Here is a 72089-nt window from a genome sequence, read left to right as displayed (position 1 = left end):
GCTACAGAAGGCAAGTTCCTTGGTTTTTTAGTAGCATAGACACATTTCGCCAAAACAACTAAAGGCCATGCTCCATGGCCTTCTATAATCTTTCCCTGATGGCTCTTGTTTAACCACTGCCTTCCTTCCTGACTCCAAGATGGCAATCGGACCAGTCCCTGGATCAACTTGTACAAAGGGCTATCTCCCATAACCCTGTATTCCCTCACTTGTACTGAGAGCTATCTCCCATACCCCTGTATTCCCTCACTTGTACTGAGAGCTATCTCCCCTACCCCTGTATTCCCTCACTTGTACTGAGAGCTATCTCCCCTACCCCTGTATTCCCTCACTTGTACTGAGAGCTATCTCCCATAACCCTGTATTCCCTCACTTGTACTGAGAGCTATCTCCCATACCCCTGTATTCCCTCACTTGTACTGAGAGCTATCCCCCATACTCCTGTATTCCCTCACTTGTACTGAGAGCTATCTCCCCTACCCCTGTATTCCCTCACTTGTACTGAGAGCTATCTCCCATAACCCTGTATTCCCTCACTTGTACTGAGAGCTATCTCCCCTACCCCTGTATTCCCTCACTTGTACTGAGAGCTATCCCCCCTACCCCTGTATTCCCTCACTTGTACTGAGAGCTATCCCCCCTACCCCTGTATTCCCTCACTTGTACTGAGAGCTATCTCCCCTACCCCTGTATTCCCTCACTTGTACTGAGAGCTATCCCCCCTACCCCTGTATTCCCTCACTTGTACTGAGAGCTATCCCCCATACCCCTGTATTCCCTCACTTGTACTGAGAGCTATCTCCCCTACCCCTGTATTCCCTCACTTGTACTGAGAGCTATCTCCCCTACCCCTGTATTCCCTCACTTGTACTGAGAGCTATCTCCCATACCCCTGTATTCCCTCACTTGTACTGAGAGCTATCTCCCCTACCCCTGTATTCCCTCACTTGTACTGAGAGCTATCTCCCATACCCCTGTATTCCCTCACTTGTACTGAGAGCTATCTCCCCTACCCCTGTATTCCCTCACTTGTACTGAGAGCTATCTCCCATACCCCTGTATTCCCTCACTTGTACTGAGAGCTATCTCCCCTACCCCTGTATTCCTTCACTTGTACTGAGAGCTATACCCCCTACCCCTGTATTCCCTCACTTGTACAGAGAGCTATCCCCCTACCCCTGTATTCCCTCACTTGTACTGAGAGCTATCTCCCATACCCCTGTATTCCCTCACTTGTACTGAGAGCTATCTCCCATACCCCTGTATTCCCTCACTTGTACTGAGAGCTATCTCCCCTACCCCTGTATTCCCTCACTTGTACTGAGAGCTATCCCCCCTACCCCTGTATTCCCTCACTTGTACTGAGAGCTATCTCCCATACCCCTGTATTCCCTCACTTGTACTGAGAGCTATCTCCCATACCCCTGTATTCCCTCACTTGTACAGAGAGCTATACCCCCTACCCCTGTATTCCCTCACTTGTACTGAGAGCTATCTCCCATACCCCTGTATTCCCTCACTTGTACTGAGAGCTATCTCCCATACCCCTGTATTCCCTCACTTGTACTGAGAGCTATCTCCCCTACCCCTGTATTCCCTCACTTGTACTGAGAGCTATCCCCCCTACCCCTGTATTCCCTCACTTGTACTGAGAGCGATCCCCCTACCCTTGTATTCCCTCACTTGTACAGAGAGCTATCTCCCATACCCCTGTATTCCCTCACTTGTACTGAGAGCTATCTCCCCTACCCCTGTATTCCCTCACTTGTACTGAGAGCTATCTCCCCTACCCCTGTATTCCCTCACTTGTACTGAGAGCTATCCCCCCTACCCCTGTATTCCCTCACTTGTACTGAGAGCTATCTCCCATACCCCTGTATTCCCTCGCTTGTACTGAGAGCTATCTCCCATACCCCTGTATTCCCTCACTTGTACTGAGAGCTATCTCCCCTACCCCTGTATTCCCTCACTTGTACAGAGAGCTATCTCCCCTACCCCTGTATTCCCTCACTTGTACTGAGAGCTATCTCCCCTACCCCTGTATTCCCTCACTTGTACTGAGAGCTATCCCCCTACCCCTGTATTCCCTCACTTGTACTGAGAGCTATCTCCCATAACCCTGTATTCCCTCACTTGTACTGAGAGCTATCCCCCCTACCCCTGTATTCCCTCACTTGTACTGAGAGCTATCCCCCATACCCCTGTATTCCCTCACTTGTACTGAGAGCTATCTCCCCTACCCCTGTATTCCCTCACTTGTACTGAGAGCTATCCCCCATACCCCTGTATTCCCTCACTTGTACTGAGAGCTATCTCCCCTACCCCTGTATTCCCTCACTTGTACTGAGGGCTATCTCCCATACCCCTGTATTCCCTCACTTGTACTGAGAGCTATCTCCCCTACCCCTGTATTCCCTCACTTGTACTGAGAGCTATCTCCCATACCCCTGTATTCCCTCACTTGTACTGAGAGCTATCTCCCCTACCCCTGTATTCCCTCACTTGTACTGAGAGCTATCTCCCATACCCCTGTATTCCCTCACTTGTACTGAGAGCTATCTCCCATACCCCTGTATTCCCTCACTTGTACTGAGAGCTATCTCCCCTACCCCTGTATTCCTTCACTTGTACTGAGAGCTATACCCCCTACCCCTGTATTCCCTCACTTGTACAGAGAGCTATCTCCCATACCCCTGTATTCCCTCACTTGTACTGAGAGCTATCTCCCATACCCCTGTATTCCCTCACTTGTACTGAGAGCTATCTCCCCTACCCCTGTATTCCCTCACTTGTACTGAGAGCTATCCCCCCTACCCCTGTATTCCCTCACTTGTACTGAGAGCTATCTCCCATACCCCTGTATTCCCTCACTTGTACTGAGAGCTATCTCCCATACCCCTGTATTCCCTCACTTGTACTGAGAGCTATCTCCCCTACCCCTGTATTCCCTCACTTGTACTGAGAGCTATCCCCCTACCCCTGTATTCCCTCACTTGTACTGAGAGCTATCTCCCATACCCCTGTATTCCCTCACTTGTACTGAGAGCTATCTCCCATACCCCTGTATTCCCTCACTTGTACTGAGAGCTATCTCCCCTACCCCTGTATTCCCTCACTTGTACTGAGCGCTATCCCCCCTACCCCTGTATTCCCTCACTTGTACTGAGAGCTATCTCCCCTACCCCTGTATTCCCTCACTTGTACTGAGAGCTATCTCCCCTACCCCTGTATTCCCTCACTTGTACTGAGAGCTATCTCCCCTACCCCTGTATTCCCTCACTTGTACTGAGAGCTATCCCCCCTACCCCTGTATTCCCTCACTTGTACTGAGAGCTATCTCCCATACCCCTGTATTCCCTCACTTGTACTGAGAGCTATCTCCCTACCCCTGTATTCCCTCACTTGTACTGAGAGCTATCTCCCCTACCCCTGTATTCCCTCACTTGTACTGAGAGCTATCCCCCTACCCCTGTATTCCCTCACTTGTACTGAGAGCTATCCCCCATACCCCTGTATTCCCTCACTTGTACTGAGAGCTATCTCCCATACCCCTGTATTCCCTCACTTGTACTGAGAGCTATCCCCCTACCCCTGTATTCCCTCACTTGTACTGAGAGCTATCTCCCCTACCCCTGTATTCCCTCACTTGTACTGAGAGCTATCCCCTACCCCTGTATTCCCTCACTTGTACTGAGAGCTATCTCCCCTACCCCTGTATTCCCTCACTTGTACTGAGAGCTATCTCCCCTACCCCTGTATTCCCTCACTTGTACTGAGAGCTATCCCCCTACCCCTGTATTCCCTCACTTGTACTGAGAGCTATCTCCCCTACCCCTGTATTCCCTCACTTGTACTGAGAGCTATCCCCCTACCCCTGTATTCCCTCACTTGTACTGAGAGCTATCTCCCCTACCCCTGTATTCCCTCACTTGTACTGAGAGCTATCCCCCTACCCCTGTATTCCCTCACTTGTACTGAGAGCTATCTCCCCTACCCCTGTATTCCCTCACTTGTACTGAGAGCTATCTCCCATACCCCTGTATTCCCTCACTTGTACTGAGAGCTATCTCCCCTACCCCTGTATTCCCTCACTTGTACTGAGAGCTATCTCCCCTACCCCTGTATTCCCTCACTTGTACTGAGAGCTATCTCCCCTACCCCTGTATTCCCTCACTTGTACTGAGAGCTATCTCCCATAACCCTGTATTCCCTCACTTGTACTGAGAGCTATCCCCCTACCCCTGTATTCCCTCACTTGTACTGAGAGCTATCTCCCCTACCCCTGTATTCCCTCACTTGTACTGAGAGCTATCTCCCCTACCCCTGTATTCCCTCACTTGTACTGAGAGCTATCCCCCTACCCCTGTATTCCCTCACTTGTACTGAGAGCTATCTCCCCTACCCCTGTATTCCCTCACTTGTACTGAGAGCTATCCCCCTACCCCTGTATTCCCTCACTTGTACTGAGAGCTATCTCCCCTACCCCTGTATTCCCTCACTTGTACTGAGAGCTATCTCCCATACCCCTGTATTCCCTCACTTGTACTGAGAGCTATCTCCCCTACCCCTCTATTCCCTCACTTGTACTGAGAGCTATCTCCCCTACCCCTGTATTCCCTCACTTGTACTGAGAGCTATCTCCCCTACCCCTGTATTCCCTCACTTGTACTGAGAGCTATCTCCCCTACCCCTGTATTCCCTCACTTGTACTGAGAGCTATCTCCCCTACCCCTGTATTCCCTCACTTGTACTGAGAGCTATCTCCCCTACCCCTGTATTCCCTCACTTGTACTGAGAGCTATCTCCCCTACCCCTGTATTCCCTCACTTGTACTGAGAGCTATCTCCCCTACCCCTGTATTCCCTCACTTGTACTGAGAGCTATCCCCCTACCCCTGTATTCCCTCACTTGTACTGAGAGCTATCTCCCCTACCCCTGTATTCCCTCACTTGTACAGAGAGCTATCTCCCCTCCCCCTGGATTCCCTCACTTGTACTGAGAGCTATCTCCCCTACCCCTGTATTCCCTCACTTGTACTGAGAGCTATCCCCCTACCCCTGTATTCCCTCACTTGTACTGAGAGCTATCTCCCCTACCCCTGTATTCCCTCACTTGTACAGAGAGCTATCTCCCCTACCCCTGGATTCCCTCACTTGTACTGAGAGCTATCTCCCCTACCCCTGTATTCCCTCACTTGTACTGAGAGCTATCCCCCTACCCCTGTATTCCCTCACTTGTACTGAGAGCTATCTCCCATAACCCTGTATTCCCTCACTTGTACTGAGAGCTATCTCCCCTACCCCTGTATTCCCTCACTTGTACTGAGAGCTATCCCCCCTACCCCTGTATTCCCTCACTTGTACTGAGAGCTATCCCCCTACCCCTGTATTCCCTCACTTGTACTGAGAGCTATCTCCCCTACCCCTGTATTCCCTCACTTGTACTGAGAGCTATCCCCCTACCCCTGTATTCCCTCACTTGTACTGAGAGCTATCCCCCTACCCCTGTATTCCCTCACTTGTACTGAGAGCTATCCCCCTACCCCTGTATTCCCTCACTTGTACTGAGAGCTATCTCCCATAACCCTGTATTCCCTCACTTGTACTGAGAGCTATCCCCCCTACCCCTGTATTCCCTCACTTGTACTGAGAGCTATCCCCCTACCCCTGTATTCCCTCACTTGTACTGAGAGCTATCTCCCATAACCCTGTATTCCCTCACTTGTACTGAGAGCTATCCCCCCTACCCCTGTATTCCCTCACTTGTACTGAGAGCTATCTCCCATACCCCTGTATTCCCTCACTTGTACTGAGAGCTATCCCCCTACCCCTGTATTCCCTCACTTGTACTGAGAGCTATCTCCCATACCCCTGTATTCCCTCACTTGTACTGAGAGCTATCCCCCTACCCCTGTATTCCCTCACTTGTACTGAGAGCTATCTCCCCTACCCCTGTATTCCCTCACTTGTACTGAGAGCTATCCCCCTACCCCTGTATTCCCTCACTTGTACTGAGAGCTATCTCCCATAACCCTGTATTCCCTCACTTGTACTGAGAGCTATCCCCCCTACCCCTGTATTCCCTCACTTGTACTGAGAGCTATCTCCCATACCCCTGTATTCCCTCACTTGTACTGAGAGCTATCCCCCTACCCCTGTATTCCCTCACTTGTACTGAGAGCTATCTCCCATACCCCTGTATTCCCTCACTTGTACTGAGAGCTATCTCCCATACCCCTGTATTCCCTCACTTGTACTGAGAGCTATCCCCCTACCCCTGTATTCCCTCACTTGTACTGAGAGCTATCTCCCATACCCCTGTATTCCCTCACTTGTACTGAGAGCTATCCCCCTACCCCTGTATTCCCTCACTTGTACTGAGAGCTATCTCCCATACCCCTGTATTCCCTCACTTGTACTGAGAGCTATCCCCCTACCCCTGTATTCCCTCACTTGTACTGAGAGCTATCCCCCCTACCCCTGTATTCCCTCACTTGTACTGAGAGCTATCCCCCTACCCCTGTATTCCCTCACTTGTACTGAGAGCTATCCCCCTACCCCTGTATTCCCTCACTTGTACAGAGAGCTATCTCCCATACCCCTGTATTCCCTCACTTGTACTGAGAGCTATCTCCCCTACCCCTGTATTCCCTCACTTGTACTGAGAGCTATCTCCCCTACCCCTGTATTCCCTCACTTGTACAGAGAGCTATCTCCCCTACCCCTGTATTCCCTCACTTGTACTGAGAGCTATCTCCCCTACCCCTGTATTCCCTCACTTGTACTGAGAGCTATCTCCCCTACCCCTGTATTCCCTCACTTGTACTGAGAGCTATCTCCCCTACCCCTGTATTCCCTCACTTGTACAGAGAGCTATCTCCCCTACCCCTGTATTCCCTCACTTGTACTGAGAGCTATCTCCCCTACCCCTGTATTCCCTCACTTGTACAGAGAGCTATCTCCCCTACCCCTGTATTCCCTCACTTGTACTGAGAGCTATCTCCCCTACCCCTGTATTCCCTCACTTGTACTGAGAGCTATCTCCCCTACCCCTGTATTCCCTCACTTGTACTGAGAGCTATCTCCCCTACCCCTGTATTCCCTCACTTGTACTGAGAGCTATCTCCCATAACCCTGTATTCCCTCACTTGTACTGAGAGCTATCCCCCTACCCCTGTATTCCCTCACTTGTACTGAGAGCTATCTCCCCTACCCCTGTATTCCCTCACTTGTACTGAGAGCTATCTCCCCTACCCCTGTATTCCCTCACTTGTACTGAGAGCTATCCCCCTACCCCTGTATTCCCTCACTTGTACTGAGAGCTATCTCCCCTACCCCTGTATTCCCTCACTTGTACTGAGAGCTATCCCCCTACCCCTGTATTCCCTCACTTGTACTGAGAGCTATCTCCCCTACCCCTGTATTCCCTCACTTGTACTGAGAGCTATCCCCCCTACCCCTGTATTCCCTCACTTGTACTGAGAGCTATCTCCCATACCCCTGTATTCCCTCACTTGTACTGAGAGCTATCTCCCCTACCCCTGTATTCCCTCACTTGTACTGAGAGCTATCTCCCCTACCCCTGTATTCCCTCACTTGTACTGAGAGCTATCTCCCCTACCCCTGTATTCCCTCACTTGTACTGAGAGCTATCTCCCCTACCCCTGTATTCCCTCACTTGTACTGAGAGCTATCCCCCCTACCCCTGTATTCCCTCACTTGTACTGAGAGCTATCTCCCCTACCCCTGTATTCCCTCACTTGTACTGAGAGCTATCCCCCCTACCCCTGTATTCCCTCACTTGTACTGAGAGCTATCTCCCCTACCCCTGTATTCCCTCACTTGTACTGAGAGCTATCTCCCATACCCCTGTATTCCCTCACTTGTACTGAGAGCTATCTCCCATACCCCTGTATTCCCTCACTTGTACTGAGAGCTATCTCCCATACCCCTGTATTCCCTCACTTGTACTGAGAGCTATCTCCCCTACCCCTGTATTCCCTCACTTGTACTGAGAGCTATCTCCCATAACCCTGTATTCCCTCACTTGCTAAAAAGCCATCCAGCCCCTTCTTAAAGCTATCTAATGTATCAGGTTCCTTTGTGCATTTGGAAGGGTACCTTTTAGATCTTATATATATCATTACACTACAGATTTCTGGCTACAGAATATATTTTTAATGACGTTAACACCATGTCCTTGCGTATCTGTATGCAAGTTTTCATGTTATTAACAGCAACTTACCCTTTGGTCAGTGTGAAAATAATCTTCTTTTTCTCGTCGCATTTCACAGCAAAAGAAAGAAAAAAAGTGCCTGCTGTACCTATCAGTGCTTAGCCCCCCCCTGATTTACCTAGCACCGGATGCAGGTGACAGACGGTTCATAAATCTGCGCGCACTACTATGGGCTTTGTAACAGCGATTCATTTTAATTATGTTTGACATAAAAAGACCACCCACAGATGAGACAATACAGCTGTAAGATACCCAAGGTTTCTGCCGGGAATACTTCATAACTGAAGTGTGTGTTCCCCCACGAGAGTTTAACACCATTTGATTTAATTTTTAATTTTTACATTTTAATCAAAAATAAATCAAACGGTAGACGCGTCTCGCGGGAGACATACTTCTGATTTAAAGCGATGTATGTTTCTTTTAATATGGGAAGCTGGCATTTCGGCATAACTCAGGAATGACACCCTGTGCTGGAATCCCATAACATGCTGCCATAGAGATTGCATTTCTGTAATAGCATAACCATCAGTTGTCAGGGAACGGCAATGCTGATTTTCACGGACAATTGCATTCATGCTTTCCAATGTGGCAGTGATACTTTGACAATGAAAATGATGTTTATTATGAGTCTCGTGATTAATGTATACAGTTGAATGGGAAGTAAATAATTAGATATCACATCAGGTTCCGGCAGCTCACACAAACTCTTCAGCTGGCAATAAATGCCAGGTTTGGACAGGCAGTTTGGAGGACGGTGACCATACCACCCAACCATTTGCAAACAGACAGACAGACAGAAGAAGGTGCCACTGGGACCAATAAGTTTGCATTCTTGCAGTATTGAGGATTATCTGTCCTAATTGAACATTTCTATTGGTTGACGGAAAGGAGGTGAGGAGGAGCTTCAGCTTTGTGGCTCCTCTTCACTTCCTTCTTTTCTATTAACCAGGTGGCAGGTCTAAACAAATAGAACAATACCAAGGTGGTCATCCGCCATTGTATGTGAGCCAGTTGGTTGAAGGACCAGTTGCAAACTACAGCCCCTTGGACACTAGAACTTGCACTCATATTGTGGTGTGAACTTGTAGAAGATATGTGCCAAGGTATCCCCTGTGGGACTCATGGATTGGTAGGCCATGTGTAGTTGTATCCCCGTGGCTAAGGCCACCTTAAGTCCTTGTTCCCAAACTAGCAGAATTTCCTACCAAAGCTAATAAAAGTTAAGCGGAGGCCACAAAACATTACAATGTGGATCTGATTTAGGTTTGGCAGATGTACACTTTTTTTCAGAACCTATTATTTATTTACAGCAGTTTAGACTGAAACTGGTGCCTCGAGGGAGACTTATCAACGTCCAAGTTTGATTTTTCTTTTCACAACTAGAAGTTTTTTTGCACAAAAAAAAACCTTGAATTCGAATCATGTTTCAAAAACTTGAATGTCTGCTGTTTAAGTGCAAAAAACCTGAAAGCTCGAATGTGGGGAATTCACCATCTAAAAGCTTGTGAGCTTCTATAGAAGTCAATAGTCAACAGGAGTTAACCAGTCTGGAATGTAGGAGGTTGTAAAGTATATTTTACTTTAGCAAAGCTTCACATATAAGGTGATATTCCTGCATTGATAATGTCTAAATCTGGCTACTCAGTTGCCTTTATATTGCCATGGCAGCATTCAAAGGTTATCAGGGGTGGGGAGGCCCCTACTCAAATATATTGCTCTGCCATACTCAAATCTCATGAAATCTGACATCATTGATGAGATCTCTTCTCATCCTATATATACATACACACATATATACACACTTTTTTTTTAGGCAACTTGTGTGGAATGTGGTATTGTGAATAGAGATGTTCAAGTCTGCAGCAGTCAGAGGTTGCTCCTGTTTGTTAGATTTCTCCTACGGAATAATGATCTTTTCTAACAAACAGGAGCAACCTCCGACTGCAGGTATATAGCTGCAGCAGTCAGAGGTTGCTCCTGTTTAATCTGATATGCAGTTTATATGATACGGTGACGGAATTCAAAATGACTACCAAAAAAGACATTACAATGATAAATTCTGGATCTTTTTAATTAAAAAAAAAAAAATTTGCAAAAAGGGTGGATCTTACTATATCCGTACTATAAACCAGTTCCACTATTTTACATTATTTCCTGAGCAATCAAGAATATTAATTACAAAACAGTACATTGTATCCCTCGTAGAATTTCGAATCCTAAAAATTATGGAAAGAAATTAGTTTAACTAAAACTTGAAACAAAGCTTCAATTAAAGTGGATTTTTAGATATATTTGTAAAATTCCCATTACAAAAATAAAAAAAACTGATAGTGGTTTACAAATTTGCATAGTGTAGTTAGTTCCCTGTATATGAATCATGTAAACTATAAGGCAAAACGTAAGTGGATACTTCATCATCTCGATCCAAAACCAAGGGTATTAAACTTCGATTCTCTTTACTCTTCTGGGAAGGCTTTCAATAGATGTTAGAACATAGTTGTCAATAGAAACACATACCTCCAACTAAGAGGTTGGGGTATCAGGTCTAGCTTACATCAGTGGTCCAATTTATCCCACAGGTGGTCAATTGTGTGGAGGTCATGGCTCCGTGCAGGCCAGCCAAGTTCTCCCACTCCCATCTCAGCAAATTCTGATTCTTGCATTATTGTCCAGAAGAGGGTCTTCCTTAAACTGATGCCACGAAGAAGAAAGCAGGACATTTTGAAGAATGTCATAGCATGATGCAGCGGGACCGGTGTCCAAAATGACAGTGGCGGCTTAAATAGACTATTCCAGTATGGGGTGTGAGGATACTTTTGGCCACATAGTATATAATGCTAATAATATACTACTGTATATTAAAAAGATAAACTATGTTTTGTCCAATGAAATATATAGAAGCTGCATCTGTGCTCGTGTAAAAGGCCAGTCTGAAAAACAGTCCCCAGGCATTGTTGGGCAACCAGGAGAGGTTGCAAATACACATCAGATACAGTTCTGATTGGTTCTTGAAACAAGTGAATGTAATGAATAAGCAGCAGGTGAGGATGCTGGAATCAGAAAGACCTGTCATTCAGCAGTAAAACCCGTCTGAATCATATGCCCCACGTGCTCCGACTCTCTAAAGCCCCAAAATATGGTTGATGTGGCCCTGAAATAAAAAAAGACAGGATTATCAATAATAACCTTGATGAATACTTAACATGATAAATTCTTCTGGTTCAAAGAAAAAAATTGCTGTTGGCTGCCATATTTAGCTGTGTCCCATGTGGTGTCACCACATCACCAAGCCAGAGGATGTATACTGGAAGCCAGGACCAAGACTAAGTTTTTCATGTGAATGCTCCTCCGACTTGAAGGAAAACGAAACCCTCCTAAAATGTCTCAATACTCTAATGCCACAGGGAAACATGCTAAGTAGCTTTTCCACAGACAGGGAAGAAAGCCATATTGTTGTGTCTTATTCCCATTATCAAAACTACACAGTAGAAACGATGGAAAGCCTGGGAGTAACCATGCACTTTTCTGTCATTAAAGGGATACTGTCATGATTTTTATGGGGTACTTTTTATTCCTAAATTACACTATTTACATAGCAAATAATTCACTCTACAATTTAGCATTTTATTCTTGAACCAACAAATGTATTTTTAGCTGTAATATTGGTGTGTAGGCGCCATCTCAGTGCATTGTGCCTTAGCCAGAGCTTTCAGAAAGGGCCAGTACTACATATTAAAACTGCTTTCAGGTAACCTATTGTTTCTCCTACTCCCAACTGGAGGAGTCCCAAGCCGGACTTCTTACTATTGAGTGCTATTCTGATGCCTACTGGGGGCGGCTATCTTGCTCCCTTCCCATTGTTCTGCTGATCAGCTGCTGGGAGGGGGGGGGGGGGATATCACTCCAACTTGCAGCAGTAAAGTGCGACTGAAGTTTATCAGAGCACGAGTCACATGGTTGTGGTTAAAAATCTGTTAGTGTTTTTGAAAAATGGATTTCATTGCAGGATTCTACTAGAGAAGCTCTATTAACTGATGCGTTTTGAAAAAAACATGTTTTCCCATGACAGTATTCCTTTAAAATTACTCCACATTTCAAACAAAAGTAAAAAGAAAGCCCCTATTTCTCACAAATGTAGAAAATTTTTAAAAGGAAAAAACAAACAAAAAAAACCCCCAGTAAGGTCTCCTCTCTGGGCTGTGCAGCCAATTGACAATGTAAAGTCACTGTCATGGAGGCAGCGGGAGGTCCAGATGAACGAACGTTCGGAAAGAAGTGCCGCTCTGCTGACGCCTTTCAAGAATTCGCAGTGTTTAGCAGCCAGATGTCTCATTTGGAATGAAGCCTTTTATCCCCCGGCCTCCCCTGCTGCTGCCTCAGCTCTTCTCCGACAGAAGCACACATGCAACCTGATGCAAATACAAGAGTCTGCCCCCTGCCGAGACTTCCAGAAACAAGAGGAAACTCAAGGAGCTTTCTCCATGATGGATATGAAAGTCCATTTTTGTCAGCAAAAATAAAAAAGTTACTGAAGAGGGAATTTAAAGGGATACAGACACAATCTGAAGCCCATGGCGGTATTCCAGAAGTGCTATACTGAGAAGCCTACATTATCTGAATGACACTTTGTATTTTATAAAGGCTACAGCAGGTCCAGCTTACAGGCCATAGTCAGCCCATGGTGCTGCTTGTTCTTGGCTATGGAAGCAGGCAGCAGTGTGACTTCCCAAAGCTCTCATTAGGCAGTCATAACTGTATTTTTTAGGTTGCAACAACTGTTTAAACATGGAATGGCCTAGAATTAATACCCTCATATTTGTACCCTTTTAAAATTCCATCTGTTGTTGCATTTGTTGGTAAAAAGTAACTACCAACCAAAAATGAACCCCTCGCCCCTTTCCATGCTTTATTCCCAACTTCAGAAAAATCCAGTATCTGTTAACCCTAGCAACTGGAAAGCTCAACTTCGAACTAAAGAAAATCAGAAAAAGGACCAACTGCAGCGGACTTGAATGTTACTCTACTGTATATAGGAGGAGTAACTCAGCAGTACGTTACTAGACCTGTAGCAGACTTTGGGGCATGTTTACTAAGATTGGAGATAAATATCTCTGGTGATGTTGCCCATAGCAACCAATCAGCGACAAGATTTGAACAGTCACCTACAAGTTAGAAATCAAAGCAAAGACCTAATTGGTTGCTACAGGCAACATCACCGGTGATATTTATCTCCATTCTTATTAAACAAACCCCTAAGTCCCTCTAATTATATTAACCTCATGCTGATAAGTAGGAAAAGAGGATTCAACTTTTATCAGCAGGATTCGGGCAAATCCCAAATGTGCTGCATGCGCAGTTCTCTTTAACCCTTCCGTAGCCTAATTTGCATATGAAAATTAGGATGTGGTTTGGTATTCGGCCGAATCTTTTATGAAGGATTCAGGGTTTGGTCGAATCCAAAAATAGTGGATTCAGTGCATCTGGATTCAGTACCTACCAATAAGGATATCTTGATTATTAAATGGAAGTAAAAGATGAAGGGGTTACTAACAAGGCCTAACAAGATCCAAGATAGTAAGCTCAATGGTAAGCTCCAGTGGACAACTTTGAATGCCTTAATCATTACTGTTATAGGGCTTGCTTCAAAAGGAGAAGTAAAGGCATTTTGGCATTTTATTCCCAATAGATTGGCCACAATGGTGCCAGCTAGAATGCTATATTTATTCTGCAGAAAGCTTTACCATACCCGAGCAAACAGCCCTAGAAGCTCCCTATGTTGATTTAAGATAGCAGCTGACATTAGCTTGGTCTCAGTTCACACTGCAGCTGTGTGTACTTTTTCCACTGATGAAGAGTGTGTGAAGCCCTTGAAATGTTTGGTGTATGTGCACTCTGCAATAAACAGGTTGGAGGTATTCTTTTTACACCAGTAAATCGTTGTGTGCATTTCCTTTTCTGCTTTTGTGCTCATTGATATAAGCACCTAGCCAGGTGCATCTGGCGGATTTGCACCAATAGATAATGGACTAAGTTTATAAAGAGGAACCGTGAGTGTATGGACTTTTTTCTGTGCATGCTGCAGCTCAACCTGCTGGTAGCTCAGATTACAGGACAATTGAGCGGGGGAGAGAGGAGAGATGGGAGGGGGAGGAGGAGAAGGGATGGGGAGAGAGGAGCAAACTGAGCAGACTTGTGCCGTGATTTATCCAAGAGACGGAAGTCTGACACAGAAGAATATGTGTACACAAAAGAAGAAACAACATCCTGTGTTTCTTTTGATAGAGTGCAGTTTTTCCGTGAGTGCTTATGGCTGTATTTACATAGACCTTTCTGATAAAGCTTACTTAGATTTTACCTTTCCTTCTCCTTTAAACTGTGGGCTGGTACAGTAAATTTAGTATATAAAATTACAGCATTTCTAGCCATAAAAATAATTTTTCGACTTTAGTTCTCTTATATTTATTTTGACATCCCATACAAAATGGGCATTTCATGTAAGTGACTGTTCTGCGTCTATCACACCAGGGCAAATTACAATTACCAACAAAGCTAACAAGTGTTCCTCGGCTGCAGTCCTTTATTTACTAGGCTAGGATAAAACGAGCGAGGATGTCAGGCATCATCACTTCTCCGATTTCTCTATTATTCTTATTAAATGTTCGTCAGCCCGTAGACTCGGGCGGTGAGAGTAATAAATGGATAAACATTATCGGTAGCGGAATAATGTATTTTTGAACGTTATTTATAAGTTATACAATCAATACCAGCACAGAGATAAAAATCCACTTGCACCGTCTCTACATTCCTATTCTCATTATTGCCACGTTCAATATTTATTTGTCCAAATCAACATAAAATGCCATTTTGTTATTTCAATGTCCTCCCCTTCTTAAAATCCATTAAAAATGTCTCCTTTAAAATTGTATGCTAACCCCGCTACCTATTCCCACAACAAGTCACTCTCATCTCTCATACTTTTCATTTCAATATATACTTACAGATTCCCCAGCAATACATCTTGGACAAGGCTGGCCAGAGCCCATGCTGCCAGGAACCTGAAGTGAAATACAATATTAGAACACAATGATCCATGTATAAAGCTTTATAATGCAGAACGCAGGGACACTATTCTTACCACCATATTCTGGTGCCTCTGTGGTGTCAAGGTCTGGAAAGAGTCCTTATTGGCTGCCATTTGCATTTGTAAGTACACCATGTCACATTCATTCAGCTGGTTGAGTAAAATGCCATCTCCGTTAGTAAGGTTCTCCAGGCCTCTGCATGTGCGCTTCTGCAAAAACAAATATATGTATGGTAAAACAGAAATGTATGGGTTTTCTAACTGCACACATTACAAAGTTGTGATTTCATTGCATAGCTGTGTCACAGAAATACACTATATGGTGAACCATATCTGGATAACACTTCTACTATACAAATTGGCTATTTGAGCCTACACAGGTGCCCCTACTATATACAATGACACATAGGTGTCTTCTACTTTGTTTGAGGAAGGCTCTTCCCTGTTCCAGCATAATACTACCCCCGCGCACAAAGTGAGATCCATACTAAATGATTTTGCTCAGATGGAAGCAGAAGAACCTGACTGGCCTGCACCGAGCCCTGACCTCAATTCAACTGAAACCGAACTTCATCTCAGAGCTAAATGTGATCCCCAACATCAGTGTCCAACCTCTTACATTCGAATAGAAGGAAATCCAACCAACAATGTACCGAAAAACCTTCCAAGAAGAGTAGAGAATGGTATTGCAGCAAAGGGAGAATCAACTTCATGGTTTGGGAAAGAGATGTTGGACAGGCAGATAACGTACCCCCTACTTTTATTTGGAGTCAATGGACTTCTATGACTGTTTCAAAACATTGAAGAAACCAAGTGCCTGTTACCTCCTGTGTCTTCTATGAGGGAGTGTGTTATGAATGGAAAGCAATGGTTCTAACTGCAGATATTATAGTCCTTAAAAGGGATTGCCATGAGTTCTATAGTATAGTTTTTAGTATATTACATTGTTTACATTGCAAATAATATAATCTACCATTTAAAATTTTATTCTTGAACCAATACATTTATTTTTTTGCTGTAATATTGGTGTGTAGGCGCCATCTCAGTGCATTGTGCCAGAGTCTGAACTTTCAGGAGGAGCCAGCACTACACAACAGAACTGCTTTCAGATAAGCTATTATTTGTCCTACTCCACTTAACTGAAGGGAGTCATGAGCCAGACTTTTACTAGAGTGCTATTCTTACATCTACCACTAGGTGGGGCATGGGAGCATTTTTAGCAATACAGGTGTCAGTGAGCTGCTATCTTGCTACATTCCCATTGTTCTGCTTCTAGGTTGCTGCCTGGGAAAAGGAAGGGGGATAATATCACTCCAATTTGTAGTTCAGCAGTAAAGTGTGACTGAAGTTTATCTGAGCACAAGTCACATGACAGAGCCCCATCGGCCCAGTCCGACCCTGGCATGTTGTAAAAAACATGTTTTCCTGTGACAGAATCCCTTGTGATCCCAAGTGACCATGGCGAACATAAGATCAGACTCAATGAAACTGGTTAAATTAAACCCTTGAAAACAACAATATGATGAATAAGGAAACTTTTTGATAATTCAGTTGTCTACACCAGACAAACTGCAACTCCCTATGATGCTCTTGATTTACTACTTACAACTTACTCCCAGGACACACCCTATATCTTTTGGCTATCAGAGTAATACCAGAAGCTGCAATTTAAGAACATCCTTGTCATTGCTGGACTTTCTTTGTGCTAACAATTAATTATGAGGATAAACTTCCCCTTTAGGCATTTTCTATAGAAGCCCAGAGTCTGCAATACAGTATATTGAGAGATGTGTTAGGGCAGTGCCAGATCTGACGCTTGGCTAACATGCCACTCCGGGCAGCCTTGTACACATATCTTTTTAATGACTTGCTACAAGCCGTCAAGGTGAACAGTAACACGACTTCATATATTTATCAGACGAGGCCAACAGAGTGCAGCTAATGCAAAATATATGAATAAAACCGAGAGTACTCAGGGCATTATCCAGACAGAGACTTTTTCTTGTTGGACAGGTGACCCTTCTGCTTTGGATTACATGTGAATCATTTAATCCACCAGTGGCCGGCAGGTCCCACAGAAAGCACTAATGGACTATACATTTGCACTTAGCATTGGAAAATGCTTCCAGATACCATCAGCATTAATTCTGGTCTACTAACCGGTGCGACCGTACGAAAACATTATTCTCATTTCAGTTATAACAAAACTGTCCAGGAATCACTGCTGTCCTCACATGGCAAAGACCTGGTTTCATATTGGGAACAAAATGCAGTGTATATCCATAGCCATTTTATTTATATAGAGCCAAACTATTCTGCAGTGCTATCCAGAGATTACACATCATTCACATCAGTTCCTGCCCCAGTGGAACTTACAGTCCTTCCCATTCATACACTATGGTCAGTTTTATAAAGAGACAATTAACCTGGCAGCATGTTTTTGAAGTACAGGTATAGGACCAGTTATCTGGAAACCCATTATCCAGAAAGCTCCGAATTACAGAAAGGCCATCTCCCATAGACCCCATTATAAGCAAATAATTAACATTTTTAAAAATGATTTACTTTTTCTCTGTAATAATAAAACAGTACCTGTACTTGATCCCAACTAAGATATAATTACCCCTTATTGGGGGCAGAACAGCCCTATTGGGTTTATTTAATGGTTAAATGATTCACTTTTCTCTGTAATAATAAAACAGTACCTGTACTTGATCCCAACTAAGATATAATTACCCCTTATTGGGGGCAGAACAGTCCTATTGGGTTTATTTAATGGTTAAAGGATTCCCTTTTCTCTGTAATAATAAAACAGTACCTGTACTTGATCCCAACTAAGATATAATTACCCCTTATTGGGGGCAGAACAGCCCTATTGGGTTTATTTCATGGTTAAATGATTCCCTTTTCTCTGTAATAATAAAACAGTACCTGTACTTGATCCCAACTAAGATATAATTACCCCTTATTGGGGGCAGAACAGCCCTATTGGGTTTATTTAATGGTTAAAGGATTCCCTTTTCTCTGTAATAATAAAACAGTACCTGTACTTGATCCCAACTAAGATATAATTACCCCTTATTGGGGGCAGAACAGCCCTATTGGGTTTATTTAATGGTTAAATGATTCCCTTTTCTCTGTAATAATAAAACAGTACCTGTACTTGATCCCAACTAAGATATAATTACCCCTTATTGGGGCAGAACAGCCCTATTGGGTTTATTTAATGGTTAAATGATTCCCTTTTCTCTGTAATAATAAAACAGTACCTGTACTTGATCCCAACTAAGATATAATTAATCCTTATTGGAGGCAAAACAAGCCTATTGGGTTTATTTAATGTTTAAATGATTATTTAGTAGACTCAAGGTATGGAGATGCAAATTACGGAAAGACCCCTTATCCGGAAAACCCCAGGTCCCGAGCATTCAGGATAACAGGTCCCATACCTGTATGTGATAAAAACTACCCGGAGCAATATGTTCTAAAATACTACAATTCCTATGATGCAGTAAGAAAAGGGTCAGCTAGGGTTGTCACCTTTTCTAGCAAAAAATACCGGCCTTCATATATTTTTGCCTTTTTTTACCTATTAATAACAATGGCATCAAGCATCATTTTTACTGGCCAGGTGGCAACCCTAGGGTCAGCTAGAACTTGATGTAAACACTTGCTGCTGCCATCACCTTGGCTGAAATGTCTACAGACAGAGGGCATCTTTATTTCTATGGAAAAACATCAGTTCCCATGATGCACTATGAACTATTCAATGGGCTAGGAGGGCAGCTAGTCCATTAGCATTATTTAAAGCACCCTGTTATGTTCCTGGTCTACCCACTTATCCCCAGTCCAACCCACAACTGACAGTTTCTAAAGATTTATCAAGCCCAGAGGCAATGCTGCTGCCCTGACTGCTCTGGGGCAGAATTGCCCATGACCCCCCCCCCCCACTTGCTTACCATTCAGAGCCTCAGCACTGTTCGAGTGGGGGGCTGCATCCCTAATACCAGAGCGTGCAGTTGTGTTCTGTAAACTAGAAGGGCTGAATTTTTAATTTCAGAATCATAATTTTGTTACCAGGAGTAACTTTTTGCCACCCCTAGTCAGGCCATGCACTGTTTACATTACAGACACTGCAGTTTATCTGCTAAACTTTCCCTAGTATCAATATACTCAATATATATATTTTATATAATATATATTTCAAGACTACTTAAAGGGGACCTGTCACCCTAAGAAAAAACTCCAAATTCTTTTCTATCATGCTAGTTGAGCAAAATAAACCGTATTTACACCATACAGATAGTATAAATCTTGTTTCCTTCAGTCTTGGAACTATTCAATGACAGCAAGCAGGCAGCTGCCATTTTGTGGACACTGTTAGTAAGGCAAGCTTTGCATCACACCAAAATCTTGTTGGAGGACCAGATGCCCATACCCATGCACTGGCTGCTACATAGTTAGGTGATGGGGAGGGAGGGGAAAAGTGTGAAGTGCAGTGACATATAAGAAGTGCTGAATGGAAAGCTAAAGGTATTGTCTGCCCCGCCTCTATGCCTAAGGCATAGAGGCGGGGCAGGCAATATATGATTGACAGCTGGGATTTTTAAATGCCTTTATAATGGGTTTGAATGTGTTATTTAAAAAAAGGAATTTGGGTTTCATGTTTAACTTTAAAAGGACTTTTATTATTCAGCTTTTTATGTCTGGGTGACAGGTCCACTTTAAGGCCATAGAAACTGAACCCACTTTTTTGGGTTCGGCCGAATCCCCCCCCCCCCCCCCATGGATTCTGCTGAATCCGAATTAGCATATGCTAACTAGGATCGGGAAGGGCTAAAAATGGCCCCCTACCGGCTGAATGCTAATTAGCATGTGCTAATTTATTAATTAATTAGGATTCGGATTCGATTCGGCCAAAACCAAATCCTTCAAAAAAAAAAAAAAAAAGGCTGGATTCGGCCTGAATCCCGAACCGAATCCGGGACTCAGTGCATCCCTAATAGAGCAATACAGAAAGTGTTTTTTATGCTTGGCTAACCCCACCTAAACACTGTACACTTTCCATTAAAGCCTTTGTATAGTTAAAGTACAGAACAGAGCCGGGTAAACAAAGCCTGCCTCACTGCCTGCGCTCCATAGACCCACCGCTTCCTCTGCAGAACCCTGATCATTAAACTTGTAAATATACATTGGAAGAACTGGATTCCTGGCTTTCAAGAGTCAGAACCAGCAGTGTAGAAAAGGGTATAACTGTATATAGTAAAGTTACTTAGAATTACATTTCCTTCCATTAGGCAAAAAAAGAAAGAAAAAAGCATCGCAAAAGTGTATAAAGTATATATTTTTTTTATATGGAATTTAAAAACTGCAACTTTGCAACTTACACTGTTTGGAAATTCTCCAATGTCATCCATGCAGTGACGTTTGCGCACATGAGCCAAGTCCAGTTCCATAGCCATGTCCCCGCAAATGTCCATCGCGCCCGATAAAGCTGTTAATATATAAAATGTTAATGACAAAAGCTTACATTTATCGACCAGAAAATTGTCTCGTAATACAGGTATGGGATACCTTATCCGGAAACCCAGTATCCAGAAAGCTACGAATTACGGAATGCCCGTCTCCCATAGACTCCATTTTAATCAAATAATTCAGAATTTTAAAATGGATTTCCTTTTTCTCCGTAGCAATAAAACAGTACCTTGTAATTGATCCCAACTAGGATATAAATAATCCTTATTGGATGCAATACAATCCCATAGGGTTTAATTACTGTTTTATTGATTCTTTAGTAGGCTTAAGGTATGGAGATTTAAATTACGGAAAGACCCCTTATCCGGAATACCCTTGGTCCCGAGCATTCTGGATAACGGGTCCTATACCTGTAAAAGAATTTCAAAAGAATTTGCAAAACTGTATTTACACTTACAGGGCTCTATGAGTAAAATGTTATTTCTCCCTTCTGGAGTGCAGGCTGATAGCGCCCCCAGTCTGGATGGGAAAAATAACAGAAATTTGGAAGAAAAGCCCTCCATATCCCAGAATCCATCACATGGAACAAAGTGAGGGAGGGGGTGAGTGGGACACAATGGTCCCAGTGAGTTCAATGCTGATAAATGCAAATTATACACTAAATTGTACTGTAATTGTTAGGTGCCTCCTTAGTATGTTATAGAATGGGCAGTTCTTACCAACTCTTCAGTCGGTCTTGATTTTTTTTTTTTATCGTTTTTAAATTATTTGAATCCTTCCGTGGGGCATTAGCTCTAAGAAATATATTTGGAAGTATGAAATTTGATAACGTTCCCTTTAATAAAACATATACAGGTATAGGACCCGTTATCCAGAATGCTCGGGACCAAGGGTATTCCGGATAAGGGATCTTTCCGTAATTTGGATCTCCATACCCTAACTACTAAAAAAATCAATAAAACGTTATTTAAACCCAATAGGATTGTTTGGCATCCAATAAGGATTAATTATCTTAGTTGGGATCAATTACAAGGTTCTGTTTTATTATTACAGGTATAGGACCCATTATCCAGAATGCTCGGGACCAAGGGTATTCCGGATAAGGGATCTTTCCGTAATTTGGATCTCCATACCTTAAGTCTACTAAAAAATCAATAAAACATTAATTAAACCCCATAGGATTGTTTTGCATCCAATAAGGATTATTTATATCTTAGTTGGGATCAGTTACAAGGTACTGTTTTATTATTACAGAGAAAAAGGAAATCAGTTTTAAAATTCTATATTATTTTATTAAAATGGAGTCTATGGGAGACGGGCTTTCCGTAATTCGGAGCTTTCTGGATAATGGGTTTCCGGATAAGGGATCCCATACCTGTACAGAGAAAAAGGAAATCCGTTTTTAAATTCTGAATTATTTGATTAAAATGGAGTCTATGGTAGACGGGCTTTCCGTAATTCAGAGCTTTCTGGACAACGGGTTTCTGAATAAGGGATCCCATACCTATACATGTGAAAATATTACTCATCATTTAATTTTGCCAAGATAATAACTAGCCTTTAGAGTGGGCAATACCTTTTAAAGCAAATAAACATCCAACACATGCTCTTAACTGGCTTTCAACTCGGGGTGCACCAAATCCGCTCCATAATTCAGCCAATTAATTGGTGCTTAGCCAAATCCAAACAAAGCTCTAACAATCACGTGCTTTTAAATTACTGCACAAGCGAATGTGATTTTATTTTTTTTTTTAAAGGAGCAATATTTGTACATGCACTTGGTAAATACTGTACAACAAACTGGCCTTGGTTATAACTCACAGTCAACAAAATAACTCTCTGTAAATGAGCCTTAAAGTGCTTTTTCTTGCATGGAGGAATAGGCATCCTGGTATATATGGAGCAATGATGGGAAGAAGGAAAAAAAAACATCTGCTATTAAATGCTGACAAATCTACTTTTTGCAGGGGTTTTCAGCTATCTTGGTTTCACCCTCTCTGTTTTGGTCAATTTGTCAGTCCCACTAGAAGTTTCTAAAAAATGTTATGGATATTGGGTAATGTGTGTCCTACAGTTTACTACATCAAGAAATACATGGACCAGGTACACTCACTGATAATCAGCTCACAGACTGAACAGAGAATGTATGAGGAGCGACACACAGTATGAGCGCCTACCCATGGTTACAACTGGAACAGCAGGGACAGCACTGGCCAATATGGTGCTTTGGCAAATTAGATTTTCTAACCTACCTGATTCCTGGACTGACAGATATTCATCAGGATCAGAAAATAGTATGAAATGTTGCATACATCCATGCGTGCACGGGCAACTTTAGTCTGTCAGCTATACATTGGTACTTGAATGACCAGTCTAAAGGTGGCCATACACGGGCCGATTCTAGCTGCCGATATCAGTCCCTTAGACCGATTCGGCAGCTTATCGGCCCGTGTAGGGGCACAAACGACGGGCCTGCCCGACCGACATTAAAAAATGTATTCGGATCGGGGACCGCATCAGCTCGTTGATGTGATCCCTGAACCGACTGCGTCTATAACCGGCGTTCTCATTCAATCGTTTGGGCCCCAGGGCCAAACGACTGAATTAGCCTGAATTTACTGATATTGCCCACCCCTAGGTAGTAATGTGTATGGCCCCCTTAAAATTAACTGGTTTGGTCACAACAAGATCTGGTACTGATGTGGTGGACTAAGGGTGAAGACACACAGAGCAACTAGTAGCAGCTACTTTTTCACAGTTACTGAACTCCAGAAAATACCCTGCCAAAGATAATACTGAGAATTGCCTCTGCTAAGGGCTCTGGTACACGGGGAGATTTTCGCCCGCGGCAAAACTCCCTGCTCGCGGGCGACTAATCTCCCCGTGTACCAGAGCCCTAAAACACACAGAGACAATTATCAGTAAATGATCAGAATTGTCTATTTTAGTAGCTGTGACAAGTAGCTGCGCGTCCTCACCCTAAGTCAGACTGATTGTTTGACCCTAGAGCAAATGACTGGACCGCATTAGGGGAACTGTGCAGATCCACAGAGAGATGCCCTACTGATCAGTCCTATAGATCACTCTGGGGACATCCATTTAGCCCTATACACTGGCTAAAAAGCTGCAACTGGGATGGAAGTGTCCAAGTCAGCAAATTATATCAGCATCATTAAGGTAAGCTTTAGGAATCAAAATCCTGCAGTGATGTAAGCAGTGGGTATCAGGGATGCAGGAGGAAGGTCCCTGCCCAGTAGAGCTTACAATCAATGTGGGTTGGTAACTAAGAGACACAAATAAAGATTGTAGATTTTCAATGAGTTTATAGAACATGTGGGTTTCACTTCCGCCCTAGAATGTCCCTTATTTAGCCACAGATTTGTATATTTAGCACTACTAAGCACTGCACGGGTAAGGGACTGGCAAAAACATCAATAGGAAACAACAGCTCATTGAACTTCAGAATGGTTTGTATTCTGTATGAGCAGCCAGTCCGTTTTACAAGTGAGGGACACTGCAATGGACAAACTCTCCCTGGGAACCAAACAATAAGGGTCTTTATCTGATGGCCATTCACTGGCCGAGACATGCTTCTAGCTGCCCGATGCTGCAGTGCCAGCTCCATGACAAGGAAAGTGCTGGAGTCTTTGTGGCCCTTTCCCCCCTTTATCCTCCCCTGTCTCTCCTTGAGTGAGATATATCTATGGTCTTGCTTGTGTAACATGCATGGAGCCATAATCAGCTGTGCAGTCAGCAGCCAACAAGCACCTTATCTGCAACAGGTTAGAAAGTTCACATTGTCCGTGCAACAGGAGAGAAAGTTGTGCAGTTGAGAAGTTTGGTCTTGCCATGCCACACACTAGGAGAGCTCAGAGCAGACAGCTAGGTCACAGCTGTGGCTACTAAAGCAAATAAAGTGCTGTCTTGTATAAAAAAGGGCATTGACTCAAGGGATGAGAACATAATTTTGCCCCTTTATAGGTCCCTGGTAAGGCCTCACCTTGAGTATGCAGTGCAGTTTTGGGCTCCAGTCCTTAAGAAGGATATTAATGAGCTGGAGAGAGTGCAGAGACGTGCAACTAAACTGGTTAAGGGGATGGAAGATTTTAACTATGAGGTGAGACTGTCAAGGTTGGGGTTGTTTTCTCTGGAAAAGAGGCGCTTGCGAGGGGACATGATTACTCTGTACAAGTACATTAGAGGGGATTATAGGCAGTTGGGGGATGTTCTTTTTTCCCATAAAAACAATCAGCGCACCAGAGGTCACCCCTTTAGATTAGAGGAAAGGAGCTTCCATTTGAAGCAGCGTAGGTGGTTTTTCACGGTGAGGGCAGTGAGGTTATGGAATGCCCTTCCTAGTGATGTGGTAATGGCAGATTCTGTTAATGCCTTTAAGAGGGGCCTGGATGAGTTCTTGATCAATCAGAATATCCAAGGCTATTGTGATACTAATATCTACAGTTAGTACTAGTGGTTGTATATATAGTGTATGTATGTGAGTGTATAGATTGGTAGGTGTGGGTTGTGTGTGCTGGGTTTACTTGGATGGGTTGAACTTGATGGACACTGGTCTTTTTTCAACCCTATGTAACTATGTAACTATGTAACATTCACAGGACAACTGTGCAACACCAGTGCCGGACTGGGGGAGGAGGGGCCCCACCGGAAAACCCAATCACAGGGCCCACCACTCCAGCCTCATCCTGCCCTTAAGCTAATAGCCCACCTCTCCTTATAAATACCAGCACCAGCGCAATTAAGCATGGCACAGTGCACCCCGGTTCCTTAGTACACCACCATGCAGCCTGCCCTTGTGATTGGGCCGGTGGGGTCTAACTGGTTTTCTCCTAGTACACCGGCAGGCCAGTCCCACCCTGCGCAACACAACTGTGGGAATCAGTCCACAAGCAGCAACAGAAAGTTCAAAGTAGTCGTGTTGTGTGGTATAATAGGGTTAGTGCTCATTTTCTAACATAGGTGCTCACTTGCAAAAGTGCAGTTGCCAAGAGCAACAAATCAGGTCATTTTTAATTTTAGGATACTAAATGCTGTTTGGTTACTTTTGGCAACTGCACTGCTGTGCAACAGGAGAGAGTTCAGTATAGTTGCACACTAGGATCAGAGTACTTATGCTGTGGTTTGGAATAGGCGTGCCCCGGGTTAGAAAGTTCAGCACAGTTGTTGAACAGGTTCACTATTCCGTGCAACAGGTTAGAGATCAGTGCATCTGTGCACAGGTCAGGGATAAATGCATTCGGGGAGGGTATCTTACTTTCCTATGAGCAGGGCTTTACAGTGAGGAGATGCAAAGGTGGCCACGTGGATTTGCACTTATCAGTATCTAGAATCACTGCCTGCAGGTACAGCTAAGGCACAAGCTGGAACCCGCCCTACTAATAATCATCTTGGGCAGCTTTCTTAAGTGTGACTGGGTACAAAGGGGAACCTGAAACAGATAATAAATGGCTTTCTGCACGTACAGATAGAGATTGGCTTTACTTTGCCTTGGAACAGTCAACGAAGCACTCGTGGCATATTATCTATGGATATTGTATATCATGTGTATAAGATGTGATACCTGCTAACTAACTATCAATGCCTACTAAGGCTGTCCTGTCTTTGTTTATAAACTGGATCAAGTGCTGGCACACTACTGCCTTTCCTCTCTCTGAGCAGAGGGGGCCCAGTACAAGGTTCCTAATCGGAATTATTCCTCCAGGAATGCAAGCTGCTAATTTAGCTCTTTGATTTTATACTGCCTCTGTACAGACCAAGCTACACAAGATATAGTGTATGAATGCCCTAAGCGCATTACAGACTTTGTGCAACTTCACAATCTCCTTTATCAATGGCTGCGCCGCCTGTCAGCACCCACTGGCACCTAAATATAGATTTAAAGAGCAGATATCTCAGCAATGTATGACCCCAAACTTTTGCCAGAATAATTTATAACCCTTAGAGGTCATTGCATATCTTCAATAACATCCATAAATGACTGCAAGTATATCCCACCCCCAGGCCCTTCAGCTGCTGAGTAGAAATCCCAGCAATCCCTCCTGCAAAAAGGTATACAGGTTGCATAGACTGTATAATATATTGAGCACGAAAGGTATTTTCAAGCAGCCGATGATTGGACGACACTGAGCATAACAGAGGATGCTGGGAGTTGTAGTACAGAGCTATAAAGCCACAGGTTGGTGCTTTGTATTGAAGCTTACAGTGACTGGGGTTTACATAGGGATTGAAAGATAAAACATAATGGAAATTTTACAGTGCAGTAAACAAGTGAACTCAGGAAATACCTTCATAGACACATTACAGTGTAGGTACAGCTACATTGTATCATTATGGGTGCAAGCAGGTACATACATTGTTCATAGAGTTCCATTGTATCATTTACCTGCCTCTCCTGCCCAGGAACTTACCTTTCAAACTCGACAGAGGCCTCCAGTAAGGATGGGGTGAGAGGGTGCAGGAAGGGAGTAGAAAGAAGGGTGCAGGGAGTTCAGGGCGCTGCAATGTACAGTAAGGATCCCAGCATCGCTAAGCGCGGCGAGCAGCTTCCTTCCACTCCAGCACAACGTTGCACGGCCCCGCCTACTAACAGCGGCAGCCAATCACAGGGCGCAGTTTGAACTCAAGTGACGTCATTAGGTCCGGCAGCCAGAGGGCGGGCTTGGAGGGAGAGATACAGAGCGCAGAGCAGTAACCCATTGTTCGCCAAAGGCCTGCCGAAGGGGGCGTGGCTATGATTGGAAAGAACTATTGTAGCCCAGCGGCACATCTGCGGGGCAGGACGGGCAGAGGGAAGCGACTCAGAAATGTGTTTGCCATTTTCTGCTATAATTATAGGTTTAATTACTACTGTTGTTGATAATGACAGGCCTAATTCTGTCTCTCACTAGTGTTTGTTTCTTTTTCAGCGATTGTGGTTCTTTAGTTGTTGCTTAGAAGAAGGGAGTTGTAGTTTAGTAATAGTGAGAGTGCTGCATAAACACAAGGCAGAGAGGATACTGACAATAATATCCCCTGTACTTGTATCCCCTCTCATTCTCTGTATGCATTATATGCTTGTCTGATATACAAGACCTCCAGCTTTCCCATTATTTCATTGATAGAATGTCTTAGCTTTATCCCATCTAAACATCTAAAAAAGAAAATAAGGGCCAGAGATATCACATTTTGTGCATGCAAAATGTCATCTGCAAGTTTGGAGTCCTGAATTCGGACTTCGATGAATCAGCCCCTAGCTGTTGGTTTGGTTCATCCAGAGCGAGTTGGCAACTTATTGGCCAGTGTATAGGCCCCACTCACAACCGATTTCAGGTCAAAACTCGCAGCCTAAAATAATACAGACCAATACACTCCATGTACAAGGGGTCTCTGTAGGAACCCACTGAATGATTTGATCAGTCCTATTTGGCTTAGCATGTATGTTGCTAAATTGGGTCAAGATCCAGGTCTGGCTGTGTATGTCCAGCTTAAGAGCAGTGATAGAAGGATTTCCATTCCATGATGTGCCAAATGGTTTGAATGGATCACAACAGGTATGAGCTCCTACATTTTTTAATTGGAAAAACACAGAGGAGGAGATGCAAGAAAAACTGATAAATAGAAACATATTCAATCACTCTGTGCACTGGATGTATCTGAGCATAAAAAAGGTAGCAGTCTTCCACTAGTGGTTGGCAACAGGGACTGATCATTAGATAATCACACAAATGGCAAACTAAAGAACATTTCTACAAAGTTTTAGATAAAAAGCCTTTTGAAAACATGAGAGCATGAGAAACAGCAGAGGAAAGAAACAGTTTAAATGATTGATAAGTATACAAAAATAGTAGTCGTTGAGGTTGTATGAGAAGGAGACCAATTAGTATTAGTATTAGGATGCTTGGGATTTTTCTGGATAAGGGATCTTTCCATAAATTTGATCACCATACAAACACTCATGTGTATGGGCCCTTAGGCTACATAAAATTAAATAAACTGGTAGGATTTTTAAAAAAATATATGCAGTTTAGTTACCATCTAATAAAGGTATAGGATCTGTTATACGGAATGCTTGGGACCTGGGGTTTTCCAGGCGGAGGGTCTTTCTCTAAATTGGATCATTGTACAGGTATGGGACCTGTTATCCAGAATGCTTGGGACCTGGAGTTTTCCAGATAAGGATTTTTTCCGTAATTTGGATCTCCATAACTTAATAAACATAAACATTTTAATATTAAATAAACCCAATAGGATTGTTTTACCCCCAAAAAGGATTAATTATATCTTAGTTGGGATCAAGTACAGGTACTGTTTTATTATTACAGAGAAAAGGGAATCATTTAACCATTAAATAAACCCAATAGGGCTGTTCTGCCCCAATAAGGGGTAATTATATCTTAGTTGGGATCAAGTACAGGTACTGTTTTATTATTACAGAGAAAAGGGAATCATTTAACCATTAAATAAACCCAATAGGGCTGTTCTGCCCCCAATAAGGGGTAATTATATCTTAGTTGGGATCAAGTACAGGCACTGTTTTATTATTACAGAGAAAAGGGAATCATTTAACCATTAAATAAACCCAATAGGGCTGTTCTGCCCCCAATAAGGGGTAATTATATCTTAGTTGGGATCAAGTACAGGCACTGTTTTATTATTACAGAGAAAAGGGAATCATTTAACCATTAAATAAACCCAATAGGGCTGTTCTGCCCCCAATAAGGGGTAATTATATCTTAGTTGGGATCAAGTACAAGGTACTATTTTATTATTACAGGAAAAAAGGAAATCATTTTGAAAAATTAGAATTATTTGCTTATAATGTCTATAGAAGATGGCCTTTCCGTAATTCAGAACTTTCTGGATAATAGGTTTCCGGATAAGAGATCCCATACCTGTATCTTAACTCGACTAAAAAATCATTGTAACATAAAATAAACCCAATAGAATTGTTTTGCCTCCAATAAGGATTAATTATATCTTAGTTGGGGTCAAGTACAAGGTACTGTTTTATTATTACAGAGAAAAAGGAAATAATTTTACATTACATTACATTAACATTTATTTATAAAGCGCCAACATATCCCGCAGCGCTGTACAATATGTGGGTTACATACATTGGACATACAGAGTAACATATAAAGCAATCAGTAACCGATACAAGAGGTGAAGAGGGCCCTGCCCAAAAGAGCTTACAATCTACAAGGAGAAAGGGTTGAGACACAAGTTTTAAAACATTTTAATTATTTAATTATAATGGAGTCTAAGGTAGATGACCTTCCCATAATTTGGAATTTTCTGGATACAGGTTTCCAGATCCCATTCCTGTACATAGTACTATTTTATTAGTATTATTGTTTTTTTCAGGATGAAAGTGTATGATTGCTATAAATGAACAACATTGCATATTGATATCTGGGTTAAAGAAAAGGATTGAGGTTGATGCCAGTGCCATGGGATAATGAGTACATTGCACATGATACTGCCTGACCCTGCATCAAGCCTCTAGAACTGGATAAACATGCAACAAAGATGGCTTGGAGAGGGAAGCAGCCGGAGAGCCCTGCACTGAAGCACGGAATACTAATAGTAGCCTTCTGACACAATGCCAAGATAATTGCATAAAACTCCACTGGAATACAAAGAGTAGGCTTCAGGATTTTTTATGAAGCAGTTTTTCCTGCCAGTATATACAAGCATGTTTGGCTATTCCTCTTTAGGGGCCCAGTTAGGGACTGGTTTAATAGATATCCTAAAGACATCTCATGCTCAGCTAATCAGTTTCTCTTTCATTTATCTAAACTTTGAATGTAGCTGCGCTCAACTGGACCACTGACCCAAGGTATCAGGTTAAAACAGCAATTCTTTATTTGAACAGAGCTTTAAACAAGCTTCGTTTTAATGGCTTAATATGAGTGCAAAGGATGTTTAAGCTATACTCGAAAATTACTTAGCAATCGATGTTGAGTGATTTAAGTTTTTGGTTTGAAAATGCTGATTTTTTATTTATGGTGTACTTACTCAAATTCATGAGAAGTTGCATCTCTGCAGCTCTGATCTACAAAGGAAATCCACAGGATTCAGATATGCTAATTAGAGATGCACCAAACCCTCTATTTCCGTATTGGGCCAAATACTTGTCACGGCTGGAACTAGGGGGCACATTTACTTACCCACATTTACTTACCCACGAATGCGTCCGATTGCGTTTTTTTCGTAATGATCGGTATTTGGCGATTTTTCGGAAAATTATCGCGACTTTTTCGTTGCCAGTCCGAATGTTGCGCAAAATCTGGCAATTTTTTCGTAGCGTTCGGATTCATTCAAGCTTCAGTATGGTGACTTTTCTTGGGCCAGGTTGGAGCTGCAGGGTGCCATTGAGTCCTACGGGAGGCTTCCAAAATCATGCTAAGTCTGAAAGTTTCGCCCGCCGCTTACGAGCGCTCAATACGAAAAAGTTGCGACAAGATACGAGCGAATCGTAAGCGCAAATTGTATTGGAATGAAAAAGTCGCAACAATTTCTGAAAAGTCATAAAGGCGCCGAAAAAATCGCAAAAATACGAAAAAGTCGCAAAATGTTCGTTTTCCAATCGGAATTTTTCCAATTCGGATTCCAATTCGTGTCTTAGTAAATCAGCCCCTAGGGGTAGGCAGAAGTCTAGGGTGCAATGATGAGGGGGGTGCGAGGCATGTACCACTTTCTGCTACCCCTAGTTCTGACTGAGTGAAGTGCAGGTCCTGAAAATGTTTGTGCTGGCATTTTTAGACACCACTCTGCCAACATTCACCCCCTGCGCTAAGCACTCCCACCCAGTGCTTGCCACTCCCCCTTACGCTTATCACTCCCCCCTCTCTGTGTGTGAAATTCCGGGCCCCTCACAAAAAAAATTTCTGGGCCCCTCCCTTCCTGCCCCCAATGGCCCCTCCCATCAGTACAAAGGGCACACAGGCATTGGTAGCCAGGGCCCCCTAAACATTGGTGGCCAGTACCCCTAAAACATTGATAGCCAGGGACTCCTAAAACATTGGTAGAAAGTGACCCCCTAAAACATGGTAGCCAGGGTCCCCCTAAAACATTGGTAGCCAGGGTCCCCCTAAAACATTGGTAGCCAGGGACCCCCTAAACCAGGGATCCTCAAATGTTACCTAATGTGGCTTCTTCAAGAGCAGGGCACTGCAATGTGTGAAAAGGACAATAAGGGCTAAAGGGCAAATAAAATCAGATGAAAATGCATTCTGTTTTTTCATGGTTACTCACTGAGTATAATGCAGACATATATGGAATATAGCTCCCCCCCCTCTCTTCCCACCCCGGGACAGTTAGAACATTCAAGGCAGCCATGTTTTTAATTAAGTAGAATGTGTTAGAACGTCAGCTAGAGGACCTCATCCCAGTTGAGTGTATAGATCAAAAATACTTTGTTTTCCTCCTGTTCCCCCTGGTGTCATTCTGTTCCTCCAGCTCCCCCTGCGTCCTTTGGCTTCCTCCTCCAGCTCCCTCCCGCTCCCCCTGGGTCCTCTGGCTTCCTCTTCCAGCTCCCTCCCGCTCCCCCTGCGTCCTCTGGCTTCCTCCTCCAGCTCCCTCCCGCTCCCCCTGCGTCCTCTGGCTTCCTCCTCCAGCTCCCTCTCGCTCCCCCTGCGTCCTCTGGCTTCCTCTTCCAGCTCCCTCCCGCTCCCCCTGCGTCCTCTGGCTTCCTCCTCCAGCTCCCTCCCACTCCCCCTGCGTCCTTTGGCTTCCTCCTCCAGCTCCCTCCCGCTCCCCCTGCGTCCTCTGGCTTCCTCCTCCAGCTCCCTCCCGCTCCCCCTGCGTCCTCTGGCTTCCTCCTCCAGCTCCCTCTCGCTCCCCCTGCGTCCTCTGGCTTCCTCTTCCAGCTCCCTCCCGCTCCCCCTGCGTCCTCTGGCTTCCTCCACCAGCTCCCTCCCGCTCCCCCTGCGTCCTCTGGCTTCCTCCTCCAGCTCCTTCCCGCTCCCCCTGCGTCCTCTGGCTTCCTCCTCCAGCTCCCTCCCGCTCACCGCTGCGTCCTCCCTTTTATAAGTTGTGCCCCGTGCGTACTGACTTCACATGTACACACGGGGCACAACCAATCGGATTACCCACTGACCACCAATGACAGGGCTCATAATTGTTTATTATGCTAAAAAACTGTATCACGACTGGGCCCGGGACGACTGTCCCCCCTGTGCCCCCCTGATGGCGGCCCTTGGTGCGGTGTGCCTTGGACACTTGCTTTGCTTGGCCCAGCACTGATCCTTGGGTATGGATTTTCCCGAATACCGAACCAAATTCCAACCGCAAAGTGTAGTAAATGAAGAGGAAAATGCTGGCATTTTTTTTCTTCAATACATAGGGTTAAGATTTGGTTCGGCCAGTCCGAATCCTGCTAAAAATGGCTCAAATTCAGGCACATCCCTAGTTCTAATTTTGAAAACTGGATATAGCATATTTGTTTCCTTCAAGATGTCACTTGACATTTCATAGAGTGCTTAGATTCAAGAGGATTACCACATATGTTCCAGTATAATTTCATCAATTGTTCGAGTATTATTTAATTAATCACTCTCGTTTGAAATTATGCAAGATAATTAAACAAGACAGCACAAAGTTAATTGTTAATGGACATTAATTTATTATTTTGAGTCTCCATTATTTTGTTTGCTCTCGCCCCTTGTAGAATTCCATTGGAAGATGTCGAGAATTTACCTTTACATATAGGAAGATGAAAGCAAATGTTGTTTTGGCACAAAAATATATACAGCAGAACCGAGCAACTGTACCTCATGCATCAGCATTGGAGGATTATGGGAAATTTTTAAGTTTTGTGATGAGAGAAGTGGCAGAAATTAGTGTCATATAAAATGGAAAAGGAATTAATGTTATTTATCCCTAGATATTTTATAGACAATGTTAATTTGTATGCACTTTCCTTTGTGAGAGGAAGATTTATATAGGTTTATTAGACTTGTCATAATTGACTTTAATTCCAGGGAGACTGCTGAACCCTTCAATTTCCTGTAATAAATTAGGTAATGAGACGAGGGATTGTGAAAACATCAAAATGACACAGTCGGTGTAAAAAACGACTTTGCTGGCTGTGTGATCCATCTGTAGCAGCCACTTGTTCAGATGTGCTTCACCCCGTGCGCCATTTGATCAATATTCACTGCAAATCTTGGCAGAGAGAAGAGGCAGCCTTGCTCTGCTGCCTGGAGTACATTAAATGAAAATTAAAGTTAGTCATAAAGTCAAATTCTTACAACTATAAATCCTTACTATTCATTTTTTAGTCCGCTAACCCATTGCTTTTAATTTGGTGTTAACTTTATAATGCAGCTTTCAATATTGTTGACTGCGGGGATCAATCTCTCTGCCATTCATTGTGTGCCTACCGGCATGCTAACCATTAAAGAGAAGAAAAGGAAAAAGTGCTGGGGGGGTGCCAATTTGTTAGGTAACCCAAAATGACTAAAATTCCTGACCTTTTACCCAAGACCCCTTCTAGTTTCCAGGTATCCCTTGCACCAATTTCAGCTGGCCACACATGTAATGTGTGAGCTCCCAAGAAGTGATGTACCCAGCCCAGGGTGGTGCAACAGACCAGGGCCTGAGGCACGTGCCTAGGGTGCAACTGTAGTGGGGCGCTAGGCACTTAGTTTGTCTGCCTACCCCTAGTCCAGGCCCACATCCCCCCACTGCTGCTCATTACTGAACGTGCCCTTCACCCCCCATGTCATTACAACATACATGCAGAGGGCGGGGGTGTTATGGCCGGTTGGATTGCTTAGGGTGTCCGGCCGGCTTCGTCCAGTTTTGCAAGAGACCCCTAGGAGAAAAAATATGGTGACAACATGTGCTGGAGCTAAGTACCCCCAACCAGTTTAATTTTTATGTACAGCTCATGAGTACCTGCCCAAGTGGAGCCTACAATCTAAGGTCCCTGTCGCATTCACACACTCTATAGTCAATTTTATCAGGAGCCAATTAACCTACCTGTATAATTTGGAGTGTGTGAAGAAACCCATGCAGACATGGGGTGAACACACAGACTTCTTTCAGATATACACCCTGACAGCAGTGCCAACCACTATGCCTCTGTGAAACATGTTGCACAGTATTTTCTGGAGCAAAAATGCTTCAAGACATATTCCCCCCCCCCAAAACAAGACTTTTCCATAGATGGCCATGGTAAGAAAAATTACCCCATGGCAATATATATGTATTTTAGGCAGCTTGTAGAAATGAGCCTAAAGCAAATGGACTTTCTTAACTAATTAGAAAATGCTTCACCACTCATTCGAGTGGCTTCTTTAGTTCAGCCAGCTGAGGAAGCTGCTCATATGAGTGGTGAAATGTTTTCAAGATAGCTCGGAAAGTCCATTTGCTTTAGGCTAACGTCCCATGAAGCAAGTTAGTCGCCCATGATTGATCTCTGCTACCGCGGGTGACTAACCAATGTGGAAAGTGGAAAGTGGAAAGGCCTAAGCATCGATTTGGCTTTCCGAAGTTGCGCAAAGTTACCTGCAGGAGGTATCTATCGAGGGCGAATAACTTGCTCCGTGGGACATTAGCCTTAGGCTTAGTTCTGCTAGATACTATATATCATGACCTGTCTGAATAAAAATAAGTGCCAGAAAAACACTGTGCAGAAAAATACTATAATTTGGCATTAGCTGGGGATGGGTATGCTTCATGGGCTGGGAAATTACTAGAGGAAAATCACAAAATAATTATATACTATAGGACCTTTGAAAGAACCCAAATGTGTGAAAGGAATTGTGGAAATTCTCTGGGCTAATTGGTAGGAGAGCGTAACTAATCGACCTATGTATGGCTACCTTTACTGGGTATGGCAAAAGTGACTGGGCTGAATGGTTATTTGAGGGTATTTAGCAGTGTTATTTTTGGCCATAGTGCACTCTAGGAAACAAATGACAGCTATGTATATATTTTTGCTATGTATATATTTTTAAAACAGATGTTGCCCTAGGCTATAATACTATGATGGAAATCTGCCATCCGGATATGTCCCACACCCATTCTAAGCCTCCAGATGTCTGCCATTCTAGCCCCACCTTAAATTGTGAGCATTCAAGATAAGCGAAACAAATTTACGCAATGGGAAATGGATACATAGCAACCTTGCTAAATGTTTAATAACATGCCACTTATTTATCTAGGTTTAACTTTAAATTTGTGCATCAGTGACACTCTTCCTTATAGCAGAGAACAGTTAATGGTGAAGTCCACCCAAAAAAACTGATTCTTTTGGCATAATGTAACTGTTTAAAAGTCATTTGAAAAGATAATTGCAGCTGAAATAAGTATTTGATTATCCCCTTCTGTTCTTTGGATCTGATTCTTGAAAAATGTAGCAGAAATTGAAATCGTTTTTTTCCAGAGAGAGCTTATTTACGTCCGCAAGCACAGAGGGCAACTTGAGCTTTTTCCCGCAGTGAGTTGTAGGGTTCCCTCAATGTCTTGTGTCAATAGGAGCAGCAGGGAAGAATTTTAGTCCCGTGCCACCCTCGGCACCAGACCAAAGTATGCCCAAGGCAGCAGAAATGAAGACACTTCTGGTATAAGAGAAATCATGCCCAGGGGTAAATGTGCCGGACCCCTCACCTCCCCAGCTCCTCTGCCAGATTTCTGATGGTGGCTGGGGCTGGTTTTTATTATTTTAAATTTTTTAAACTTTATTGACTATATACAGTAGGCACCTTAGGGCTGCACTCCATAAGGCTGCCACCCTAGGAACAGGCCCTCTGTGCCTATATATATAAATACTGCCCTGAGGAACAGCACACCTGCTCTGAAAGAATAGGGCACGTATGTCACTCACATGCTAGACAGTGGAAATGACACCAGGCAGAGTAATGATTTTTAAATTACTTGTTGTTTTTAATGATAAAAGTAAAAGTTATATTTCTGTCCCAGTGGGAAGAAGCATTTTTTTTCTGCCCTACAAACACTTTCCAGCAAATGAAGTTGTAGAGGGCAGGGAAGAGTCTGATAGGCTGATGGTAGGGAATTCCAGAGACAGGTAGAAGCTTGAGAGGAAGTCTTCCAGTTGGGAATGGGATAAGGTGATGAAAGGTGATGGTCAAAAGCAGAGGGTAGGGACAGGAAAACCCCAATTCACTTGGAGCTGCCAATATGTTAGGTGCACCCCAAGTAAATTGAATAAAATTTTTGTCCCCTGGCTGGGGCTCATTTTAGGAAGAAAATGCTCTGGTCCAGGAAAAAAAATGCAGCAGGGAGCTTGGCTTTCCAAGTTGAGCATGCACAATTTGAAAATATTACCCTGTGAGTGGGAAAGGTAAATAAGGGGCATGTCGGAGTGGTGCTGCGTTACTTTGTTACCCAGACAGTAGATTTTCACCCTAAAATGAGCACTGACTGATGAAAAAAACCTTAGCAATTAGACTGACTGGGGGATGCGGAATGTTACCACCCTGTCCTGTAAATGGGGGTTTACTTGTCTTTTCATGTGTGTATATTGAGATAATTGCTGAGGGGGCTACTAAAATTGTATAGAGATGGGATTTATTTCTGTGTTATTAAGGTCACACTGCATCTAACAATTACTGGTTTAATTAGGGAAATACGGGGGTTTATAATACCACTAGCTGGTTTGTGTATTAGCAAGAGGTGGTGCCAGTGTCAGCCTGGACCACTGGGATTCCAGGAAAATGGTGGGCCCGGGTTTCCTTCGGCATCAGTGGGCCTATTTCATGGTCATCCCTATTTCTATATGGGAACAAAGAGGGCAAATGGATTATAATGTTTGCAGTATAAAGAAATTGAGAGGAGGAAAATAGTGGGAGTGGGTCCATGGTATAAGGTTTTTGGCTGGCATCTCATTCTGACACTGGTTTGTGCTGCCTCGCCTTTGATGTTTAGGGTCAAAAACAAATGCCATTGCTGCCCTGTACTAAATGCTTGATGCTAAGCCAGCGGTTCCCAAACTGGAGCCTGGAGAGGTAGCTGCAGGCAGGGTCTTGCTGCAGGACAGTTAGGTAAAAAATGGCCCATAAGGTAATTGACAACCCATCCATCTCTGGCCTGTAAATCAGGCTGGTTTTATTTTTCTGTCGGATTGCAGACTCCATCGGCTCAGTGATGCGGTTCATGCGCCAACTTTTTGTATTCCCTTCATTGTAATGTGATCGCTTGGCCCTAGAGCCAAACAATTGCATTAGCATGATATTGCCCACCCAAGGAAGGTATATCGGATTAAAGATTTGCTTGCTTGGCAACTTAGCCAGTCGAGCAGATGTTACAGTGTACGGCCACCTTTAGTCAGAAATCTTGAAGGATAATCTTCCGACCCATCAGGCAATTACCAAAGGAATGACAGGGCAACCATTCCAGCACTTAGTAACTTGCCCACTCTGCCATTACCCTTAAGGGTAAATACGCACGGAGCTACTTAGTGGCAGCTACCTGTCACGCCTACTAAACACCACAAAATCCCCTGCCATAGACAATACTAAAACACACAGACAATTATTGGTAAATGATCAGCATTGTCTATTTTTGTAGCTGTGACAAGTAGCTGCTACTAGTAGCTCTGTGTCTTCACCCTAATAGTTGGTGGAACACCTATTTGCTGCCTCAGACACCCAGCTTTAGGGCAGGGGTACACGGGGAGATTAGTCGGCCAGCGACAAATCATCAGTGTAGCGGGCGACTAATCTCCTCGCAACACCACCCCACCGGTTAGAATGTAAATTGCCGGCGGGATGGCATACACGTCACTGCGATGTCCCGCAGTTGCCCAAAGTCGCCTTGAGAGGAAACTTCAGGCAACTGCCGGACATCACAGCGACGCGTATGCCATCCCGCCGGCAATTTACATTCTAGCTGGTGGGGTCGAATTGCGGGGAGATTAGTCGCCCGCTACAATGGAGATTTGTACCCCCTGCCCTTGAGGCCATTATTTACTTTATTTTAGAGGAAGACTTATTTTTATTGATATTCTTTAAATCATGTCCTGTTAGAGCAATGCTTTTCATGTAGATGAAACATTTGCCCTAAGCTATGTGAGAAAGGGAAGGAGCGGGGACTGAATAAAGCCGCAGGGCTAACATAACGACGCGGGACCCACAAACACCGTGAACTTGTCTTTAAAAGTTGAACCCGGAAAGGCGGACAGAGGCGCTATGGCTCAAGTTCAGCCGATCCGCGTTCTACACTCTGCTACTCACGTCTGTCCCCTCCGCTTTAGCGTGTAAGGTTCCATCGCTGGCTCGGTGCTCGGTTGCTTTCCCTGGGTGCGGGCAGCATGGCGGCGGTGTTGGAGGCCGGCTCTGCGGGCCAGTTTGAGCAGCTGATACAGAACAGCGCAAAGTACGTGACTAAGTGAGAAGGCGCCAGGGCTCAGTGTGGGGGCATATGCACTCAGTATGGGGGCTGTCACTGGGCTAGGGGCATGGGGGTAGTGTCAGGCCCCTCTCATATTGGGAGAGGGCTACAGGCTGGAGGGCTCCTCTCTCTGGCAGCGGATAGGGCTGGTCAAGGCGTAGGCCTCGCTGGCGGCCCCCTGTCTGTTGTTCAAGTACAAGGGCAGGAGAAACTGAGAGTTGTAGTTAAACTTTTGGACATTATGGTATTTGTCCTTACTTTCAACTGTTGTCTAATGTCATTGATCCTTTTTGCTGTACTACAGCTCCCAGGAGTCTCAGTAATGTGTATTGGAGTAATATCCAGAGGTCACAGCTTGGCCCTGCTTTGCCACTTTGCCAGCTTGGCACCAATCGTGTTGGTCCTATTGGCTGAATACTGGTGATGCTCTATTATCAGGGTAATGCTATTCAGTAATTATGTCATGAGGGGCATGTGTGTGTGTATATATATTATTATTAACATTTATTTATAAAGCGCCAACATATCCCGCAGTGCTGTACAATAAGTGGGTTTCATACATTGGACATACAGAGTAACATATAAAGCAATCAATAACCGATACAAGAGGTGAAGAGAGCCCTGCCCAAAAGAGCTTACAATCTACAAGGAGAAAGGGTTGAGACACCAGGTGTGGGTGTGTGTGTGTATGTATATATATATATATATATATATATATATATGTGTGTGTGTGTATATACTCACACACACACACACACACTCTGGAATGGCCCTATCAGCAGCTCATATGTGGCTAGGGTTTGGGTCTGTCTGTAACATAAGGGGCCAGTGATAAAATTCAGTCCTTGATCCCACCAACTGCCTTTCTACTTGATGTCTGGCTCTTGATAAGTATTGCCCCAGTGTCTAGTTATAGAGTTGTGTAAGTGTAAAGGTGGCCATACCCCTAGGAATTCCAATCATTCCAAGATTGTTCCCACCCTCCACGGACATTCAGGGCTGACTCGTCCGATATGGATGTAGAAACAATAGAAATTCTACCTCCTTCTGCCGATTCAGCCCTGAACTTAGTTTTTGCTCGGCCGCCTTCAATGGCACCAGATCTTAATCTTTTAACCTGGCCGATCAACCAATTTCTGCAGACTTTTGCGTATCGGTCGACTCGTCAAGGTTTCGTATGATATTATTGGAACATGTATGGCTAGCTCTACCCATACAAACACAACAGTGCAAGGAGGCTACCCGGCATTTGAGTTGTTGCAGTTTTTCCCTGGGTGGGCAGCAGTCATTAGAATGGCTAGTGGGTTATTATCCTATACGGATGGAGGCAGCAGTAAGAGAAAACTAAAGTCACTTGCCGAAGAGCAAACAAAGCAGCCACGCTTAATGAAATGTGGGCAACTGAGGTGACAGAAAACAAAATGTGGATTTGATACATCCTTAATCTAAACTGTCATTGCAGGGGATGGGCCTGATTATAACTGGGTGGTGGTTTATATAGATATCACTGTCGGACTGTCCTTTTGGCCCCAAAAACAATACGCTACTAGATGTCTAGTCTGGAGTGAGCAGCTCTGCAGGCGGTTTCTGCTTGTGTGTAGCCAGTGTAAGTGATGGGAGGCTGACTGCGTGGATATTTTTACAGCAAAGTTAAGGCAGGCATACATGGGCTGCGTAGTTACTCTCCGACCAGTTGGTCCGCAGGCTGAATGAATAGAGTCGCCTCACATGGTATTTTAACTTTCTGTCGTTCCATTCGTTTTTGCAAAGGGCCTGAAGGATTGGAACAGCAGGAAGTAAAGAAGAACTGTGGCTGCTCTTTACTTTTGTGCCGATGCACCATACACTGATGGCATGATACATCAGCAAAAGAAATACGCTAAACCTGCCCAATCCCCCAAACTGAACAGTATCCAAAGAACATAAATTTTGGTGATTTTTTGCGTGCATTTTTACATTACACACAGTTTAATTAATTGTGCAAAAGGTTATGGTATAAAACACTGTTTCATCTCTAGCTTAATAGGCAGAAAGAATTTACCAATGCCCTGTGGGGGCAATAAGAAAGGTACATGCCTTTGCTCACACAAACAGAAATTACACCAGCTGAATGTTGTGGTGTTCGGCTTTTCGGCCACACATGCTACTGACATAACAGAAAAACCACCAACAAATCATCATTGTAATTATCATAATATCCTGCACATAAAAACGGATCTTACAAATTATATCATGAAGTGCATGGTTATGTGGAATATGTACTAATGTACATCACTGAAATTACCCTTAGGGGCAGTGTGGCCAGATAATAAATAATATATACACAGAAAATATAAATAACATAAATCAAGCGTAACATTTCTGTGTCAGAATATACAGCCTTGCTGGGCTCTTATAGAACCAATAAATTGTGCAACCTATAGCTACATACTTGAGCCTAGACTTGCCAGCCCCCATTCTCTGTAGATCAACACAGAATACAGGACACAAACAATAGAATGAAGAATAAGATCTGTAATGCTGTTTATGTAAAATTGCTAAGAGCCTAGAACCCTATACAGTGATTTTAGTAGTCTACATATGAGAGGATTAATTTGTCAACTTAAGTTGTAAATTAAAGTCCTTGTAACAATAGAAGCTGCTGGGTACATTTAGAGCCACCATCATGGGGTACAGTAGTCAGGGACTCCTTGGTAGAGGGGGCACCAAGGCAGCTCAACCTGTGGGCCAGGAAAGCTGTTAAATGAATGGGGTTTGTGAGGATCATTTGAAAATCTTTGCATAATAGTGGTGTGGCTGGGTGGATCAGTGGGTAGGGTTTGGAATCACAGGAGTAATGTGTATGTAAGGGGCTTTTTTTTCAGTGGGGCCCTATATGTTGGAAGGGGCCACTACCCAAGGGTCCCAGATAACAGTGGGCTAATAACTGGGGTGCATGCTAACTTATACTAATAGTATGGGGCCTCTTTTGTCCTCATTGATGAGGTTCAACTTCAGTTCAGCTTGATGAAAAGTCAGAGCCCTTGAATTATTTTTGTTCTGTAATATTGGCTCAAAGAGACTTTGAAAGGACTTTAAACATAAGCATTACATTTATTTGTTGTTAATTTTTAAGGCATTGCCAACCTGGGTTCTACCTACATGAGTTGCCCTACCTTTCACTTTCCTGGAGGTACCTGCTCCTCTCCCATAATGAAATACGACTCTGGTGCATTGGTTCCCACTCAGAGGTTTTTGAGTTTTTACTCAACTAAAATTTACTGCCTGGAATAATTAAGACATAAATATTCCTGACCCAGCCCATCATGCCAAACCCATTATTTTCACTCTATAATGACTTACAGCAGGAAGGAAGTTAAGACTGGAGATTGATAAGGGGGCATTTTAAAAAGAATAATGGCCAATGCAATTCCTGTCATTAATAGGAACTTGCCAGTATTGTACATAGTATTATAGTTAATTTGGAGTTCGAAGGTAAAATTGGTCTTTAGGGTCAAAAGGCTTTTTTTTTCTTTAAATACGCTATGCTTCGTATTACAGTATCTGTAATACCGACCCAATTTCCAGTATCAGTATCTTGTGCTGTGTTTTGCCCAGGGCTCTCCTTTGGTAAACGTACACAGAGGCCCAAGCAGCCCCTCATCAATAAATAGTGACTGTCTAAGTGGATAATGCTCATGCCTTGTGCACTTTAGCCCAATGCAGAAGCTTACTTGCAAGCACTGAGGAGGTGACTTACAAAATCTGGCAAACATGGGTACACTCAGGCTTGTCATTTGGTGTGTGTACCTTTGGATTCATATAGCATTAACAGTAGCAGTTTTATTATTATCATGTCGACACCTTACCATTGACATCAATGGCTCTGGGCTGCCCTGCATGGGCAATTATTACATTTGCACCGTCACATTTTTGAGCAATAATACACATTCCAGTTGACCCGCTCTGCTTTCCATTCAGGGCGATTACACGCAGGGAGATTTGTAGCCAGCGGTAACATTATTTTAACACTTAACACTTTAAAATAACGCTACCGCTGGCTACAAATCTCCTTTAAAATGCCTTGCCAAAGACTAACATTTGAATAGCCGCAGGTAATATATTACTTCTGGGGATCTGGCTTAATCGTGGGAAATTGCCTCCCCTTCTCAGGGAGATTTGCAGGCAGTGGTAGCAATTTTTTTAATGTTGGCAGCAAATCTCCTCGCATGTCATTGGGTAGTGACCATTTTGATCACCTCTCCAAGTAGTGGCAACTTGCCTGTGTAGGGAAGAACACAGGCAAGCTGGCAAATGCCTTTAACACATTTATTTGCAGAAATATGGCACTTTGCCAATGTGCCAATAAAGGAGAAGGATCGCTCGCCTGCTTCTACCCCAGGCTGGTACTAACAGGAGCACTGGCAGGGGGTATCAGGTTAGCGATTACAATCACTGGGGGGTGCCTAACATTCTGGCACCCCCAGTGATTCGACCTTTCCTTCTCCTTTAATTTGAGAGAATAACATCCTTGAGAGCTTGCAGCTATATATATTTTAAGCAAAACAGCTTATTTCCCCTTTATTTCTCTGGGACTCTATGATCGAATTCTCATTACTGTACATATGGCAAGTTATATGCTCCGGGTTCTCCTGAGTACACTGGTTTATTAACATTTTAGTTTTTTCTTTTAAAGTCCGGCTTCTTTTTAGAAAAAATGCAGTAATATGTTTATTTCAGGTTTCTTCCATTGTTTGTCTGTTTTCCACTTTATTCCCTTACATATTTACTTTCTCGTAGAGCTATTACTGTGCTTAAATATCCAAGGGACCCAGCTTGTGTTGCTCGAGCCGCATTGTTAGTTATGAGGTCTTGGATAGTCTTTCACAATTAAGTGGATGCAGTTTGCATTTTAGAATGATAAGCACTGTTTATTCATGCCGCAACAATTCCCACTACTCAATTTTGTGCTTATAATAATTTCTGAATTGGAATTAGGTGATGTCCTTGAGCTAAAGAAAACTAAAGATGGTTGGGAATTCTGTCCTCCTGAGATGCCATTGTTGCACACCATCCAAATCTTAAAGGGGCAGTGTTATACAATTAAGATGCCCTAATATAACATGTAGGAGGGATAGGTATGGTTTTTCAAGGAATTTTACAAAATACTGATCCCTTTTTTTCATCAGACATATCTGTATTTGTTTACCCATATTCCTAATTCTTTGTACAAAAAACAGTGTAACAGAGGCAAATCCCACTGCCATCAAACAAAAGAAATAATAACTCTTAATAGTGAAATATATATGGAATTAAATGTAAAATATAAGGATATTATAAGTCACAAAGAGTTCTGTAACCATATAAAGGTACAAGGCTGATGGCTAAGTGCTTTTATACAGGTTATGAAATGAGGTGAGGGGAGTTCTCATATACTCAGCAGTACATTAGTATGATACACACGTTTCAGTGAACTAAACACAGATTATAACTGATGACATCACTAAGCACTGTTTATAAGGACACAACTTACATGATATATGTAGGTTGAAAAAAGACAGACGTTCATCAACTTCAACCTTAGTGCCTATATATAACCTGCCTAACTGCTCGTTGAACCGGAGGAAGCCAAAAGGTTGTTATATTATTGTATTATAAGTTTGTATATAATTATTAATTATTATTGTATATAATTATTTGTATATAATGTATTATAATTAGCCATCGATAAGTTCTATAGTCATGTAAAGGCAAGAAGCCAAAGACCAAATGCTTTTATACAGTCATGAAACTCTGAAGTCACTTTTAATATGTAATACATTTTCTAATAAGTTTCAGAGAGTAATTTGGCACAAATTTGGCCTGTAACTGATGACCTCACTAGGTATCATTTATAAGGATATCATTTATAGGATATTCATGGAGTAATCTCTTATATACCAAGAGGTAAAACACCCTGACTGTTATACACAAATTATTATATACACCATAAATCAATCACTGAATAATGTTTCTGTTTTCTTACCTGTTCCACTGAAGTTTATTGAAGGAGGAAAGTTTCTGATTGTTTCCCTAGCAATGCTTCGGTCATTGTGTGCTACACAAGCAGAGAAATATCCATGCCATTTTTATCTCAAACATATCTGGAACACTCGATACCAGAGGCATTTTATCAGTCGCATTCATGAACATTTGCCTGCGTTCGGTTTGGCCGCGCTGCCATTTTTAATAGAAATGTCTACATCAAAAGTTTTCCATAATTCAGACCTTCTCGAGGGATTCAGCCAAGAAAGACTCGGCCTTAATATGATCAAAGTTCAGTAACGTACGGTGACAAAAGCAAGAGGAGAATTTAGTTAGAAGGCTTATGAGTGGAACATACAAGGCAATAAATTATGTGCCAGAGCAATCTGCGATACGTGATTATGCCTAGCATTACCCGGACAGGTGCTTTGTACGCTTTATAACCTTTATTGAAGGTTAAGGGAAAGGGGTCATGTACAAAAGGCAGGTAACACAAATACATTAGAGACTAATATTCAGGCATGGCATTGATAGCCATTACCTAAAAATTCTATATTCTATAAAATAATTTTGTGTATGTATTTATTAAAGCCCTACTGAAGAAGAAGCAACATTATTACCCCAAAGTAGGGGTTTTCGGATTTGGGCAAACCCTGAATCCTGCATAAAAGATTTGAGTGAATCTCGAACAGAATCCTAATTTGCATATGTAAATTGGGGCAGGAGGGTTAAAGAGTGGCGAGAAAGGCAAAAAAATTTCGACTTCTGTTTTTATGTGACAAAAAGTCACGTGATTTTAATCCAAATTCAGATAAAACAGGCCGAATCCTGAACTGAATCCTGGATTCGGTGCATCCCTACCCCAAAGTGGTAATGATGCCATAAGGGTAGCTCCAAAAGTAACTTTTTATTCTGTCATACAGTGTATTCTGAAATATTAAAGTGATAAAGGATGAATCATTAATAAGTAGGGATGCTCCAAACCCAGGATTTCGTTCGGAATTTGGCCAAGATTTAGCCTTTTTCAGCAGGATTCAGGTTCGGCTGAATCCCTACCTTAAAATCACGTGACTTTTTGTTACATAAACATGGAAGTTGAAAAATTTTTGCAGTGAGTGCTTTAATCCTTCATTAAACTGAGTTCGCTATTCGGCCGTATTTTCACGAAGGATTCAGTGTTCAGCTGAATCCCAAAGTATTGTATTTGGTGCATCCCTATTAGGAAGTGCTGGGAGTCTGGGTTTTCTTTTCTGTTGTTCTTGGTATTAGTTAACTGTTTCTCAGATGACTGACTGCCTGGTTTTGCTTTAGGTCTCTCACAGTTGTTCATTTTTGGGCGCCATGGGCTCCACAGTGCACCCAAATGAACGAAGTCATGGCTGAACTGGCGAAGGAGCAGCCTCAGGTTATGTTTGTAAAGGTAAGCCCAACTAATATTCTGCAATATGTTTATATTCTGCCTTGGAGTGCGAGCATTCTTCAGCTTGTACTAGTCTAGTCAGGGTGCAGGCATTTGGAACTGAATGTTGTGTAGATGACCCAATGATTAGAGTACCGTATATACTCGAGTATAAGCCGATCCGAATATAAGCCGAGGTACCTTATTTTACCTAAGAAAACTGGAAAAACTTAGTGACTTGAGTATAAGCCTACGGTGGGAAATGTAGCTGCTACTGCTAAGTTGTTTTTTGTTTTTTTTTAACTGTCAGGCAAGTTTGGGAATGCTAAGGAAGCTGCCATACTAAGTATCAAGTACTTGCCATCCTGCTGTGTGTGCTCCCATCCTGCTGTGTGTGCTCCCATCCTGTGTGTGAGACACGTCTTGTGACATTGTTCTGGGTTTACTTTTCAGTTAAGTTTGTTCATTTCATAAGTTAGAGTAGAGTTAGGGAAGTGAGCCAGAGGGGTGGGCAGAGTTAGGGAAGTGAGCCAGAGGGGTGGGCAGAGTTAGGGAAGTGAGCCAGAGGGGTGGGCAGAGTTAGGGAAGTGAGCCAGAGGGGTGGGCAGAGTTAGGGAAGTAAGCCTGAGGGGTGGGTAGAGTTAAAGAAGTGAGCCTGAGGGGTGCGTAGAGTTAGGGAAGTAAGCCTGAGGGGTGGGTAGAGTTAAAGAAGTGAGCCTGAGGGGTGGGTAGAGTTAGGGAAGTGAGCCTGAGGGGTGGGTAGAATTAGAGAAATGAGCCCGAGGAGAGAGTAAGGAAAACACACATGGGTGACACAAGTAACGCATGATTTTGGGGGCAGAGAGATGCAGGTTAAACATACACGGAGTAAGAGAGCATGAAAAGGAATTGAAACTTTACATAGAAACAAATGTCTCCATGCAGTGAGGGGAGAGTTGCATGTATAAAGAAGGCAGAGGAAGGCAGAAAACACAAGCTAATAGAAATGAGCTGTAGTATGGGGGCAGAAAGATTGGGAGAAGTTGAATATGAAAGAAGAGACAGTCGATAAAGAGGGGAGAGAAAGGTATGATAATAGGGCGCTACTCACACCTCAGGAGAACGGGATAGGTTGACATCATCTGGGACATCAAAAAATTCCTCCGTGTCGCTGTCGGACACCATGAGATAGGGGCAGGCGGTTCGGATCTGGCCTGCTCTTAGTACTGTTTGGGCTGAAAGGCCTCACTGGGCGCTGCTCCCCGGGGGCGCTGGCTGGCCCAGCATTCAGACTACAGGCTCCTGCTGACAGGCCAAGGCAAGGGAATAGGAGGGCCAGCGTACGCACAAAAACACAGGCCAGTCTCGCGAGCGCATCGGCGCAATGGATACCGGACACGGGGGCGTTGGGGGATGTGCAAGCGCACACAGCAGGATGCCGGACTGTTAAGGTACATCTTCAAATTCTCCATATACTCGAGTATAAGCCGAGGGTGGCTTTTTCAGCCCATTTTTGGGGCTGAAAAACTCGGCTTATACTCGAGTATATACGGTAATTGGGGGATGCCGGTTTTAATCAGTTAGTTTGTCCCAACTCTCGTAGGCCCTGGATTTGCTGCCACATGACTGCTTGTGTGAGTTTTGTAGCCTTGGACACGACCACTATCAGGAATCTCACAGCCCCAAAAGGTTACCAGGGCCCACCCACCAAAGGTGCCCAATTATGAACCCATTGGTCACCTGGGCAGAGGGCCATGCCAATAAATATAATAGCCCCCCCCCCCCCCCAAAAAAAAGCCCATTCTCCGGCAAGATCTCCTTCTTAGCAGCCCACAAATCACACTTTTACATTTCTTTTAATTCTCTGTGCCATAAAGTCCCTGTCTTCTCTGTCTCCCCTAAGGGCACCCTGTTTGGATAAGTCACTTTGAGTGTTAAATATAGATTCCGAGGCCAGGATTTTTATTATGTATGGTGCTATATAAATAAGTATGCTACAAGATGTATACAGGTATAGGACCCTTTATCCATAATGCTGGGGACCAAGGATATCCGGGATAAGGGGTCTTTCCGTAATTTGGATCTTCATACCTTAAGTCTACTAAAAAATTAATAAACCATTAATTAAACCCAATAGAATTATTTTGCATCCAGTAAAGATTAATTATCAAATACAAAGTACTGTTTTATTTATACAGAGAAAAAGGAAATCAATTTTAAAAATCTGAATTATTTGATTAAAATGGAGTCTATGGGAGACAGGCTTTCTGTAATTCGGAACTTTCTGGATATCAGGTTTCTGGATAATGGATCCCATACCTGTACTTATAATTATTTGTACCTGTGTCCTTGGCCTTGTACATTTTAAGGTACAAGTATCGGACCCCTTCTGGAACCCATTATCCAGAAAGTTCCAAATTACGGATAGGCCATCTCCCATAGACTCCCTTTTAATCAAATAATTCACATTTTTGAAAATGATTTCCCTTTTCTCTGTAATAATAAAACAGAACCTTGTACTTGACCCCAACTATAATTAATCCTTATTGGAAGCAAAACAATCCTATTGGGTTTATTTAATGTTTAAATTATTTTTTTAATAGACTTAAGGTAGAAGATCTGAATTACAGAAAGCCCCCTTATCCAGGAAACCCCAGGTCCCCAGCATTCTGGATTATGGGTCCCATACCTGTACTTCATAGATATAGAAGAAATAATTTATTATACTAAAAGGAGAAAATGGAAAGTTTGCATTTTGTAGTATTCTTTTACAAATTAGAACTCTGCTTGGAATAGTAGACCATTATGTAGTAATGGGGAGGCCCAGGGATCATGTTTTTTTTCTTAATTTTGATGTTAAAATCTTGATTGTAAAACCTTTACTGCAGAGAACGTCTTATGTGACATGTTCTGTACACAGCAATAGCTGCAACACCCTAACTTAAGAAACATTTGCTACTACTATAACAGGTACATCATTGTGTACCGTGGCTCAGTTGATATTGTTCATGAGTCCGTGGGGTTTGTGTAATAAAAGGCACTAAGTTTGCCCTGGAGCAGTAACCCATAGCAACCAATCTGCAGGTAGCATTTACTGGTCACCTGTTTAAAAGCAAAGGTCTTATTGGTTGTTATGGGTTACTGCTCCTGGGCAAACTTAGTGCTTTTTATTACATATGGTGGCATATGTCACATTTTGTTGTTAGATTATGTTATTTTAGGGTGTCATGGGAAATGCTTACTCAGTGGACTCTGGACCAAGGACAGTTTTGCACACAGTGGGGGTCATTTATCAACACTGGGCAAATTGTCCTGTGGCCGGTAACCCATGGCAAACAATGAATTCATTGTTCTACCTGCAGCTGGCTGAAAAAAGCCAAGCACTGATTGGTTGCTATGGGTACATTTGCCCATGCTATGACATGCTGCTATGGCAGATTTGCCCAGTATTGATAAATGAGCCCCAGCTTTCCCATCCTAGGCTCCATCTTGGCACTGGTGGCACATCACAGTGGGCGCTTAGAATGCAGGAATAAAATGGTGCTTTAATAAATGTTGTGGAATTAGTAGGTGTTCTGTTAGTTTGCTTTGAGTTCTTGTACCAGGTACCAGCTAGTTAGTTTCCCCTTTAATTCATAAAGAAAACTTGCATGTCAAATAGTCTTATGAGTATCCTGGATTTTTTTAGATTGAATGCCTAAGTAAAGGACATCTTTACAAATGGTGCTTGTGCTATTTTTATACCCCAAATGGATTTCCCCCTAGCCAAACAAAATCCTTTATTTCTTGACTAATTTTTATTAGCCTTCAACCATGTGTGACTTTAAAAATTGCCCAGTTGTGTTTCTTTAACAAGACGCCAGCTTGGAATCGGGCTTCTGTGCAAGGGGTTAAGAGTAAAAATACATCAGACATCAATAGTTTATTGAAGAAATACTCCTTTTTTTTTTTTTTTTTTTTTGCTTCATAATTTGCAGAGAGCTGCAAATGTCACTCTTGATGTACTGCCTCTCGAAATTAGTCAATAGAGCAAACAGCTAGAATTGCTGTGGGCAGAAAATAAGCACTGTAATCATGACATAACTGGGGTCAGTGATTTATGGATTTCAATATAGTAGTAGCTGCATATGATTGAAAATTTACTAGGTCACTAGTGCACCAAAAAATTTTATTCGCCGCCTGCGGGCATCTCTTGAAATGTGCAACAAAATAAGAACCCTTGAACCTGTTTTTGTCATAGTGCAAGCTCAGTGGGTGACAGGGCAGCCCAGGTAGCCTCATTTAAATGCAAATGACTTGCAAACTTTTGCGTTCGACTCCTTTTTAAACATGGCAAGTATCCCGGGGAGGATTTTATAAACATGCGCCATAAAAAAAAAAAGAAATGGACAGGAAAATAAAATTACAGAAACGCATTCTGCTTCTCTTACGCTTTTTTTTTTTTGTATTTTTCTTTTAAGCTTGAAGCCGAAGCCGTTCCAGAAGTGTCGGAAAAGTATGAAGTTACCTCCGTGCCAACCTTTTTGTTTTTTAAGGTAAGGAGCTCTGTCCTGAGGAAATGGAGTGCTGTCTGTAATTGTAAGCAGCTGTTACAGTTATCTGGAAACCTGTTATGCAGAAAGTTCCAAATTACGGGAAGGCCGTCTCCCATAAACCCCATTATAAGCAAATAATTCTATTGCTTGAAAATGATTCCCTTTTCCTCTGTAATAATAAAACAGTACAGGTATGGGATCCGTTATCCGGAAACCCATTATCCAGAAAGTTCTAAAATACAGGCCATCTCCCATAGACCCCATTATAAGCAAATAATTTGTAAAATGATTTCCTTTTTCTCTGTAATAACAAAACCGTGTCTTGTACTCAATCCCAAATAAGATATAATTAATGCTCATTTGAGGCAAAACAATCCTAGGAAAAGATCCCTTATCTGGAAAACCCCAGGTCCCATGCATTCTGGATAACAGGTCACATACCTGTACCTTGAACTTGATCCCTCTAAGATATAATTAATCCTTATTGGAGGCAAAACTAGAATTAATGTATGGAAATGTAAATTACAGAAAGATCTCTTATCGGGAAAACCCCAGGTCCCGAGCATTCTGATTAACAGGTCCCATACCTGTATAAAGAATGGTTGGCAGCAAGGTGTGCAAATCCATAAAAAATAGGTCTCTATGGGAAATTTCATTGTCGTATTTCAGAGCTTTCTGGATAAAGGGTTTCCAAATACCTGTATCTATAATACTTGTTAATATAATTGGCCATTTGTTTGCTTGTTTTATAAACTTATTTTGTCCATTTTTAAGGGCCACTTTACCTTCATTGGTTATTTTCTGTTTGTATTTGTTCCATGGACTTATTAAGAGTCGAATAGAGGTTTTTACCTCTGCTCTTTACTATGTTACTGGTTCAGCGCGTAGATTAAGGGTGAAGGAGACAAATAGACTTGTTTTTTCCCCAGTGATTTATTTCATTGTAGGTGGGAAGGAATTTTTGAAAGGTTTGTTGCCCACAGTAACGCCATGGGTGTCAAATCTTCCAGTATACCATGACCCATAACGTGACCATACGCACACTGATATTATCGTATGAAACAAAATATGGTGATCGTGCGTATATGGTAGGAGATGAGGCAACCGATATCTGTAAAAACCTTAGATATCTGTCAGCTCATCGATGGGGTAGGACTGAAAATTCTGATTGGGTGCCTATTGAAGGCATCAGAACATCGTAACGTTAATGCTGAATTGTCAGATTGTATTTTGATCCTTTTACAAGCAACTAAGGGGTGTGGCTTGCCGTTTGGGGGCGTAATCAGGTGAACACCCTGAAACAAAGTGCAGTTCTGCTGGAAAGTGGTCCCTAAAGGATTATGAAACATTGAAACATTTTAGGCAACCTTGGGATCTCGAGGTGGGGCCAATGGCATAACTATAGAGGTAGCAGACCCTGGGTTGCGAGGGGCAAGGAGGCCCAGGTTAACTACCTCTATAGAAATCCCTCCCCAGCCGCTCTCCTACATGAGAGAGGTTAGGTGCGGGCGGACGGTCACGCAGATGGGTAGGGTCAAGTAGGGGTGGATGTGCGCTCCGGGCCCTTATGAAGATTTTTTTGCTACATGTAGTTACGCTAGAGGCCGGCACTCCTCTTCTTTAAAAAAATTCACTCTTCAGAGAGCACCCACCCTCTTACCAGACTTACTAGGGGCCATTTACTACCACAAATGCAAGGTGCAGCATTATTGTGGCTGTGCACAGATTGGCTATTGCTACAGTTATGTCCAGCGTTGTTTTCCAAATTGGATACAGTTGCAGTCAAAATTGGCTGTGAGGAAATTGCAGCAACCGATGTGTGCATCTTTGCCCAACCGCACCTGTGACTTTGATTGTGAATGAGCCCTACTGAGTTTAGTATGGCACCCAGTATTGCCCTGTCGGAGTGAAGTTGCCGTGTCACCCCTACGTTACAGTATACCACAACTTCCCTGAGTTCCAAAGAACAATTCCGTGTCCTCTGAATGATTTGGATCACAACAGCGGCAGATGTGCACGCATCCTAAAAATGCTGGTGGGTTTCAATGATTTATAAAAAAAGAAATTAAAAAAAATCTAAGTGTCTTTTATCTGTGCAGATGAAGTAATTCCAGTTTCTGAATGTCGGGGGGCACCAGGGATTTACATGAACCGTTGTACAACACTGCGCCCCTCTCTGTGTATCAGACCTTCTGCAGAACTTTTTAAAGATCTAATTAAATACACTGAGAGGGACAACGTATCCCTGCAACCTGCCCATTAACCTCTCTACACGGCTAGAGGGGACTTTGCACCTTGAGAAAGCAAAGTGTTTAGAAAATCCTTGATAGACAATTTCTTTAAACCTGGCTCTATTTCTCCCTCTAATGGCCATGTTTGTGCTTTACTTTCCTTTTTTTGTCCAAAACTTATTTTTCCTCCTTACAAACCCTCCTGAAAATGCTGCACCTGCTTTTGTTTCTGCACATATTTCACAATTCTGCAAACATTCCAAAATTCTGCAGTGTGATCTCTGTTTTTCTAGATGTTACCTGAGCTTTGTTGCTGTTGTTGCACCTTTTCATCTTCATATATCATAAGCTAAAAGGTGTGCAAAATGCATATTTCATTATTTACTAATTACAAAGGGAAAGCTCATCCTACAGGTACTTTGGTTTTTTTTTTCTCACAGTAGTAACAGGGAATTGTTTTCGCCTTGGAATAACTAGTTTAACTAGAGATAATGAGCTCTGTATAAACAACCCCCTCCATTCATTTCCGTATTGTGACTGTTATGATTTACAGATAATCAGTTACATTTTGCAGGGAGTTTATCTGTGTACTGGACAATGACCTACTTTGTAAAAACTAGAGTTAGAAACAAGTAGCTTCTCTTTTTGTGTCTGTTTAGCTCAATAAGTAACAAAAAACATAGATTACAATTTATTAATCTTAAGTATTAAATTTATTAACCTTAAGTACAATGAAAGGGTAATCACTGGGGGGGGGGGGGGGTTACAAAGAGGAGTGCTGGCCCCGGGTCTCGGCATAGTGATTATCAGCACTGCAAATTGCCCAACAAATTGCCCCCCCCCCCCCCCCATTTGATTAACTATTTCCTTCTTCTTTATGCATGTAAGTATGTTGTGTACAAGCCCTTTTCATTAAACTCCATGTTAAACCAGGGGGTAAATTTCCCCTTTAAAGTGACTGGTCACCGACTTGCTTAGTTTCCATCCATTTGTTCTGCTTTCAGAGAGAACTTGATCTTGCTGTGCTGTGTTTCGCCAGTGCTCATATGGCGTAGTGACCAATAAAAGAGTTTATTTTCTCATTTATGTTCCCTGGTAGTTAAATTATTCTTCCACTATCGTTGTAAGCAATGCAGATTTAGATTATTCCTTGTAATATTCCAGAACTCTCAGAAGATTGACAGACTGGATGGTGCCCATGCGCCGGAGCTTACAAAGAGGGTTCAACGCCATGCTTCAAGCACCTCTTTTCCAGCTACCCCCAACAGTGCTCCCAAAGAAGACCTCAATGGCAGACTGAAAAAGTTGATTAACGCTGCTCCATGCATGCTGTTCATGAAAGGATCTCCCCAGGAGCCAAGATGCGGTGTGTATTCTCTGTATATTAATGTTGCCTCAATGGAATGCTCGTATAGGTAAAATGTTGGCTAAAGATGCCGAGCATGTTTTGCACCTGTGTGGTGTTACCCAAAGCAGCCTTGGGGCAGAAGAAGTGAAGTGCACAGACCTGGCTGAGGAGTCAATGTAAAATATACCTTTTTTGTGACTAAAATCTGGCTGAAAATCACTTGAGAATTTGTCCCAAGTGCCATGGTCCTAGGATGGTTTGAGTGCAGAATGGGGATTGGGGATAGTAGGAGAATGTGGCACCCTGAAACTCCTGGTGGTACATGAATCATGGACCACTGCCTTTCTTAAAGCAAATAATATCTGTAGTAAGTCGCCAAATCAACTGGACTTGCTGTGTTTTTCTTGAAGACATTTTACCATCATCCAACAATTCTCAATTCTCATTCTGAATTGAGAAAGCCAGTTTGACGACGGGCGAAATGTCTTCAAGAAGAAGAAAAAAAATACAGCAAGTCCAATTTGACTTATTATTACAGTTATACAATGACCTGGATGAATGAGAATCTTCACAAACTTAAAGCAAGGAACTTCATCTGCCCCTTCGGGCAGTACTAGTAAAGGCCGGCAGTACTAATAAAGGTGCTCCTATCCATTCTTTCCAGCCAAGTGGTTAAAATTGGCCTTTTACCACGGTATAATGATATCATGAGCAGGAGCACAGTGGCTCAATCTGGAGAATTTAACTGGCTTGGGCATGGCAATGTTTAAGCAGCTGTCTGGTTGCTGGGGTCCAGTATTCCCTAGCAACCAGGCAGTGGTTTGAATCAGAGACTGGAATATCAATAGAAGACATTCCATAATATACTAAAAGTAATTTTATTTTTTTCTTGTGTTTTAACTACTTGGCCTGTGGTCCAACCAATTGTCTTGGTGCTAAGTTGCATGCACTTAAATCAACTGGCCCATGGACTAACAGAATAAGTCCTGTTTGGTCCTCTTGGAAATACACACAGTTATGCTTGTAACTCAATAGAGGGGATGATAAATAACTGTAAGGCATTATTAGTTCTGCTTCCGTGGGCAGTGAATGCTTGTATCCCATTCATATGTGATATACAATATTGTTATTGTGTGTGTGGCTAGAACTTACAGATCTTGCCTGGTATAAGCAAAACACAATTGTAACCAGGGGTGAAACGTTAGTTACATAAAGTCCTAATGACATGTATAGTTATTCCTCTTACAGCAACAGAAGTAAATCAGCACTGCGGTTGTTTCCTAAAGCCTAATATTTCTACTTTGCCTCTTTAACCCTTAAAAAATTGAAATAGGAGCCATCAATCTTGCTAGACTTCATCATATCGCCTAGAGCTGCAGCTAGGCTTTCTGGTGGGGGCAAGTACAGTAAAAATGATTGAATGTATTGGAAAACAGAATAACCAAAAGCAATCAGCCTTCAGCTATTTACTAATGAACTCCCAGATGAATGAGACATTTCAAAATCTGTGTTTTTACTCCAGGCTGTACATGAACTTAACACTTGGGCTGCAGCATAAAATAAATACAAGCCCGCACATCGCACCTCAATAAGATGCATATGGTGGGAGCACCACAGCCTTTTGTTTTTTTTTTTGTGTGTGCTGTAAGGGGAGAAAATAAAAATCCTATTTCAAATGCTGGGATCTGGATACAGGTCAGGTGAAGGGTATTTACATCCTGTAGGTCAGGGAACAAAAAGAGACATCAATCAAGGCTTATGATTTTAAATACGGAATTACAGAATTCTTTAATACATTAGATATATATGCTCTTATAGCTGTGTGAATAGGGCTAAACCGTGACATTGTGCCATTACTTGCTCTTGTGTCAAAATTCACTCATTGCACTTCTATATAGTTGTGCTCCTGCCTTCTAGTCCAAATCAAGCGCGGCTGCGCCTATTGATGGAGGAGAATCCTGGTGGTACTGCCACCTCCTGGGCAGGCAATAGTTCCAGGCAGATTCCTGCATGGGACTGGTTGGACAAACCTATGCCAAACCTGAACCAGTTGACTCGCAACCCGACCTGGACCGTCTCTGTTACCTGACTTTACCTACGCTACCTGGGCCTTTAACCCGATCCAGAGGCAGATCCACCAAGTCAGGGGGAAAAATAATTTTGACTCAAGGAGGTGGGGAGAAATGACACGGAACAGTGGCTCGGTCTGGGAATTAAGGAGTTTCTGCCTAAAAGTACCTGACCTGACTCTAGCTCCTGGGTTCCCTCTGGGAACTCTGTGATTGTGGAAAAAATGGCAATTGTACTCAAAATTGCCTTATATGTTTTTGGGCTTCTGTACCAGTCTAAAGCCACCATTGCCCTAATAGCAATACAAGATCTGTGTCTCCAAAATTGTCTTCTGCTGATTCAAACCCTATATAACTAAAATGTATCCTCAGATTCTGTTAGTTTGTATGATTTCCAGTGACTGCCTAAGCTTAGCTTTCCAACAGCAGCCCAGAACACACTGAGCATGTGTAAAGCCACTGGCAGGCAAAGATGACCTAACAAGATCCAAGATGGGGAGCTGCCTGGACAGCTTTGAATGCATGGATGATAAACTTTATATGTTTGCTGTACCCCTGGGCTGGTACAGTAGGTTCAGTATATAAAATACAGCATTTCTAGCCATGTGGGATGAAAACAGAGCTCCAATATCAACCCCAATGGGATAGGGTTATTTTCAGGGTACTGAGCATGCACCTTATGTATGAGACATACAATAAATACCTGTGTTCTGTTTAACGATCCATTCTTATCTTTCTTAGGGTTCAGCAGGCAGATTGTGGCTCTCCTTAACGATCAAAAGGTCCAGTTCAGCAGTTTTGATATCCTGTCAGACGAGGAAGTCCGCCAGGGCCTAAAAACCTTTTCCAACTGGCCCACTTATCCCCAGTTTTATGTCAAGGGTGAACTGGTGGGAGGACTCGATATTGTGAAGGTGAACAGAGCGGTTGCGACTTCTGATGTTTATTCTCTGTGTGATGGGTCTTTGCTGATTTATAATAAAAGATTTGTATTTACAGGAAATGGTGGCATCAGGAGAACTGGACCAAATGTGCCCCAAAGCCCAGAGTCTAGAGGAGAGGTGAGTATTCTACCAATCCATTCACATTTAGGCATCACTCGCCTCTTCTATGTTTTTCTATGAACAGTGATCCTGCTTCTCATTTATAAATGCCTAATACTTCCTTTGCCCTCCTTCCTCGTATATCAAGCCTAAACTGAATTGCTTAAGAAATCATTATAAGCTATCTGTTACTTAGGGGGGAATACTAATCCAGGGGTGTAGATTTTATTGGCCAATGGGCTGAGTGCCTGTAACTTCTCTAATCTAGTTACATTAACTTTTTTGGTAGAAGGCCCCTATTTGTGGTCCAACTGCCCATCATGCTTGGCTCCTATTAAATTCACTGGGCCCCCCTTTGGGACCTATGAATTCTTGTATTTTGGTACTTAAGGGGTTACCTTCGGGTTAACTTTTAGTATGGTGTAGAGAGTAATATTCTGAGACTATTTGCAATTGGTACAATTGATATTTTATTTTTTGTAGTTTTGGTTAAGCAGATCTCCAGTTTGTGGTTTCAGCAGGTGTTTGGTTGCTAGGGACCAAATTATCTTAGCAACTGGGAAGTGGTTTAAATGAGAAACTGGTATATGAACAGGTGAGGACCTGGATAGAAAAAAGTAACAACAATAAAACTGTAGCCTCACAGAGAAATAGTGTTTTGGCTGCTGGGATCAGTGACCCCCATTTTGAAGCTGCAATGAGTTAGAAGAAGAAGGCAAATCATTTTAAAACTATAAAAAATAAATACTGAAGTCCAATTGAAAAGTTGCTTAGAATTGCTATACTATAAGTTAACTTAAAGGTAAACCACCCCTTTAATATCAGCTGTGAGCATGAATACAGTGCTGTCCTGGGTGGGTCCATGATATCTCTGTCAGTAACAGTATGTCTGCTAAAGTCCAAACATAAAGTTAAGGCAGTCTGGGCCTTGGCTTCTTTGGGGCCCCTAAAGATGACATAATTAATTTATATAGGGTGCACGTCTTCTTACAGCTTGATACATTAAAGGACAATTGAAATAATTGTGTTGTTAACTTGTGTTTGTAGGCTGAAGGCACTTGTGAACAAAGCCCCAGTCATGCTGTTTATGAAAGGGAACAAAGAGGTATGGCTGTTACGTTTATTCTTTAATTCCATACCCCTTCCAACACGTGATGGTTTATCTTGACTTTCTCCTTGTTGTTAGATGGCAAAGTGTGGATTCAGCAGGCAGATTCTAGAAATAATGAACAACACGGGGTAAGTACGAGGCATCTGTGTGATTGCTGTAGTAGCACACGTGTGTGACGATGTGTCATTTAGGCAGTGTAACCGGTGGGCCTTGCTCTGCAGCTCCTAATACACAATGCTCAGCTCTGTCTATTGACAAAATGTCACTTCTTTCACTAGCTGTTATTTTTCACTACAGTCAGAATAGAATTGGAGGGTCTGTTTTATTGCTTTCATTCATAATACGGCGCTTTTGCTAAGGCTTGGTTAATATTATTCACAGAATTCCCCTTTGTGCTAAAAAAGAACAGTATGGCAGCTCCTATTCATTTATGGGCAATGTGTGTCAACCTTACTTTCCAATGAAATGGACCCATCACTAAATGTAGTTTTTAATGATGTGACTTTCAGGACTGAGGGATAATATTGGTCGCAGTACATGTGTATAGTGTATAAAAATACGCCCTGAATCTAGAAATGTATACAACACGTTATCCAGAAATCTGCAGAGTATGGGAATTACATTTTCTATTGAGTCCTGTAGCAAACTAATTTTTTTTTTTTTTTACTGATTTACTTTTTTCCTGTTATAATCAAACAGCACATCTTGCACTTTATAGGATCTAAGTTGCATATAGGGAAGGGAAAATGAGGGTTCTTGTGAGGTAGATAATCAAATTAAATCCCAACACACCAAAAAAAAAAAAAAGCACAATTAATATGTAGTCTTATCATTCTCTTTATCAGGTGGGTGTCTCATACTAAGCACTAAACCAAACAGAGAAATGGAGACGTAATACCCACTTGAGTCAACTCAAATGAGTAAAAATCCAATTGAAGTCCTATCACTAAAATGAAAAATTAAACAGAAATGTTTAATCAAGTGGGTTAGATAATCAGGTTACCATTACATAACCATTGCCCATTAGGGTGAAGATACACAGAGGTACTTAGTAGCAGCTACTTGTCACGGCTACTAAATGCCAAAAAAAATCCTGCCATAGACAATACTCAGAATTGCCTCTGCTAAAACACATGTAGTGATAATTATCAGTAATTGTCTATTTTAGTAGCCACAACAAGTACTTGCTACTAGTAGCTCTATGTGTCTTCACCCTTACCCTTTGTTGTGACTGTTACGTTAGCAGGACTCCATTATGCAGGGAGTCTATTAGTTCACTAGGAATACAATTATCTACGTCACAAGGGCCAAACATGGTTTAGCTAAAAAAAAAAAAAAAGGGGGGGGGATAGTACCACTTTAACTGTGTGTCTCTAGATGTGGCTGGCAAAGTAACATATAATCAAGGGATAATTTATACTGGGAGTTTGTAGTCCAGCAACATTTGGGGAATCAAGGTTGTATGGTATTGCATTTATTTATATAGAACCACAAGTGTATGCAGTTCTTTACAAGGCATAAACACAAACAGGGTTACGGTCTATATTAGACAGTAAAAATGGGGGGAGTTGATACAAAGAAAACCCCCAAAAAACTAGACTAGACCTAATATATAGTTGCTCTGCTTTACAGCACTGTTGCAAATCTGCATGACTGAAATTCCAGCCCAAGTCTGTGTTTTTAGAGAAAAGTGGGCAAACTTTATTCTCTGTAGTTAAATACGTGTACCATTATCTGTGGTTTTATTTCATTTAGTACAGGCTAGAACTAATTTTACTACTTTATTTTCAGTGTTACCTACGAAACATTTGATATACTGGAAGATGAAGAAGTAAGTGAGACTGCGATTACTGAGATTCTGTAACAGGAATGGGCAGCAGGGGGGCACCATTTGAAGGGCCACAGTTTTCCAGCCCTGTTCTTCAGAAATGATGATTGGTTATTTAATGCAAAAAGTTGTCTTGGGCCAGTAGTGTCCTACCAAGCCACATCCCACTCGCCTGCCATCAGTGACTTACCATTAACAGGGGGATTAGAGGGTCCTGCCCACATGAGCTTACAGACTAACGGGGAACAACAGGCACACAAGGTTGTTGAAAAGTATTTTTTTGTGGTAGGTGAACCTCTGATAGTCCCTGTTGTATCAAATAGGCTTCTTGTACAGTTGGAACGCTAGGAATCATTTAAAGTTTTTGTTTGTAGTAATCTAGGTGGGCAATAATGATAAAGTAGGCAAGTGGTTTATAAATCAGGAACTTCAACCAAAACTGTATAATGAAAACTATATTGAAAAAATTTATTATTTTGTTTAGTGTATCAATTTTACCCAGTTTCATTTTAACATTGAACTGCTCCTTTAAAGTGCATTGAATAAAACTACAAGTTGTCCCACCCCGAGTGCTCCAGTAGGTGGCACTGTAAAACCTCAATTGTCACTGGTTTCATTATGATGTTGATAAGTAGGCAAACATATATTTCAGTCACTTAATGGCAGAAGATTTAACAATAACAGGCATATAATTTATGTTTTGCACACCTGGGTTAGCCCATGTCTTGTTACTTTATTGTATATTCTAAAACTAGTGAAACACACAACACAGTGATGCATGCTGGTATACAGTGCAACTAAAAGGGCATTCTATTTGAGATTGGTGCTTGGCCCTGATGTGTACATTTGTTTTGTTTTCTTGCAGGTGCGTCAAGGTTTAAAAGCCTATTCCAATTGGCCCACCTATCCTCAACTTTACGTTAAAGGAGAACTTGTCGGGGGGCTGGACATCATTAAGGTAACACACAGAGCAGCAGCACTTTTTTGCCATAGAGCTGCGTTTAATGGGGTTGTTCTCCTTTAAATGAACTTTTACTATGTTCTGGAATGTCCTATTCCAAGCAGTAATTTTGCAATTGATCTTCATTGTTTCTTTTTTATAGTTTTTGAATTGTTTGCCTTCCTCTGCTACATCTTTCCAGCTTTCACTGACCCCGGCAGCCAAAAACTATTGCTCTCTGAGGCTACAATTTTTATTATTTTTGTTACTTTTTCTTATCTTTATATTCAGTCCCTCTGCTATTTATATTCCAGTCTCTCATTCAACCTACTGCCTGGTTGCTAAGGTAAACAAAACCCTAGCAACCAGGTAGCTGCCGGTGAGCTACTGAAGAAAACATAAAAAAAAAAAAGAAAAAAAAAAAAATCGATGTCTGTTTCATACAAAAAGTTAATTTAAAGGTAAACAATCCCTCTTGAGTTGCAGATAAAACAGCGATGCTCAAAACAGAATAACACTTGAAAGGATCATCCAAAAGTGACTGACGAGCCCTATAACAAATGTGTTTTCAACCCCTCTACAAGCATTTTGCTCTAGCGCTTCCAGCTAGTAGAGATATATTTATATATGTAAGCAGATGTTAATACACATTAATAACACAGTAATGGAGGCAAAAGCAAAGGAGTAAAGAATATATGGTCCCCCCCTTCCCTGCACCTTCTGGCTTTAACAATTAGCATTTGCGAGTGGCCGTATATCTGTACCAGGAAAGATGACCATATGGTTCTAGAGAGATTTATACCTTCTATTTTCTGTTAAAGAACATTATTTGCTGGTGGCCTCTATAAATGGGAGAAGGTTAAAGCAGTAATGCAGGCAGCGGGCAGATATATTAAGGAACAGATGTTGGCCTGCTACAAATCTTACTCGCAGAATCTTACGCTGCCGCATACATTCGTACGCTGCTCTGTGCGAGGAAGGGATGCCAGCCCATAATAGTGCCAGGCCGTTATACTCACATTATGTCTCTAATAAGTGTTACTGTGCTGAAGCTCAGGAATGAAGTATTACGCCTGCATTGTCCCCCATTAAGCTCCCATGGCTCCGGTGTATTAGTGCTGGTTTATTAGACATTTAAAGATACAGTAGCAGTTTGTTTCTAGCTGTACACAGCTGAACTGATCAGTCCTAGAGGGACTTTACCTGGTGGGAAAGCACACGTGGTACTTTGTTTTCCCAAAATTGCCCACTTTATTGCCAGCGGGAAAGCATTTCAGGTATATTTGTCGCCTATGGTAGCTGACATAAGTATGTTATAGAATGGTCACTTCTTAGGAACTTTTAATTGGTCTTCGATTTTTATCCTGTATAGTTTTTAAGTGATTTGCCGCTTCCTTCGTCTTCTGACTTCAGCTTTCAAATGGGGGTCACTGACCCTGGAAGTCATTAACGGTTATTGTTACTTTTTATACCATATCTTTCAATTCAGGCCCTGTCCTATTCATATCCCATTCAGGAGAGCTACCCCTTTACTTGTAGTTTAAACATTTGTCATTGCTTGATGGTGCCTAGTGCAGGCAGTGCCCACATTAGACTGAGCTTTATATTAATATGGGGGTTATGTAATTATCGCAGGCAGTGCCCACATTAGACTGAGCTTTATATTAATATGGGGGTTATGTAATTATCGCAGGCAGTGCCCACATTAGACTGAGCTTTATATTGATATGGGGGTTATGTAATTATCGCAGGCAGTGCCCACATTAGACTGAACTTTATATTGATATTGGGGTTATGTAATAAGAAGCACTACATTTGCATAGGACCAGTAATCCATAGCAACTAATCACCAGATAGCATTTACTGGTCACCTGTTTAAAAGCTAGCACCTTATTGGTTACTGTGGGTTACTGCTATCGGGCAAACTTAGTGCCTTTTATTACATATGGGGATTAGTGGTTATAATTGCTAGGGGACTCTCAATAAATTCAACCATCCATTTAGCCTTTCCTTCCCCTTTAAGACATGGAGGGCCTTGAGAGGAAATAAGGAGCACAGATAACACAGACAACAGCTGCTGTCCAGCTTTTATTATCATAAGCAAATGTGTTGGCAGCCGGGTAAACGTCCAGGTTTCAGAAGCAGAGAAGCAAGGAAGAGCCAAAAATTGGTGTACAGCTCTCGTTCAAACACTAAGAACTGAACTAAGAGGTTCTAACTTGAGCAGCTTACAGGGGTATAAATAGCAAGCTCTTGAACCAAGTACATGATGTAGGTGCCCTGATACACAGTGGAGCAAGTATGAGTTCTGGCTGCAACAATAGGTGCTACTCACTTGTGTGGGATGTGGTGCCCACAAAATGAAGTTACAGCAATGCAAACAGATGGATTCACTTCAGGTCTGGACAGAGATGCATAATAGGCCCGAGCCTTTCATAGAGCCATAGGGGGTACAATATTCTCTATATTACAGAATCACAAAGGAACTGAGAAATGTTAAAAAGAGAATGTGACTAAGCTCATGGCTGGGCTACTGATTCCCTTCAGCGTGGGGAGGGGAGGAGAGGTCGGATCTGCTGGGGCTCATGTTACCTTTCAAGGGTACCTTGGCATGGAAGCTGCAATTAAAGAGGCGCGGGTCTTATTCTTTTATGTGCCCTGGTCTCACACGTATATTTGGTATTGAGACAGGTGTGTGACCTGTTATCCAGAATGCTCAGGACCTCTGATTTTCCAGATAAGGGATCCTTCCGTAATTTGGATCTCCATACCTTTTTACTCAAAAATCATTTGAACGTTTAATCTAACCCAGTAGGATTGTTTTGCCCCCGATAAGGATTAATTATATCTTAGTTGGGATCAAGTACAGGTACTGTTTTATTATTACAGAGAAAAGGGAATCATTTAACCATTAAATAAACCCAATAGGGCTGTTCTGCCCCCAATAAGGGGTAATTATATCTTAGTTGGGATCAAGTACAGGTACTGTTTTATTATTACAGAGAAAAGGGAATCATTTAACCATTAAATAAACCCAATAGGGCTGTTCTGCCCCCAATAAGGGGTAATTATATCTTAGTTGGGATCAAGTACAGGTACTGTTTTATTATTACAGAGAAAAGGGAATCATTTAACCATTAAATAAACCCAATAGGGCTGTTCTGCCCCCAATAAGGGGTAATTATATCTTAGTTGGGATCAAGTACTGGTACTGTTTTATTATTGCAAAGAAAAGGGAATCATTTAACCATTAAATAAACCCAATAGAACTGTTCTGCCCCCAATAAGGATTAATTATATCTTAGTTGGGATCAAGTACAGGTACTGTTTTATTATTGCAGAGAAAAGGGAATAATTTAACCATTAAATAAACCCAATAGGGCTGTTCTGCCCCCAATAAGGGGTAATTATATCTTAGTTGGGATTAAGTACAGGTACTGTTTTATTATTGCAGAGAAAAGGGAATCATTTAACCATTAAATAAACCCAATAGGGCTGTTCTGCCCCCAATAAGGGGTAATTATATCTTAGTTGGGATCAAGTACAGGTACTGTTTTATCATTACAGAGAAATTTAAAAAATGCAAATAATTTGATTTAAATGGAGTCTATGGGAGATGGCCTTCCCTTAATTTGGAGCTTTCTGGATAACAGGTTTCCAGATATTGGATCCCATACCTATACTAGTATTAATAAAATGTTATTACTGAATTGTTGTGTTACTAAACAATAGTGATGCACAGGTCACAGTTTGTTATGATACCCTTAGTGACCCCGCACCCACAAGTCCGTGTACCCTTACATTTCCCTTCACCCTGGTTTCCAATATTCATCTTGTGATGTGAACAAGGGTTTGGGGTAATTAAGGATATGTAGACTCTTAGGGTATCTGTGGTGGGGTTTGGATCAGATTTTGTGGCCATTGCATCAGCAACCCTGATCCAAATCCGCCCAGTGTGTATTGGATACAGCCACACATTACTAGTTACCAGTATAGAGAGTTATGGTTTCAGCACAGCGTATAAAATGGCATTGTCATTTATAGCCCTGTTTGGTAGGCCATTCCCCAATACATTTCTCCCCACTCAGCTTCTTATCATAGGATTAATAAACACCATAGGAGGTAATAATAGTATGTGCCAGCCTGACAGCGAGACTCCTTCTGAAAAGGGGGTGAATCTGGGTGCTTAATGGGGAGCGATTGTGTGTGTGTTTCATTGCCTACCCACCCAGCTGCGAATCACCCCGACTCTCCCCTTATGCATTGGCCCTAAAGGTCAAAGCCGCACCAGTACACAGGAGCACTGAATCCCTGGAATATTGGCCACGGATGGGTGGGGGGTAGTTTGCTCTGCAGCCTGAAGGGTAAGAATTGAGGAGAATGGCCATTGGCTCTCCTGTCCAGCCGTTTCTTCCTGCGGCGGATCTCTCCAGCGTTAGGCACTTACATGCACCTCAATGAGTACAGACAGATCCAGAAGAGTGGGCTGTGGTGGAACGCAGGAGTTCTGCCACACAGAGACACATCCGTGTATAAAAGCCCATATTTAATGAAGCCTATCTGGGCTGGTAACTTATAGAATGGCCTATTCTTAGCAACCTTTTAATTGGTCTTCATTATTTGTTTTTGAATTATTTGCCTTCTTCTTCTGACACTTTGCAGCTTCCAAATGAGGGGACCCCGACAGCCAAAATTGTTACTTTTAATAATGTATTTTTCTATCCAGGTCCTCCCCAAATTCATATTCCAGTCTCTTGTTCAAACCACTGCCTGGTTGCTAAGGTAATTTAGATCCTAGCAACCAGATAGTGGCTGAAGCTCCAAACTGGATAATGCTGAACAATGAGATTAAAAGGAAAAACTTGCAAGCGCCCTGCAGTCATGGAACATCTCTTTCAAGGCCAATTTTATGATTTTTTTTTCCTCCTTCTCCACAGGAGTTAAAAGAAAGTGGCGAATTGGTTTCAGTTCTGAAAGGAGATCAATAATAAATCTAAGCATTCTCAGCTGGATCGCACTTGACCCCTGCAAAATAAAGGAGTTCTACTGGGTTATCTCATTTCTTGGACTGAATATAAACGATAATAAAGTTCCATCATTGTCCCTCACATGGGGGGTGGGGGGGGTATCATGTACAAATTCCAACCCATTGGGCCGCGGAGAGAAGTTCCCTTTGTGTTAATATGTCTGCTCACAGTAACATTCAGAAATCTTTTAATTTAATAAACATTGTTACAGTCACTCACTTTCTCTCTTTTTCTTTTCTTGTTACAATGTAGAAATCTAAAATGCAAAGCCGTGTGAATGATAAGGGGAGGTTATTTATGTAAGAAATGCTTGCTGGCCAAACGGCCATCTTGAAGGCCAATGAGGAAGAGATTTGATTTTGCTCCCCAAGATATCCTTGGGCTAAGGCTGATACCACTGGTTTCCATGTGTCTGTAACTTAATGGGGGGACTAAGAAACCAACTGTCCATAACAAATTGCAGATTGGATACAACTGGCACTTGTGCAGTCTGCCACTTCTAGTTAGTAAATCAGCCCCATATTTAATCAAATGGTTTTTGTTGGCCCCGTCCCTTTATTTGGACAGCACTGGCAGGGACGCTGCTTGGAACATGTTCTCACTATGACTACGTACCAGGAAATGATCTAAGGCGAGCAGTATAGATATAGATCTATATAAAATGTATATATAAAATAATACCCCTTACATTACAGCCTTTTCTTGTCCCTCAAAGAAGTAAAGGTTTAATCACTGGGGGTTGCTTTGTCCTGTGGTGCAGTGACAGGTTCTGGGCAACCACAGTGCCTTTGCCATAGAGTCTCTGCTGAGTGTTCTGCAGTCCTATAGAACTGTTTTATTTTGCCCTAAAATGAAAAAAAATATTATATATTCACCTAGGCTTCCAACATTAAAGAATACAGAAGGGGCGTGGCCTGGCAGGCTGAGGGACACAGTGTGACCTAAGGGGTGTGGTCAGTTGACTTTGGCACTTTCCTGGGTGGGGGGGGGGGGGGGGGACAGCTCCTGTTCACTTTTCTCATGCTCTTACATCTACTCCATCATTCGTTTCCCTGTGTACTAATCTGTAATTCTTGTGGGTTTGCATCTGCACGGATATAGTGGAGCTTAAACTATCTCTAATCTGATGGCTGGCTCCTTCAACTTTTTTCTGTGCTTCATGGCCCCTTGTATTAATGAAAGTGCAAAGTACCACCGGGACTCCTCAGAACCCCCCAGAATCGTGGAGACAAGGTTCTATTTCAGATGCATGTTGAAACTGCGTCATTAAAGGACACGTCGACCCAAAAGATAATTTTTTGGCCTAATAAAAGAAATCCTAATTCTAAGCAACTTTGTTGCTATTGTTACTAAACAATAGTGATGCACAGGTCACAGTTTGTTATGATACCCTTAGTGACCCCGCACCCACAAGTCCGTGTACCCTTACATTTCCCTTCACCCTGGTTTCCAATATTCATCTTGTGATGTGACCAAGGGTTTGGGGTAATTAAGGATATGTAGACTCTTAGGGTATCTGTGGTGGGGTTTGGATCACAGATTTTGTGGCCATTGCATCAGCAACCCTGATCCAAATCCGCCCAGTGTGTATTGGATACAGCCACACATTACTAGTTACCAGTATAGAGAGTTATGGTTTCAGCACAGCATATAAAATGGCATTGTCATTTATAGCCCTGTTTGGTAGGCCATTCCCCAATACATTTCCCCCCACTCAGCTTCTTATCATAGGATTAATAAACACCATAGGAGGTAATAATAGTATGTGCCAGCCTGACAGCGAGACTCCTTCTGAAAAGGGGGTGAATCTGGGTGCTTAATGGGGAGCGATTGTGTGTGTGTTTCATTGCCTACCCACCCAGCTGCGAATCACCCCGACTCTCCCCTTATGCATTGGCCCTAAAGGTCAAAGCCGCACCAGTACACAGGAGCACTGAATCCCTGGAATATTGGCCACGGATGGGTGGGGGGTAGTTTGCTCTGCAGCCTGAAGGGTAAGAATTGAGGAGAATGGCCATTGGCTCTCCTGTCCAGCCGTTTCTTCCTGCGGCGGATCTCTCCAGCGTTAGGCACTTACATGCACCTCAATGAGTACAGACAGATCCAGAAGAGTGGGCTGTGGTGGAACGCAGGAGAGTTCTGCCACACAGAGACACATCCGTGTATAAAAGCCCATATTTAATGAAGCCTATCTGGGCTGGTAACTTATAGAATGGCCTATTCTTAGCAACCTTTTAATTGGTCTTCATTATTTGTTTTTGAATTATTTGCCTTCTTCTTCTGACACTTTGCAGCTTCCAAATGAGGGGACCCCGACAGCCAAAATTGTTACTTTTAATAATGTATTTTTCTATCCAGGTCCTCCCCAAATTCATATTCCAGTCTCTTGTTCAAACCACTGCCTGGTTGCTAAGGTAATTTAGATCCTAGCAACCAGATAGTGGCTGAAGCTCCAAACTGGATAATGCTGAACAAAGAGATTAAAAGGAAAAACTTGCAAGCGCCCTGCAGTCATGGAACATCTCTTTCAAGGCCAATTTTATGATTTTTTTTTCCTCCTTCTCCACAGGAGTTAAAAGAAAGTGGCGAATTGGTTTCAGTTCTGAAAGGAGATCAATAATAAATCTAAGCATTCTCAGCTGGATCGCACTTGACCCCTGCAAAATAAAGGAGTTCTACTGGGTTATCTCATTTCTTGGACTGAATATAAACGATAATAAAGTTCCATCATTGTCCCTCACATGGGGGGTGGGGGGGGTATCATGTACAAATTCCAACCCATTGGGCCGCGGAGAGAAGCTTCCCTTTGTGTTAATATGTCTGCTCACAGTAACATTCAGAAATCTTTTAATTTAATAAACATTGTTACAGTCACTCACTTTCTCTCTTTTTCTTTTCTTGTTACAATGTAGAAATCTAAAATGCAAAGCCGTGTGAATGATAAGGGGAGGTTATTTATGTAAGAAATGCTTGCTGGCCAAACGGCCATCTTGAAGGCCAATGAGGAAGAGATTTGATTTTGCTCCCCAAGATATCCTTGGGCTAAGGCTGATACCACTGGTTTCCATGTGTCTGTAACTTAATGGGGGGACTAAGAAACCAACTGTCCGTAACAAATTGCAGATTGGATACAACTGGCACTTGTGCAGTCTGCCACTTCTAGTTAGTAAATCAGCCCCATATTTAATCAAATGGTTTTTGTTGGCCCCGTCCCTTTATTTGGACAGCACTGGCAGGGACGCTGCTTGGAACATGTTCTCACTATGACTACGTACCAGGAAATGATCTAAGGCGAGCAGTATAGATATAGATCTATATAAAATGTATATATAAAATAATACCCCTTACATTACAGCCTTTTCTTGTCCCTCAAAGAAGTAAAGGTTTAATCACTGGGGGTTGCTTTGTCCTGTGGTGCAGTGACAGGTTCTGGGCAACCACAGTGCCTTTGCCATAGAGTCTCTGCTGAGTGTTCTGCAGTCCTATAGAACTGTTTTATTTTGCCCTAAAATGAAAAAAAATATTATATATTCACCTAGGCTTCCAACATTAAAGAATACAGAAGGGGCGTGGCCTGGCAGGCTGAGGGACACAGTGTGACCTAAGGGGTGTGGTCAGTTGACTTTGGCACTTTCCTGGGTGGGGGGGGGGGGGGGGGGGGGGGGGACAGCTCCTGTTCACTTTTCTCATGCTCTTACATCTACTCCATCATTCGTTTCCCTGTGTACTAATCTGTAATTCTTGTGGGTTTGCATCTGCACGGATATAGTGGAGCTTAAACTATCTCTAATCTGATGCAAAGTGCAAAATACCACCGGGAACCCCCCAGAATCGTGGAGACAAGGTTCTATTTCAGATGCATGTTGAAACTGCGTCATTAAAGGACACGTCGACCCAAAAGATAATTTTTTGGTCTAATAAAAGAAATCCTAATTCTAAGCAACTTTGCAATATACATACATTACATATTTGTAATGGTTTTTGAGTTATTTGTATATATAATTGCTATTAAAAGCAGTTTGGCATTTGAAACAATGTAACACAAGCAGCAGCCTGACAGACCTGACTCGCTGGAGGAGACTGAGCTTTGCTTAAAAAGAAACAACCAAGAGTTCAACAAATGCTGCTTTCAATAGCAATTACATTTACAAATAACATTTAAAGCACTGAAAATTTGTTATAAATTCACACTGGAAAGTAGCTTGTAATTATATTTTCTTTTATTTGGCAAAAAATGAATTTAAATATCTTCTCTGAGGCTGCTGCTTATTATTATTTGATGAGCAAACTGCACATAAATATTACCCAGAACTAGAGATAACCCAATAACACAAAGACAGCTTTTATTACTTCAATTTGCCACATTAGTGCCACCTATATTTATACTGCAGAAAGCATTACTATACCTGAGTAGATGCAGGAGAGGAGAGAGCTGCGCAGACTCTGGCCTTGGGAATGAAGGATTTTTCTGAGAGGAAGTCCGATACCCTAAGAACATGTTTCCAAAAAAGGAGACAAGAAATCCTGTGTTTCTTTTGATAGAGGACTCAGTGCAGCATTACTGTAAGTGCTTATGGCTGTATTTACATAGACCTTTCCGATAAAGCTTACTTAGTTTTTACCTTTCCTTCGCCTTTAACAATAAGGAATCATTTGCTCAATGTTCATCCGGGCAGCCTAATGCCTTGGGCCGCCTACTTAAATCAGACTACTATGATTTAGCCACAAGCCTGTAACAATTTACTGAGATAAAATTATTCCAAAGATCCTGCTCCCAGCTGCAACAAAGGCTTCATTAGCCTTCAGGCTGCATTCTCCTAATTATTGCTAATTAAAAACCAGTCGGGCCCCTTCCCCAGCCCAATATATATTGGGTAGCCATACTGCTTGCACACCATGAAGTCATTTGGTCTCTGCATGCATGGTGCCTAACCATCATGGGGGGCTCATTGACAGTGCTGGCGCTGTACTGAAAGCAATACTAGGGCACCATGCAGCTAATATAGTCAATATAGTCTGCAGGGACTTTCCCCTCCAGGGGGTACTACTTTGTATGTATGTATGTATGTCTTTATTTATAAAGTGCTACTTTTGTACGCAGCGCTGTGCAGTAGAATACATTAATATACAGGGGTATTAAAATAGATAAATACAAAGTATTGCAATAAATACAAATAAATACAAGATACAGTTGCAATAAGTTAAGAGTCAAAGACACAAGAGGATGGAGGTCCCTGCCCCGTAGAGCTTACAATCTATATGGGAGGGTAACTTACAGACACAAATAGGCAAATATAAGTGCTGTAGGTCACAGTGGGTGACACTGCAATATAAGTGCTGGTTCCCAGATCAGGTGCTGGGTGAGTGCTCCAAAAGGGAGTCTTAATTTGGTTTTAAAAAGACTGGGGGAGGATTCTCTCCAGAGGAA

At 42.4% G+C, this 72089-nt stretch overlaps 2 protein-coding genes across 3 annotated transcripts; one reads left to right on the top strand and one right to left on the bottom strand.

Annotated features, from left to right (window-relative positions):
- Positions 1 to 10285: 10285 nt before the first annotated feature.
- Positions 10286 to 27446, bottom strand: c7h10orf143 (chromosome 7 C10orf143 homolog). Its single transcript, XM_002932647.4, has 5 exons — positions 27217 to 27446; positions 20704 to 20810; positions 15371 to 15526; positions 15234 to 15290; positions 10286 to 11386 (listed from the first exon to the last, which is right to left on the bottom strand). Exons 2-5 carry the CDS (start codon positions 20794 to 20796, stop codon positions 11357 to 11359), a joined length of 336 nt encoding a protein of 111 aa, XP_002932693.1. The 5' UTR covers positions 20797 to 20810; positions 27217 to 27446; the 3' UTR covers positions 10286 to 11356.
- An 11501-nt stretch (positions 27447 to 38947) lies between these two features.
- On the top strand, positions 38948 to 69535 carry glrx3 (glutaredoxin 3). Of its 2 annotated transcripts, none has more exons than XM_031905113.1 (11): positions 38948 to 39133; positions 46463 to 46571; positions 50990 to 51064; positions 54460 to 54661; positions 57454 to 57626; positions 57712 to 57773; positions 58803 to 58860; positions 58942 to 58994; positions 60658 to 60697; positions 61560 to 61652; positions 66572 to 66879. In XM_031905113.1, exons 1-11 carry the CDS (start codon positions 39069 to 39071, stop codon positions 66620 to 66622), a joined length of 981 nt encoding a protein of 326 aa, XP_031760973.1. In that variant the 5' UTR covers positions 38948 to 39068; the 3' UTR covers positions 66623 to 66879.
- The last annotated feature ends 2554 nt before the right edge of the window (positions 69536 to 72089 follow it).

Source organism: Xenopus tropicalis, chromosome 7 (genome assembly GCF_000004195.4).
Source record: "Xenopus tropicalis strain Nigerian chromosome 7, UCB_Xtro_10.0, whole genome shotgun sequence".
Classification (NCBI taxonomy): Eukaryota; Metazoa; Chordata; class Amphibia; order Anura; family Pipidae; genus Xenopus; species Xenopus tropicalis.
The sequence above is the reverse complement of the archived record's forward strand: the minus strand, read 5'-3'. Positions and strand labels throughout refer to the sequence as shown.

What these genes read in the sequence shown, in the direction of transcription:
- c7h10orf143 (XM_002932647.4), bottom strand. Translation starts at nt 20,796, where the DNA reads ATGGACATTTGCGGGGACATGGCTATGGAACTGGACTTGGCTCATGTG. An exon ending in TTGGAGAATTTCCAAACAGT is followed by an intron (nt 15,527 to 20,703) that starts GTAAGTTGCAAA and finishes TTGTTTTTGCAG; the next exon opens with AAGCGCACATGCAGAGGCCT. An exon ending in GATGTATTGCTGGGGAATCT is followed by an intron (nt 11,387 to 15,233) that starts GTAAGTATATAT and finishes TTTTTATTTCAG; the next exon opens with GGCCACATCAACCATATTTT.
- glrx3 (XM_031905113.1), top strand. Translation starts at nt 39,069, where the DNA reads ATGGCGGCGGTGTTGGAGGCCGGCTCTGCGGGCCAGTTTGAGCAGCTG. An exon ending in CTGATACAGAACAGCGCAAA is followed by an intron (nt 39,134 to 46,462) that starts GTACGTGACTAA and finishes GTTTTGCTTTAG; the next exon opens with GTCTCTCACAGTTGTTCATT. An exon ending in GAGGACTCGATATTGTGAAG is followed by an intron (nt 57,627 to 57,711) that starts GTGAACAGAGCG and finishes TTGTATTTACAG; the next exon opens with GAAATGGTGGCATCAGGAGA.